This window comes from Tiliqua scincoides, chromosome 13, assembly GCF_035046505.1.
Source record: "Tiliqua scincoides isolate rTilSci1 chromosome 13, rTilSci1.hap2, whole genome shotgun sequence".
NCBI classification, from domain to species: domain Eukaryota; kingdom Metazoa; phylum Chordata; class Lepidosauria; order Squamata; family Scincidae; genus Tiliqua; species Tiliqua scincoides.
Window position 1 is genome coordinate 4,947,368 of NC_089833.1, and position 71,886 is coordinate 5,019,253.

Sequence of the window (71,886 nt, forward strand, 5' to 3'; positions counted from 1 at the left end):
TGAGCTCACAGAACCTGTGGGTTCAAGGCGTTGGTTCAAGCTTCACCACAGTTTTTGCCATGGCTGGAATCTTGGCATTTCCCAGCTCCTTTTTCTTCCTTTTCTGCTTCCCCAGTTCACCTCTCCTCTCCTTGCCTTGCTACCACCACAGTGGTGGCATCACCCTGTGGCATTAGGCTAGCTAAGCCACTCACATTGAGGTGTTTATCAGTGTCAGGACCATGGCATCCTGGACCACTGTATCCTGGTCAAATGCATCCCAGTATTGGACATTTGAACCCCTTTTTTTGCATCCTGGACATCTGTGTCCCAGTATAGGTATATTTATATTAGATGTACTTTGTAATTGTAAAAGGCAAAGGTGGGGTTGGGGTTAGTTCTGGGATAAGAGGCTTAGGAAGTATATAGGTGGTTTTTGTTGCCCGGTTATAGCTTGTTTGTTGCCGGTTGTAGTAGAATTTAAAACAAAACAAACAAAAACAGATGCAAATGTCCAGGGACACCGATGATTGAGACACATTTGACCAGGACACGACCAGGACACATTTGACCAGTGACCAAAATCATTACTGGGCTGGGGCACCTCCCTTATGAGGAAAGGCTACAGTGTTTGGGGGCTCTTCAGTCTAGAAAAGAGGCACCTGAGGGGGGACATGATTCAAACTTTCAAAATTATTTAGGGGGTGGATAGAAGGATGTTCTTTACCCTCTCACACAACACCAGAACCAGGGGACATCCACTAAAATTGAGTGTCCAGAGAGTTAGAACAGACAAAAGACATAAGAAGAGCCCAGTCAGATCAGGCCAAAGGCCCATCTAGTCCAGCTTCCTGTGTCTCACAGTGTCCCACCAAATGCCTTCAGGAGCACTCAGGACAACAAGAGACCTGCATTCTGGTGCCCTCCCTTGCATCTGGCGTTCTGAGGTAGCCCACTTCTAAAATCAGGAGGTTGTACATTACACATCATGGCTTGTAACCCGTGATGGGCTTTTCCTCCAGAAATTTGTCCCATCCTCTAGGCCAGATGCCATCACCACTTCCTGTGGCAAGGAGCCCCACAAACTATACACTGAGTAAAGAAATATTTTCTTTTGTTTAAAAAAAAAAAAGTATTTCTTTACCCAGCATTTGTGGAACTTTCCACAGGATTTGGTGATGGCATCTGGTCTAGATGCCTTTAAAAGGGGATTGGACAGATTTCTGGAGGAAAACTCCATCGCATCATGCCATGATGGGTATGTACAGCATCCTAATTTTAGACTTAGGCTTCCCCAGAATGCCAGGTGCAAGGGAGGGCACCAGGATGAGGTCTCTTGTTATCAGGTGTGCTCCCTGGGGCATTTGGTGGGCTGCTGTGAGATACAGGAAGCTGGACTAGATGGGCCTATGGCCTGATCCAGTGGGGCTGTTCTTATGTTCTTAACTACAATTCCCAGGAAGCCTTGCAGGTCTCTAGTTATCTGGTGTGCTCCCTGGGCATTTGGTGGGCCGCTGTGAGATACAGGAAGCTGGACTAGATGGGCCTATGGCCTGATCCAGTGGGGCTGTTCTTATGTTCTTAACTACAATTCCCAGGAGGCCTTGCAGGTCTCTTGTTATCTGGTGTGCTCCCTGGGGCATTTGCTGGGCCGCTGTGAGATACAGGAAGCTGGACTAGATGGGCCTGTGGCCTGATCCAGTGGGGCTGTTAGGATGCAGGTCTTTTGTGGTGTTGTGTGCTCCCTGAGGCATCTGGGGGGCCAAAGTGAGATGCAGAAAGCTGGACTTTGGCCTGATCCAGTGGGGCTCTTCTTAAGTATGTTCTTAATGGTCCATGACACACAATAGACTAGTCTTGGCTATCATCAGAACAGCACAAGACACCTCAATGCATTGGAATAAAAATTGCATCCTTTCTTAGAATGCCTTGCGGGACTAATATGAGGGGTGCCATTAAAGGAAGCGGGCTGCCAAGGGGTGCGCAAGTGTTGGGAGCCACTGATCTCGATGATCTGGGCTGTGATCACTTTTTGTTAGAGGATGTATTTTTTTTAGTTTGTTTGTTTCCATTGAGAGGAAGCATTGCATTTTGATCTGATTTCCCCTGGGTGAGAAACAAAAATTGCTTCTGAAGTCTTCAATGTAATAATGTTTCAGCCGCTGTCATAAGTGAATCCCTGGGCATTTTGTAGACGTGGTGTTTATATTGCTTCTCCAGACAAAGCACTAAACGGTGAATAAAGGTACCATAAGACCTCCTTGGCATTTTGTTTCCGTGATTGGTGAGCTCCAGGCGTGCGGTGTAGCCTTTGGCTGCCGTACATCACCCGGCTAAAATAAATGCAACAAATAACTGGGCATTGGAAAAAGACGGGGGTTGGAGGCGATGCAAGAAACCCAATTAGGGAACTCAACGTTAGAGCTCAGAGTTGCCAATTTTTAACAACCATTAAGGTCAATTACCTCCTTGACTGGAGATCTAGGAACGGATGTGTCACCTTCCATTCTATTATGTTACCAAGCACCCATTAAGGCTGTCCCATCTTCTGACCGGTCCTCGTCAACCACTGGCCTCGAGAATCCGTCATGTGTCAACAAGTGTTTATCGCAAAGTATGTTTCGGCTTTTGCAATGACATTATAATTTCCTAAGGACTGGTTTCCTTGAATCCATCAGCTTCAATAAGAGCTCAAGTGAGTTACAGGGTCTTGACATCTCATTCATTGGAGCCATTTCCTGATCGCTTGTGCTTAATGACCACAAGCCGGGAGAGGGGGGGAGAAGCTGATTTGTTACCGTCTGAAGGGCAGGAAATATGATGATTTGTGATTAGGACCTGAAGGAGCGAGTGAGTTGGCTCATTAATAAGGTCTAAAAGAATCAGGGCCAACCTGAGTGTCAGGCGGGGTGAGGCAGGCTCTCTTAGGGCTAATCCTATCCAATTGGCCGGTACTGCTGTGCCAATGGGCTTTGCCCTGCTTCATGTGGTGGGAAAGCAGTCACAGAGGCCTCCTCAAGATAGGGGAACATTTGTTCCCTTACTTCGGGGCTGTATTGAGGTTGCACCACTGCTGGAAAGTTGGATAGGATTGGGCCCTCAGCTGGCAGATGTTGAAGTAGTAGTAGTTTGTCAACTATTAATCTATTATATTTCCTACCAGCATAGGAGTGCCATTTGGATGTGCTGCCTCTGGCACCAAAGTGTCTTGGGACATCTGTAAAATGCAAATATTCTGCCTATTAGGACTGAAGTTCAAACCAGATCCCGCCCTTAGCTAGAGGATCATTTGGAGGAACTGCCTTCCAGGTAATCTGGGGGATGCTTCCTTACTCATGTCCTTCACATCCCTTATAAGAAGCACCATTCCTGTGAATGCCCATAAGAACATAAGAAGAGCCCTGCTGGATCAGGCCCAAAGCCCATCTAGTCCAGCTTCCTGTATCTTCACAGTAGCACACAATACAACAAGAGACCTGTATCCTAGTGCTATTCCCTTGCATCTAGCATTCTGAAGTAGCCCACTTCTAAAATCAGGAGGTTGCACATGGTTGCATCATGGCTTGGAACCCATGATGGACTTTTCCTCCAGAAATTTGTCCAATCCCCTTTTAAAGGCATCTAGGCCAGATGCCATCACCACATCCTGTTGCAAGGAGTTCCACAGACTAACTACACGTTGAGTAAAGAAATATTTTCTTTTGTCTGTCCTGACTCTCCCATCACTCAGATGTCCCCAGGTTCTGGTGTTGTGTGAGAGGGAAAAGAGTATGTCCTGGAATATGGCAGCCTGGACAACAAGCCTGGCAGTCAAATGCATCCCAGTACTGGACATTTGTGTCCATTCTTTTTGCATCCTATTTGTGAACCAATATATGTATGTTTACATTGGATATACTTAAATTTTTGAAATGTAAAGGTAGGGTTAGGGCTGCGTTTCTTTTGGCCCCAAACTTGCGCTGGATACAGTGCAGGCACACCAACCTGCCTGTTTCCAGTACGTTAGGATTGGGCTGCCCAGTTATCCATGCATCCATGCACCCATCCACCCACTCACCGACCCACCCACAGAGAAAGAGAGTCCCTAATCTATGCATGTTTGATCGCTCAGCCAGCAAATCTCTTTTGTCATAATTCAGAACCTCTCCACACTACCCCTTAAAGTCAGCCATGGAGGGGTGTGTGTTTGTGTGTGTAACGGTCACAGAGAAGTGGACACATGACACTAAAAACTGTAAAACTTTGTTTAGTAGGGGGCCTGATGGAGGAGGCCCCCGTGTGGTGCGGGGCCTCCTCCATCAGGCCCCCCCAGTAGACCAGGAGGAATACACGGTCAGCCGCTGTGACGTGTTTGCGCAACATTTTGCAGATAAAATCGATCGTATTCGTCACAACTTGGATGCCACATTGACAGTGTCTGACGATGTCCCCTTGGCAACTGCTTGTCCTGTGTTGTGGGATTCTTTTCAGCTTGTACAGCCTGAGGATGTGGACAGACTCCTTTGGAGTGTGAGGCCATCTGCCTGCCTGCTCGACCCTTGCCCAGCTTGGTTGATAAGAGCTGCCCGGGGTGGGCTGGCTGAGTGGACAGGGAGGGTGGTCAACTCTTCCTTGATGGAGGGGACGTTACCACTCGCTTTGAAACGGGCGGTGGTTCGCCCCCTCCTGAAGAAGCCCTCCCTGGATTCCACTGTGTTGGATAACTACCGGCCAGTCTCCAACATCCCGTTTCTGGGCAAGGTAATTGAGCGGGTGGTGGCATCCCAACTCCAGAGGGTCTTGGATGAAGCGGATTATCTGGATCCTTTTCAATCTGGCTTCAGGCCGGGCTTTGGGACGGAAACCGCCTTGGTCGCCTTGGTGGATGACCTACGCCGGGGACTGGACAGGGGGAGTGCGTCCCTGTTGGTCCTGCTGGACCTCTCAGCGGCTTTCGATACCATCGACCATGGTATCCTTCTGGGCCGATTGGCCGAGTTGGGAGCTGGAGGCACTGTTTTGCGGTGGTTCCGCTCCTACTTGGAGGGTCGGTCCCAGATGGTGGTGCTGGGGGATGCCTGTTCGACACCCTGGCCCTTGAGATGCGGGGTGCCACAGGGCTCAATTCTGTCCCCCATGCTATTTAACATCTACATGAAACCGCTGGGAGAGGTCATCCGGGGGTTTGGAGTGGGGTGCCATCAATATGCTGATGACACCCAGCTCTATCTCTCCTTTCCTCCAGACTCCAGGGTGGTGGTTGAGGACCTGGAGCGCTGTCTGGAGGCAGTGAGGATCTGGATGGGGGCTAACAAGCTGAAATTAAATCCGGATAAGACAGAGGCTCTCCTGGTTAGGAAATCCTCGATGCAGGTGCTGGACTATCGGCTTGCCCTGAATGGGGTTGCACTCCCTCTGAAGGAGCAGGTCCGCAGCTTGGGGGTCCACCTGGACTCGCAGCTGCTCCTGGATTCCCAGGTGGCGGCTGTGGCTAGGGGGGCCTTCGCTCAGCTTTGGCTGGTGCGCCAGCTGCGGCCGTACTTGGATCGTGCAGACCTGGCCACGGTGATCCATGCCTCGGTGACATCCAGATTAGATTACTGTAACGCACTCTATGTGGGGCTGCCCTTGAAGACGGTTCGGAAACTGCAACTAGTGCAGAATGCGGCGGCCCGTGTGGTTACTGGAGGTAGGCGGTTCGACCCTGTCAGTCCGCTTCTCCAGCGGCTGCACTGGTTGCACATTCGTTTCCGGGCCCAATTCAAGATGCTGGTATTGACCTTTAAAGCCCTATACTGCTCTGGACCAGGGTATCTTAGAGATCGCCTGCTCCCGTACAATCCGGCCTCGCCCTCTCAGGTCATCAGAGAAGGCCTTTTTACAAGTGCCGCCGCCTAGGGAGGTACGTGGGGCGGCTGCAAGAAACAGGGCCTTCTCAGTAGTGGCACCAACGCTATGGAACTCCCTTCCCCTTGACTTAAGAATGGCTCCCTCTCTTGAGACCTTTCGGCAAGGCCTGAAGACCCTTCTGTTTAAACAGGCCTTCTGAGTTCTGGGCCTTTTAACATTTTTTAACATCTTTTAATTTTTTTTTTTACAGGCCTGATTCTTTTATGACTTGCTGCTGCTCTATGCTCTTTTTACCTATTTTTACTCTGACTGCTGTTTTTAGTATGTGTTAATATGTTTTTATTTGTTTTTAAATTGTTTTTAATATGTTGTAAGCCGCCTTGAGTCCCTTCGGGGAGAAAGGCGGGATAGAAATAAAGTTATTATTATTATTATTATTATTATTATTATTATTATTATTATTAGTAGTAGTAGTAGTAGTAGTAGTAGTAGTAGTAGTAGTACAGATGTAGGAAAAGCCAGGCATATTGGTGGTGTTTTTTATTTCACAGAAGAAAGGGGGGGTTACCAATTATAAAGCCCCTGTTATGTCAGCAGGGTATGATAACTCCAACACTCATTTGTCTGTAGTATTTCTTTTTTTCTGGGGGGAGGGGGATAATAAAATAAACCACAACCCCTAGACGATTTGAAGGTAAACAGTCGATAGCAGGATGCCTGCTAGACTCTCCAATGAGTATATGTCAGGTTTCCAGTTACTACTAGGTTACACCTTGAGATCTGCCAGAAGGTATTTACTTTAATAAAATGCTCAGTGAGTCCCGTCCCCCCCCTTTTGGGTGGTGTTCTTATTTTGTTTGCTTTTGTTTTCCCCAAGCTGGGTGACATTTAAACAAATTGAGAGGTGATGCTTAGAAATCCCGTTGGGCTATCCATTTGAGTGAAGCTTCGAAGAATGACTCCTGACAGAAGCCGTCCCATCTTCTCCCCCTCCACTTCTCATATCCTCACAAGGACGCAGAACAGACTTTTACGAGGAAATTTCCGTGCTCCCAGCATGAGAGCAAGACCATTTCCTGATATGAATTAAGAGAAGAAAATGTAGCGAAGTGGTTCCTGTCTGGTCGCAGGAGACAGATTCCTCCTTTTTACAACAACAACAACAGTATTTATATACCGCTTTTCAACTAAAAGTTCACAAAGCGGTTTACAGAGAAAATCAAATATCTAATGGCTCCCTGTCCCAAAAAGGCTCACAATCTAAAAAGCTGCAAATGAATACCAGCAGACAGCCACTAGAACAGACAGTGCTGGGGTGAGGTGGGTAAGTTTTACAGCTCCCATTTATGGGCTTGACAGTAATCATCAGGCTGGGGTGATGGTGGGAGTTACCGCAGGGTAAGGCCCATCTTGGTCAAAGCTCCAGAGGGCTCCAATTCAAGCAAGTTGCTTTCTGGCACACATACAGTACAGGTGTGTGCCACTTAATGACGGGGATACGTTCTCCTATCCCCGTTGTTATTCAGTTAGGTCATTAAGTGAACACTCTATTGCCTCTGTTGTGAAAGCAGTCACTCCCTGCCATGCACTAGCTGGCTGCACAAGGGTAATGGAGATAGATGGCCTCTTCTTTGCATTAAGAGCCTCTCTGTTGTGTAAACATACAGTCTGCTGCAGGCTATGGGAGACACGCCTGCCTCATTAAGAGCATCATTATTGTGCTTTGACCACTATCATATATGCGGTATGTCATTAAGCGAACGGTTGTTAAGTGGTGCCTGCCTATATTGTTCCATGCTCCCCATGATCCAGAGCAGTGAGAAGTTCTAGAAGTTCTCTCTCTCTGTCTCTCTGATGTTTTTCTACTTCCAAATACACTGTTACCCTGCACAGGCCCAATCTTGTCTGAAGCTAAGCAGCGTCAGGCCTGGTTAGTACTTGGATGGGAGACTGCCTGGGAATACCAGGTGCTGTAGGCTTATACCATAGTCTTTTGAGACTGAAAGTTGCCAACCAAATACAGTGGACCCTTCTTATCCAGAGGCTTAGTATCTGCAAATTTCAATATCCATGGATGCCAAGCTCAGAGGCAGGGTGGTCCTGAATATCAGCTGCTGGGGAAAGCAACAGCCAAAGAAAGCTGCAGCTCCTTGCTTGTTGGCTTTCCATTATCATATGTAGGAAACAGAATGCAAGACCCTTTTGAATGGATTCTGCATGTACACTTCAAAGATAACAAGACTCTTCCAGTGTCTGGAGCCATTGTGCCTTTTCTCCTACTTGTGGTCTTCCCAGAGTTGGACACTGGGAAACAGGATACTGGACTTGATGGGCCTTTGGCCTGATCTTTTTGAGATCTCCCAGGTTTTGACAGGTCTCCCGTAACTTCTCATGAGTGTTCTGTCCTCCTAGGCCAGGGGTGTCAAACACAAGGCCCGGGGGCCGGATGTGGCCTGCAGAAGCTTTTTATCTGGCCCTCAGGCTCTCAGCTGCTGAAAGGGTGGCCCGCATGATAATTGGGCTCTCCCATATCTTGAAATATGATCAAGATTTGTGTATTTTCTCCTCTGTCATTTGCAGTTAATGAGTTCCTACACAAGAACAAAGTGCTTATTTCTGGTTTTGACCTGTTTAATGACATCACTTCCTGCCAAATGACATAATCACTTCCAACCCTCAGCAGGCATCATGAATGATATTCGCCCGCTGCATGAAATGAGTTTGACACCACTGTCCTGGGTGAACTAGGTACCTCAGGTGGAAGGTTTGGGAGCCATTCAAAGGCAATGAATTGTCACTTATTTGATTTTTTTTTCCTATTTTTTTTATTGCTCTCAGATGGGGGCACCAGTTAGATCTTTTGTCTCAGATGCCAAAATGTTTGGGGCTGGCCCTGGTGAAGAAGCATATACACACACACACAAAGTTTCGGGAAATATAAATAACAGGAAAACACAGGTAATGACAAGACAAAATGCTGATAATTAAATGATTTTAATAGTGTGTCAAGATGAGGGATAACAGTCTTGGGAAATGAGACCAGTAAATTATTACCTCTCAGGCTTCTTCAGCTTCTTGCCATTCAGGCGTGGAGAATGCAATAGACAAACTACCCGAGCCATATATTTAACTTTAACACAATGTTAATGCCACCAACCTGGGGTGAGGCTCATCAGAAGAATCACATCCGCTCCATTTCTCATATTCTTTGGGCTGGAATATGTTTAAAGGAGAGGATTTAGGTGACCCAAAGGAAAATGAAGAGCAGCTCCCAACTTGCAGGCTTTCTAACAGTATTCCAATCAGGCTGATAATGGGAAAAGTTTGAATCCACACCGAGAAAGTGACTGGTACCCTCTCTGGGTTTTAAATTAATCTATATTTCATCTGGAGCTCAGAAGTGTCGAGACCTGAAGGCAGGCAGGTATGATGGAGGTGGGCAGACCAAAGACTTCATGGAGACAGGCTAGATTTTCAACCTTTTTTCATCTCACAGCACATAGAATCATAGAGTTGGAAGAGGCCTAATAGGTAATCTAGTCCAACCTGCTGCCTTAGACAAGGCGCTAAGATTGTCAAAGCACACCATGCTGTTGGTGGGGGGCTCACATCTCCAAAGGCCTTACTAATAAAGGACCGTCCCCAAATTCCCGCAACATACCTATGGACCATTTGTGGCACACCAATGTGCCACAGCATACTGACTGAACGTCATTGGACCTGAGGCAGAGAAATTGATTGGCTGAAAGTCAATAGTTTGGGGCTACCAGGTGGAAAATTGGGCAGCTTTCCCCAGCAACTGGTTGTCCAGAATGGAGGCCTGAGAAGCTGAGAAGTACTAATCTTTCTTTCTTTCTTTCTTTCTTTCTTTCTTTCTTTCTTTCTTTCTTTCTTTCTTTCTTTCTTTCTTTCTTTCTTTCTTTCTTTCTTTCTTGAGCTGAGTTCTTTTGCATTTTCAAAAGAGCAATTAGCAGCTATCTTGCAAACTGCAGGAGCTGAGCTCTTTGCAAGATAATTAGCCCTATCTGATTTTTGACAATAGCCTCAGGACCTAAGGCAATTAGTGTCCATCACCAGTGTTTTCATTGGCAGCTCTGCTCAGCACTACGTGACCCACCAGAAATCAGGTCCCAACCCAACCACAGTTTGGGAATTACTGCCCTACATTGAACAAAAACTGTATTATTTAAAAAAAAAATATTTGCACATATTTTTGACCCAACCAGCTGGTTGTGAAGTACTACGTGTATCATATTTCGTAAAATTCAACCCATTGGGGAGTGAGAGGAGTCCAAAATCATGCATTCCTATACCCCGGTGGGTTGAATTTTATGAAATATGGAAGAGTCTACGGATTTTATGCATTCTGTATGTTTGCAGCTGAATACATTTAAATGAGTACTTTGCAGCCAGCTGGTTGGGTCGAAAATATGTGCAAATATTTTTTTAAAAGTAACTGTTACCCTGCACATGCCCAATCTCGTCTGATCTTGGAAGCTAAGCAGGGTCAGGCCTGGTTAGTACTTGGATGGGAGACCGCCTGGGAATACCGGGTGCTGTAGGCTTATACCATAGTCTTTCGAGACTGAAGGTTGCCAACCATTTTTTTTAAAAGTACATTAAAATATACAGTTTTTGTTCAATGATAGAAAAAAATGGTGGCTCTTTAGTGGAAGAGTGGGAATGGAAATCAAAAGGAACTGTGCCAAGTTTAGATGGCACAGAAACAGAAAGATACGTCTGTCCCTATGTGTGTTTTTGCTAATTAACCAACATTTTGCGCATGGATATTATGCTCAGAGCTCTCATTTACCCTGAGCTCTGCCAATCCATGCTTGCCCTTCCTGTGAAAGGCAGCCAGATTTTAAGGGAGAGTTCTTTAAGCCCAATGGAGATTTCTTGAAGAATCACACTCCAATGAGGATTGATGTGTCTGTCAGTGGGGCTTGCTGTTGTAATCTGAAAGCTTGAGAGCCACAAAGGATTTTTCAGCCCCGTGCTCCCTGTTAAGTACAGCGGGAATGATCAGAGGAGCATTAAGCTATGATTTGGCTGGCTGGATTGCTGCTTATGTTGAAAATTCAATTTTAAATCAAAATGTCGAGTTGCCTTCGGCAATGGGGTGCTCTCCATTACCGTGTTCAATCACAGGCGGGTTAAAGCAGAATTTCAGCCTGGGAGCTTATGAAAATTCATAAATCCAGCCTCGAAACTTGGTGTGATCTTAACCCTTGCCTGTGTTGGCCATTGGAGTGGATCACTGTGATTTCTGCCTGGGAGGACAAAAGTCATGTGAAAGAGGGTCCTGAATAGAACAGGTTTCCAATCTGTAATTGCAGGTAGTGTTATCATTGATGCCATCCCCCTCCCCCTCCAAACATCATGAAACAAAGGCCCATCTCCAGGCCAATGACCACCTTTGCTTCAGCAAGGTGAAGCTTCTGCGTCATACCATGCCCTGGTGGTAGAGTCAGGATTTTAAAGAACATTTACCACTGCACAAGATGTGAAATTGCATTGGATCTGTTGAGGAAAGAAAATGCTCCCCCCCCCCCCCCCCGGTCCGTGTACAGGTAGACCGTCCGGGTTCTAGCTGGGTACCTGACTTGCATCTGGTGGGACAATGGTTCGTTTTGTTGTCATTGCACAAGGCACAGGGCTTGCAGAGCCCACAAGGCCTGTCCTCCAATGTGATGTGGCTTGCCAGGGATGGCAGCCACGCTGCAGGGCATTCTGTGGTGACCTCCAGCCCTGGCGATGGAGGCCAGCAGCCTGTCCTTTTTGTGCTCACCTCCACGTGAATTGCATGGCACTGTTTGGGTGGCCTTGTCATGGAGGCAACAGCATAGGTCTCAGATGCCAGGGGAAGTGGTCGGGAGATGGGGAGGAGTCCATGCAGGGCAACATAAGGCATCATAATGGGAGGAGAGGCAGGAGGCTATAGATAGTCAGCCTAGCCCAGCAGAGGGAGCAGGCCGAGATGAAGGAGGCACCCCATATAAACACCCAGGGCAGGCCGATGAGGAGGCTCAGTGGTGCTGAGGCAGCCTGACGGAGAGGAAGTTGGCCTGCCTGTGAGCCCAGGAGCTAAGGTCATGGAGGAGAATGGATGCTGAATCCCCTCTCCCTTTCCCTATCCAAGGCCTTATTTGTCCAGGGTTGACAGCGGAGACAGCCCGGGGACCTCATACCGGAGCTTCTCACCCCTAACTCATCCCCTTCCAATGTCCTCACAGTCCAGGGACCCCGTGGCAGCACATACCACCTCGTCATGCTGGACAAGACCCTTAAAAGGAAGACAGAAGATTGGGGTCGCAGGCTGCCTTGCATCGAACACTGAAGCTACCATTGGCCCGTCTTGCCTCAATATTTTGAACAGTGGCTGACAGCCACTGCTTCTTTCCCAGACTTGCCTGCCTGGGACAGATTTTGTTAGGGATGGTTGAAATGGCTTCCCTTGGAAGCAATTTGCCCTTCCCGTCAATGTTTCAGTGGAAATGAAAAGACGTTGAAGTGCTGGCTGCTGGTGTTGTGTCTGTCAGCCATGTGGGGCATGACATTTATTCATTGTATTTTCATCCCATCTTTCTTTCAAGGTGCTTATGGCAGTACACATTGTTGCCCCCCCCCCTTCATAATAACCCTGTGAAGTAGGCTAAGCTGGGAGAAAGCATTTGGTCCAAGATCATGGTTGAGGGGGAAATTGCATCTAAGAATATCAGCCCTGCTGGACCAGGTCAAAGGCCCATTTGGTCCAGCTTCCTAAGAACATAACAACAGCCCCACCGGATCAGGCCATAGGCCCATCTAGTCCAGCTTCCTGTATCTCACAGCGGCCCACCAAATGCCCAGGGAGCACACCAGATAGCAAAAGACCTGCAAGGCCTCCTGGGAATTGTAGTTAAGAACATAAGAACAGCCCCACTGGATCAGGCCACAGGCCCATCTAGTCCAGCTTCCTGTATCTCACAGCGGCCCACCAAATGCCCAGGGAGCACACCAGATAGCAAAAGACCTGCAAGGCCTCCTGGGAATTGTAGTTAAGAACATAAGAACAGCCCCACTGGATCAGGCCACAGGCCCATCTAGTCCAGCTTCCTGTATCTCACAGCGGCCCACCAAATGCCCAGGGAGCACACCAGATAGCAAAAGACCTGCAAGGCCTCCTGGGAATTGTAGTTAAGAACATAAGAACAGCCCCACTGGATCAGGCCACAGGCCCATCTAGTCCAGCTTCCTGTATCTCACAGCGGCCCACCAAATGCCCAGGGAGCACACCAGATAACAAGAGACCTGCAAGGCCTCCTGGGAATTGTAGTTAAGAACATAAGAACAGCCCCACTGGATCAGGCCACAGGCCCATCTAGTCCAGCTTCCTGTATCTCACAGCGGCCCACCAAATGCCCAGGGAGCACACCAGATAACAAGAGACCTGCAAGGCCTCCTGGGAATTGTAGTTAAGAACATAAGAACAGCCCCACTGGATCAGGCCACAGGCCCATCTAGTCCAGCTTCCTGTATCTCACAGCAGCCCACCAAATGCCCCAGGGAGCACACCAGATAACAAGAGACCTCATCTTGGTGCCCTCCCTTGCATCTGGCATTCCGACATAGCCCATTTCCTGTATTGTGCAGTGGCCCAGCAGATGCTTCAGGAATCTAGATTTCCCCAGTCCTACACCACTACACCACACTAACAGCCCAGTTCTAACCTGCACTGGAATGGGGAGGCTGGCCGGCCTGCCCATGTCCAGAGCAAGGGGATAATCCTGGATAATGCAGCAGCAGCCCCAATGGGGCTACTTGGATCTGTGCTGTCTAAATAGTTGGGGCAGATCGAAACAGCCCAAAGCTGCGCTGAGTTGTCTGGGACAGGGGTTAGGATCTGGCAAAAGTGCTGGATCCTGGCCCCAACTCCTGCTAAGCCTCGGTTCAGCCATAGCTGACTGTAAAATATCCAGTGCATTGGGGCACTGGTGATCTATGTTTTTGCTAAGCATTTCCAAGCCTGTAGGTCTATGGGATTAAGCCATGTTCCACAACTGTGAATATAAATTCTCCCCAAATTGAAAATTGCCATTGCACTCCTAACTGCCTAGAGGCAACACAGTTTGTCTGAAGTCATGAAGAGGTTAAAGCCTCTCAATTGACACAGAGCACCTCCTCTAGAGAATTTTTGGATGTCCAGTTTATATATTTATCGTGGTGCCAGGCTATTCTGCATGGCTTGCAGTTTATCCCACACAGCTGCCAGTTTAGCCAGCCCACATTGTCTTGGATTTCTGTGATCTGTGACAGAGCTTGTGGTTAATAGACTTCAGCATGGACACCCACACAAACTGTCATCCCTTGTCAGGGCTCACTCTCCAACTTTGCCAGCCGGTCCTGGAATGCTGGAGCTGCTTGGGTTCCCAAGTCATCATTGGCCCTGCTTATAAAACAAGGGACGACAAGGCATCTTTATTTCAATGTGACATGTTTGCATTAGATTTCTATTTCAGCAAAATCAGGGTGGTAGATGTGGTTCAAACCCCCCCCCCCCGCATTTTATCCTCACAATAACCCTCTGGGACGGATCAGGATGAGACAGTGGGGTGGATCTGGAGTCAACCAGTGAACTTTGTGACTGCAGAAATTTGAACCTGGTCAACCTGGTTCTGTATCAACACTCTAACCTAGGAAGTCAAGTAGGCAGTAGTTCTGTGGGCACTCAGGGGACTAGGGACCAATCCCATCCAGCTTTCCAGTGAGATTTTCCAGTGGGATTTCCCTGGGGCATTTGGTGGGCCACTGTGAGATACAGGAAGCTGGACCAGATGGGCCTTTGGCCTGATCCAGCGGGGCTGTTCTTATGTTCTTAACTACAATTCCCAGAATGCCTTGCAGGTCTTGTTATCTGGTGTGCTCCCTGGGGCATTTGGTGGGCCGCTGTGAGATACAGGAAGCTGGACTAGATGGGCCTATGGCCTGATCCAGCGGGGCTGTTCTTATGTTCTTAACTACAATTCCCAGAATGCCTTGCAGGTCTTGTTATCTGGTGTGCTCCCTGGGGCATTTGGTGGGCCGCTGTGAGATACAGGAAGCTGGACCAGATGGGCCTTTGTCCTGATCCAGCGGGGCTCTTCTTATATTCTTATGGGATTTGTGCTGCAACCTGCAGTAGGCAGGCAGTCATGGAGACTTCCTCAAAGAAAGGGGACATTTGTTCTCTCACCTGGGGGCTGCATGGCAACCCTGCAGTTGCCCCCCCCTGGAACTGCCCCCCTCCACCTTAGGCTGTATTGCTGTTGGAAATTTCAAAAAAAATCAGGCCCTATGATCTGTTGATCTGATGAGAGCATCTGGAAACAGACCCTTCCATGAAACCAACTTCAGTAAGACAAGCAGAGCAGAATCTGAAACACTCTCCCCGAGAAGGTGGAAAACAGTCTCTCCAGTGTACAAAGAGTACAACCCATATACAAAGGATTGTACAGCACCAGTTGTCATCTAGAAACAAATTACATGCTTCAACTACTTGCCTATCTTACCGCTCAATAATAACTAGGGCGGGCAAAGTCTATTAATTTTGAAACATCAAATCCGTTGCCTGTCTTTCTGCAGTCTTTGTTTACATCAGCACCAGAATCCATGGGCAACCCCCACATCCTGTGATGCTAAAGAAAAACCGCAAGGGACTGGCTGAGTCCATTTAGGGGTCTTCCTCCAATATATACTATTTCAGAACTAACCTGTAACTTGCTTTGTTTTTCCCTTTTGACTGTTCTAGAGTAGGACTTTGGACAGACAGACATTAAAGTAGGAGTAAAGTCAGCTAGTTGGTCACCATTCAGAGCGCGATGCCATAGTCTTTCGAGACTGAAGGTTGCCAACTGTTGGTAAAATATGGGCTGGTTGATACAATCAAATAGGGGCTGGTTGATACAATTAGGTGGGTTTGCAACAGGTTGGACAGCCATACACAAAGCGTCCCCCTGTTACGCCCCCTCCTCACTCCCACTCTGCCCTCCCACTGTCCTGTGGAGTGTCTACCTGCTCCAGGGGGTGCTCACCTCTGAGTGAGCACCTCAGTGGCTTTTTGAGAGATCGGTGCAGGCTTTTCTGCTGTGAGGATGGACCTCCACCCTGGCGCAATGGGCCTTATGGCATGTTTGCGACAGTGCGTAGGCTCATCCTATCAGCAGAGGACAGCGCAGGATTGGGCTGTCAGTTTTAGAGCTGGACTCAGATCTGAATGAAACCCCCTCTGCTCCTCTTTTAGATTTTCCAAGCCACCGATTGTTGGGGCTGCTACTTGCCCTATTCCCACCTGTCATCTTGCTTCCTCTGTGCCCAGTGTTGTCCAACTCAAAAGCTTGTTTGACCTTTTTTTGGGGGGAGAAGGGGGGTCCACTTTGATTCTAATACAAACCAAGCCCTGCTTTGGGGTGTGATGCAAGGTGAATGCCAACCCCCTCGAGATTGCATCCTGGGCATCGGTGACTTTCCCTGGATTGCTCTGTTCACCAAGCATGTGATGGTAGATGTTTTATTCCTGTTTATCCCATTTTTATTTTTTGTTTTGAGTTCCATTTTTCTGGTATCTGTCAAGAAGCAACAATACCTCGCTCCCTTAAAACAGGAAACTGATACTGCTGCCAAAGAAGTAAAAAAACAAATATCAAGGGAACCATAAGAAGAAAATAACCTAGTTTGTTTTGGAAATCGTTCAGTGACAAATCCTTTAATCATCTCTCCCCTCCCCCAAGAAAAGCCTCCCCCCCCAACAAAAAAAAAAACACCTTTAGTGAAGTGAAACCTTTGTACTCCTTCACTTGAATAGATTCTGAAGGAACAATGCATCACGAGGAAATATAAATTAAACAGTGGCTTTCTTTCTTGTTCTAATCTCAAGAAGAACCAGTGCACTCACCATCCCCCCACTCCCGAGTAAAGATGTTTGCGGCAACCAGCCGGGAATTTGGTGTGTGTGATTTATTATAATGTGCAATGCTGCTTTGGCTTTTTGTCCTCGGAGCAGGACACCAGATCGAGCTACTTTGCATACTAATAAAGATGGTTGCCTGTAATTATTCAGCAGTTACTGTATTATTCCCGGGAGATAAATCATTCCTAGTTTATTTACTCTTCTTTGTGTTCCATTATTTCGAGTCTTTTACTGCAACATGGCTGGGTTTCTTGTACCAGAACTGTAATCCAGTTGCTTTTAAAAAAATGCCTTCCTTTTAGCAAAGAACTAAAATGGGGGGGGGGGGCTGTTCTTATCTATATTACTACTCTTCTAAGGGGTGGGTGGAGCTTGGGCCCCATCCAACTTATCAAAGAGCTTTTCTACAAGGATCTAATTCAATGAGTAGAATATGATGAGCTAATAGGATGATGGGTCTATGGCTGGCCCGTATGGTTTGGCTCGGGGTGGAAGCCAATGTAAAATGCTGCTCCATTAAATATTCTTTAGGCGTGCAAAGATGTAAGCTGGGGTAGCATAGTGGTGGCGAGGCTGAGCTGCCAATCCATGCTTTCCTAGCTTAAATCTTGTGTCTGCCTTGAACTCACTAGCAGTTCAATCCTAAGAGTGGACACCGTGCTGCAAAGCATGGTCACAATGATTTGGTTGGCAACCTTCAGTCTCGAAAGACTATGGTATAAGCCTACAGCACCCGGTATTCCCAGGTGGTCTCCCATCCAAATACTAACCAGGCCTGACCCTGCTTAGCTTCCGAGATCAGACGAGATTGGGAGATAGTGTTCAGTATAGGGAGATGGTTGGCAACCTTCAGTCTCAAAAGACTATGGTATAAGCCTACAGCACCCGGTATTCCCAAGCGGTCTCCCATCCAAGTACTAACCAGGCCTGACCCTGCTTAGCTTCCAAGATCAGACAAGATCAGGAGATAGTGTTCAGTATAGGGAGATGGTTGGCAACCTTCAGTCTCAAAAGACTATGGTATAAGCCTACAGCACCCGGTATTCCCAAGCGGTCTCCCATCCAAATACTAACCAGGCCTGACCCTGCTTAGCTTCCAAGATCAGACAAGATCAGGAGATAGTGTTCAGTATAGGGAGATGGTTGGCAACCTTCAGTCTCAAAAGACTATGGTATAAGCCTACAGCACCCGGTATTCCCAAGCGGTCTCCCATCCAAATACTAACCAGGCCTGACCCTGCTTAGCTTCCAAGATCAGACAAGATCAGGAGATAGTGTTCAGTATAGGGAGATGGTTGGCAACCTTCAGTCTCAAAAGACTATGGTATAAGCCTACAGCACCCGGTATTCCCAAGCGGTCTCCCATCCAAGTACTAACCAGGCCTGACCCTGCTTAGCTTCCGAGATCAGACGAGATCAGGCACGTGCAGGATAACAGTTGGCTGATTTGCAGGTAGGGAATGCTGGTGGGAGGTCCTGCGCCATCCTGCAAGGGATGCAGGGGATGGACAGAGTGGATAGAGGCATGTTCTTTTCTCTCTCGCGCAACACCAGAACCAGGAGTCATCCACTCAAATTGAGAGTTAGAAGAGACAAAAGAAAATATTTCTTTACTCAGCATGTAATTAGTCTGTGGAACTCCTTGCCACAGGCTGTGGTGATGACGTCTGGCCTAGATGCCTTTAAAAGGGGATTGGATAAATTTCTGGAAGAAAAGTCGGTCACTGGTTACAAGCCGTGATGTGTATGTGCAACCTCCTGGTTCTAGAAATAGGCTCTGAATGCCAGGTGCAAGGGAGTGGCACCAGGAGGAAGGTGTCTTGTTGTCTTGTGTGCTCCTTGAGGCATCTGGTGGGCCTCTGTGAGATACATGAATATATTAGAGATGGAACTTATATGAATGGATGAAAGTCTTGCTCATGGCCTATAAAAGGCCTTGCACAAAGCAAGGCTGGCCTTTCCTTTGCCGCAGCTGCTGCATCGCAGATGTGAAACAGCAAGCAGTGGAGGGAGCCCTTGTCCCACAGCTCCTGCAAGAGGTCAAGCAGTTGGCTGTCGCTCTGAGAGCAGTTGTGTTGTGCCAGCATGGGCTCCAGCAAGTCTCCGGAGTGCCAGAGGCTCATTGGAGATTGGGGGCTCCCTGAGGGCCGGATTGGGAGTTCTCAAGGGCCGCAAGTGGCCCCAGGGCCGGGGTTTGGGCAACCCTTCTTTAGGTGAAGTCCTGTACCAATGTCGATTTGAAGACATGATGAAAGGTTGTTCCTCCCAGATGAGGCCGACTCTCCATAGAAATGAAGAAGACTTCTTGGCAGAAGACTTGGGGACAGCGATCCAAGGGAACAGATTGATTATTTTGCTGGCCACCTGCATAGAGTTCAGGAGCACAGTGCGAGCTTCACGCTGGTGAAGGAAGCTCCTCACATCTCTATTTGAAAATGATAGCAGTGCTGGAAAGGGCCCCTGTCCATTCAAGAACATTGATGCTCCGTCTAGGGCTAGGTGGACCAATGCTCTGACAAATCCCATATAAAACAGTTTTGTGTTAACGATTGAGTTGATTTTATTAACGTTGCCATTGCAGACCTGGGAAGGCAAGGTGGGTAAAAGGTGTGCTGGAGGCAGCAATATGTCTCCAGACCACCTTTCAACCCATCAAAGGATATTAATGAATCTCTCTCACAGCCCTCTCATTGCGCTTCCCTGTTGCCTGGGGCTACGTGGTCCCATGTCACCAGATCCTCTTATTTCCCCAATGTTCTCTTCCTGGCATGTACCAGATTACAGGGAATGATTAATGTATCATGAGAAGTGGGGGTAGGGAGGTTAAAATATAGTTTTGTGTGGAGTTTCTTCATTAAAGATGAATCTTCCAAGGGAATTTGCCTGCATCTCCATCTTCACTGGAATATTCTGGCAAGAAGGAACAGCTTTGAATAATTAAACCTTGTGTTGTTTTAATTCTCCCCGGAGTGTTCCTCCTATGTAACATCCAGCTGTAAATTCGGCACGGATTTAACGTTTTAGAAGAGGAGTGCCCAAACCCCGGCCCGGGGGCCACTTGCGGCCCTTGAGGCCTCTCAATGTGGCACTCAGGGAGCCCCCAGTCTTCAATGAGTCTATGGCCCTCCGGAGATTTGTTGAAGCCCGCACTGGCCCAACGCAACTTCTCTCAGTGTGAGGGCGACTGCTTGACCTCTCGTGTGAGCTGTGGGATGAGAGCCCTCTCCACTGCTTGCTCTTTCACATCTGTGATGCAGCAGTGGCAGCAAAGGAGAGGCCAGCCTTGCTTTGTGCAAGGCCTTTTATAGGCATTAAGCTATTGCAAGACCCTCATTCATTCATATAAGTTCATCTTTAATATATTCATTTATGTAAACTTATGCAAATTTATTCAAATTTTAAATGTAAATTAATTCTTTTTTTTTCTCCCCGGCCCCCGACACAGTGTCAGAGAGCTGATGTGGCCCTCCTGCCAAAATGTTTGGACACCCCTGTTTTAGAACATTGATGGCCGAATCGGTTATTTATAGTGTGTTGTGGTTTGCCCAAGTAACACAACTTTGCCTGGCAGTCCTCCTCTCCTTTCCCAAGAATACAGCTTTGAACCAGATGAAAAACACAGTCCTGTGACTCAGAAGTAAGTTCTATTGTATTCAGTGAGGCTTACTCCCAAGAAGCTTTGAATATGGTTGCTCAGCAGTTCAATCCTATCTCTGCCAGGGCTGCAGGGGAAGAGGATGAATGTCCCCTTCCCCTGTGTAAGGGTGCAGGGAGCCCATTGGATCTCCTCCATTCTGCGTTGGCTATTTTGCTGAACATGGAGCATAGGATCTGGTGGAGCAGAGTTCGACCAGTCCTACCCCACGCCTCCCCAGTTTCTCCCCCTGCTCCGCACTCTCCCCACCTTGGAACACCTCCCCCTCACTTGACTGGTCCCACTGCTTCCACCCCAGTTCCTACCATGCTCTGGGCAACGCCCATTCAGTGCTGTGCCAGTGGCATCTACTGCTCTTGGCGTTGCAGATGGGCCTTGGGCTGGAGCTCAGCAGTGGCGCTGAGATGTCTTAAGGTCAGACACTAAGGCTGCAATCATGTGCACGCTTACCTGTGGGTAAGCACCACCGAATGCAAAGGAGGTTACTTCTGAGTAGGCAGACCTGCATTGGCGTGCGCTCTCATAAGAACATAAGAACAGCCCCACTGGATCAGGCCATAGGCCCATCTAGTCCAGCTTCCTGTATCTCACAGCGGCCCACCAAATGCCCCAGGGAGCACACCAGATAACAAGAGACCTGCAAGGCCTCCTGGGAATTGTAGTTAAGAACGTAAGAACAGCCCCACTGGATCAGGCCATAGGCCCATCTAGTCCAGCTTCCTGTATCTCACAGCAGCCCCACCAAATGCCCCAGGGAGCACACCTGATAACAAGAGACCTGCATCCCGGTGCCCTCCCTTGCATCTGACATAGCCCATTTCTAAAATCAGGAGGTTGCACATACACATCATGGCTTGTAACCCATAATGGATTTTTCCTCCAGAAACCTGTCCAATCCCCTTTTAAAGGCGTCCAGGCCAGACGCCATCACCACATCCTGTGGCAAGCAGTTCCACAGACCAACCACAGGACTTAATTAGATAATTAAAACCCAGTTGTGATTGCGATTACAGATAATTACGTAAGGGATTGCGGCAGTGCAAAGGCCCGCAGTGCTGGTGGCAAGGCCTGTTCCGGCCTGCCGCCACCACTCATAGGCCTGCGCCCGCCAGAGCAGGTAGGCTGTGTGCTGGGCAGCAGGAGAGGTGTTACCAGGCAGGGAGGGTGTGTTTCAGGAAGGGGATGGGGGTGATGTCCGTGTCTACCGCTGTGTCCTATCCCTCCTCCAGGCCTGAAAGCCCAACACAAATGGTTGGCAACCTTCAGTCTCAAAAGACTATGGTATAAGCCTACAGCACCTGGTATTCCCAGGCGGTCTCCCATCCAAGTACTAACCAGGCCTGACCCTGCTTAGCTTCCGAGATCAGACGAGATCGGGCATGGAAAGTCTATGGTATAAGCCTATAGCACCCGGTATTCCCAGGCGGTCTCCCATCCAAGTACTAACCAGGCCTGACCCTGCTTAGCTTCCGAGATCAGACGAGATCGGGCATGGAAAGTCTATGGTATAAGCCTATAGCACCCGGTATTCCCAGGCGGTCTCCCATCCAAGTACTAACCAGGCCTGACCCTGCTTAGCTTCCGAGATCAGACGAGATCGGGCATGGAAAGTCTATGGTATAAGCCTACAGCACCCGGTATTCCCAGGCGGTCTCCCATCCAAGTACTAACCAGGCCTGACCCTGCTTAGCTTCCGAGATCAGACGAGATCGGGCATGGAAAGTCTATGGTATAAGCCTACAGCACCCTGTATTCCCAGGCGGTCTCCCATCCAAGTACTAACCAGGTCTGACCCTGCTTAGCTTCCAGGATCAGACGGGATAGGGCATGTGCAGGGTAACACAGGACAGCCCGGATTTGTGCCAATGATATCATTGGTGGAGATCCAAATAGCCCCATAGAGACTGCTGTGGTTTCCCTGGGGGAGGCAGGGGCATTCCTCAGCAAGGGGATTGCCCCTCACTGCTGCTGGAGGCAGGCCCAGCGAAAAGGGGGGCAGAGCTCCACAAGTGCAGGGGTCCGGTCCCCAGACCCTCCCTGCCTCGCTGGAGTTCGGTCATCTCCTTTGGAGCTCCTCCTCAGCTGTTTCAAAGTGAAGGGAAAACTCTTTCTACTCTTACAAGGCCGCTTACAATACCCACAACCACACAGATTTCAACTGACAGTGTGGAGGCTGAAAAGTTGGAATTGCACCAATTGGGCTTCTCCAATAGGGTTGCAAAGCCCAGACTATCCTCTGAGTGCTTGAAACGTGTATAGGACCACCTGGAAAACTTTTAGGGACTGGTGCAGGGATAAGGTTTTCTCTGCTACCTCCCCTGATGTGTTTGTTATCTTGGAGTTCCCCCAGGATGGCTTAGTCAAGGAGCTTAGAACTAGTTCGCTACATCGTCAAGTAGCGGCTCTCCAAGGCATCCAAGTGGCAGGGGGTGGGTCTATCTGCCTATCTTCAGACCCCCGCCCAAACATTTTCTCAGAGGGGTAGTGTTACTGAACATTCCTCCTGTTCATAGGCTTCCAAATTGGGATCTGAGCAGGGTCCTAACATCTTTAATGAGTCCTTCCTTCGAGCCTGTGGCCATAGTCCCATGGAGTCCTGACATATAAAACTGCCTTTCTAGTAGCTATAACATCGGAAAGAAGGGTATCTGAATGGGGGACCTTATCCATTCTGACTTATGTGTATTCCACACACCGTGGTGCTTAGGATTGACTCATTTTTCTTACCCACAGTTTTCAATTTTTCATTGACCGCAAGAACTAGTTTTACCAGCATTTTGTCCCAACTTGTATGTTTAGAAGGAAAAAGGCTTGGCACACACTACATGTCAGAAGAGCCCTAAGTTTCCATACAGAATGCACTTGTCCATTCAGGAAGACGGACGCTCTATCTGTAACTTACCATGGGCGAGAAGGTGCCCCATGTAACTCTAGCCAAGTGGCTTAGAGTTCGCATCCTGATTTCTTTAAGCACTACAAGGTAAATCTATGAACCTCGGCAGAGGCTTCCTTCAGGAAGAAAGTTCTCCAGAGGGTTCTGAAGGTGTGAGAGTGAGTGATCTAACTGCCCCCCCTAAGGGATACTGCTCTGGTAGATCCCATTGGTGAGGAAGAAGATTTCTGGGAAGGGCACAGGGCATAGGCATTTTCTAGGGCCCCCATGGAATGCCTGCCTGTCCTGATGTTGCACTGGATCCCACCACTACTACTGTGATAGTTCTGGTTCCTGAAAATCATAGCTTTCACATCTACAACAGAGTAAGTTTCTAGCCCTCATGATTACGAATCTATTCTTAAAAGAGGATTAGCAATACTTGGGGTGGGAGGAGGGAGTCTCAGAAGTCAGTTGCCAAATAAAAGCCCTACTAGTTTGTGGCCAGGCTTCAGTATCTTTCAGAAGCTCCTGGCCTCTTTCCCACAGGAATGCCTGCTCGGAGAAGAGGTTTGGACTACATGACCTCTAAGGTCCCTTCCAACTCAAACATCCCACGGTTCTGTGATTCCATGCCTAGCAAAACCAGGATAAATAATGTAAAGCAGAATGAAATATGCAAACTTCTCAATCTGCATAATTTATATAGGCTGGGAAATTGAGTTTTTCTTGGTGCAGAATTTGGATAGGCTGGGTGCAGAATTCCGAGTCTTTTGTGCACACCCGACTTTATTCGTAAGCTGTCAGTCATCAATCTCTAAATACCACTTTTCTTTTTATCCTGCCTATTCTATCCTATTTATCCTGCCATGTAAAACTGCTTGAGGAACATTCTCTTGAAACAGAGTACATCTTAATAATAAAATGACTGTCAATCACTATGTATGGGCTACATATTCTTGCAGGTCAACTATCATATATGGAAAATAGGCCATGTCTATGATTTTAATGGTATCCACCTTCCCCCTTCCCTTTCTGTGGAACCATTAAATTTTTATCAAGTATGAAAAACCACTGCATGTTAGCTATCAAACATTGTCCAGTATAACCATATCACATCAAATATTAAAATCAAATCTCAGTTCGTGTCAAATATTTGAGTATTCAAAGGTTACTTGGGAAATGATCAACATCAAATTTTGCCCAGGAAATTTTTTTTTTGGGGGGGGGGGGGGAGTTTCATCTCTACAGTCAAGGCACCTTGCAGATGAAAGACATCAAACATACTTTCATCAGGGACAGACTAAATTTTATGCTATGATGGAGAGAACATGGATATGCGCATTTTTCTAGTGTCCACAGTATGCCCTTCCAGCGAAATGAAAGGAGAGCCTCAGACATAAAGGAGCACCATATAAATTTGGAAATACACATAGAGCTCTATTGATCAAGAGGTCAGCTCCTAGCAGGAAGCTAACAAAGTCACGCACTTCGATCCAGTGGGGCCCGTACTGCATCCAACATGGGAATAGGTGCTGCTGAGGCTTCCTTGGGGTAAGGGGACATTCAACCCCTTACTCCGGGAGAAAACAGGAGTTTGCCTTACCTGGGTGAGTCTTGTTCCTGGTGGAGGCAGGGGGCATTCTTCACCAATGGGATTGTCCCTTGCTGCTGCTGGAGGCAAGGCCAACGAAAAGGCGGACAGAGCTCCACAAGCACAGGGATCCAGTCCCCAGACACTACTTGCCGAGCTGTGACAGGATTCTCATACACACTACTGTGACTGGTTGTAAACTTGCATCACAATTGTACTCTGTTTGGAAAACTGCTTTGCACATAAATAGGTTTAATACCCCAGAAAGAGAAGGGTTTAAACGAAGGAAATAGGTCATAGGAAACCCTAAATACTACCTTGCTTCTGTGTTTATGCAGTACAGGGAGTGAACCCCTGAAGTGTGGTGGGCAGAATGCCCCCTGACTCCACCAGGAACATATTTCATTCTGCTTTACATTATTTATCCTGGTTTTGCTAGGCATGGAATCACAGAACCGTGGGATTATTGAGTTGGAAGGGACCTTAGAGGTCATGTATTCCAACCCTCTTCTCCAAGCAGGCATTCCTGTGGGAAAGAGGCCAGGAGCTTCTGAAAGATACTGAAGCCTGGCCACAAACTAGTAGGGCTTTTATTTGGCAACTGACTTCTGAGACTCCCTCCTTCCACCCCAAGTATTGCTAATCCTCTTTCAAGAATAGATTCGTAATCATGAGGGCTAGAAACTTACTCTGTTGTAGATGTGAAAGCTATGATTTTCAGGAACCAGAGCTATCACAGTAGTAGTGGTGGGATCCAGTGCAACATCAGGACAGGCAGGCATTCCATGGGGGCCCTGGAAAATGCCTATGCCCTGTACCCTTCCCAGAAATCTTCCTCCCACATTAAAAAAAAACCAAAAACGGTATTGCTAAAGTCCAGAAAAGTACTTAAAATTCCTTAGTCTGGTTCTGAAATTCTAGTTTCAGTGCTGGTTATACATTGGAATTATGGGTGAATAATGAATATTTGTACATGACAGGGCACTGGTCCCCAAACCTTTTATCATCAGGACCCACTTTTCAAAATAACACTCTATCAGGATTCACCTAGCTTTATGAGCTTGAAAAAAATACTTTTTACTATGTAGGGCAGCTATTTTCAACCACTGTGCCATGGCACATTGATGTGTCACAAATGGTCCTCAGGTGTGCCATGGGAATTTGGGAGAGGGTCATTTATTAGTAGGGCCAATGGGGGATGTGAGCCCGCCCACCAGCAGTGCAGTGTACCTTGTCAATTGTCCAAAAACTGATGGTAGCCTGGACAATATTAGTGCTTCATCCATGAGATGAAAAATGAGGTAGGGAGTATTTGCTGAGCTCCTTCATTGAATCAGGAAAATTCTGGTGGTCTTGCTAGCCCTTTGTTAGGAGCTGAGGCACATTTGCCTGCTCATGAGTAAATACGCAGTTTCACAGCTCAGTTTCACTTTCCAAAGGGCTCAATACATTTTCCTTGTCAGCTTGTCAAAAAAATGGTGTTCTTTACATTTATGTTCAGTAAGGCTGTAATCCTATCTTACTCACCAGAAACAAACACCTCTAACTATCAACGTGTCTGTATCATGACCCGCCAACATCAGGTCGTGACCCACTGGTGGGTCCACAGTTTGGGAAACCCTGTGATAGGGTTGTACAGACATTTTCTCTACTCTTACAGAAACTCACTGGGCCTCCCTTGAAAATACTCAGTTGTTTCTCTCCTGGAGGAACCCTGAAGGACATTTCCAAGTCCATGTCTTCAGAATGCTGGTGCCAATCCAAGTCCAAGCCGGTGGGCACCTTTCATTACTTTGCATTTTACACCCCCTTCCATGCGCTGCTGAGTGTGTCCAGTCTTCTGTGGAGCAGCGAGGGCCTTGATCCACCACCATCTGGGTGTCAGCTGCTTTTTGCCTCTTTCCTTTCTCTGTGCTCGACCAGCAGATAACCACCCACCCGCCATAGAAGCAACGGCCGATCATACAGCTGCTCTCAGTAATGTAGCTCAAAATGCTACCTTAATTGCTTACATTACAGAACTGTCAGGTCTGGACCATTTGTACTCTCAAGGCAACTTCCCAATTAATCTTTTCCCTTTCTATTAGTGATTTTTGTTGTTGTGTAATTGTCACTGTTTAAGGAGGAAAAAAAGGGGAAGAATGTGGTGGGGGGAGCACTTGAATGATGATACTGGGGGCGAAAGGACTGCAGGTCTGGTGATGGAACCATTAGCTCTAACATGTTCTTTTTTGATTCCAGCATGTCAGGCAATCTGATCTTTCCCCCTCCTAAGAGTCCTTTTTAGGACTCTGTCAATTACATCTCCACATCAGGGATGGCGAGCTAACATATTGCACCTGGTATCGCTAACTACCATATCTTGTAATCAGAGATTCCCCCCTCCCCCCCCCCACAGGCACTGTGGGCAGAAGTAGTATTGCTGCCACTTTGCTGCGAAATGGAAAAGCATCATGCAGTCCTCTAAGACAGCGGTTCTCAAGCGTTTAGCACCTGGACCCACTTTTTAGAATGAGAATCTGTCAGGACCCACTGGAAGTCAGGACCCACTGGTCAGGTGGCCTGGACCCACTGGATGATGGGAAAATTTCCCATCATCCAGTGGGTCCAGGTCACCTGACCAGCAGGAAAATTTCTAACAATCCTAGGCTGCGATCCTACCCACACTTACCCAGGAGTATCATTGTTAAAAGCATATTCATAGTAGCCTGTTAAAATTACAGATCTGTAACATTTCCCCAAATGCAGTCACAAACCAGTCTAATATATTAAAAATAAAATAGAGAAATGAATGGGGAACCACCTGGAATTGGCTTGTGACCCACCTAGTGGGTCCCGACCCACAGTTTGAGAAACACTGCTCTGAGGAATTTTTGAGTGAAGCTGACAAGATCGTCAGGCATGGGTGGGCTGGAATTACACCCCAGTAGAGGGGGGGTGCTGCAGGAAGTAGAGCATGTGCTGCAATGCGCCATTTAAGTGGCCCCACCCACTCACTGTCGGAGCAGTTCAGGGCAGTGATGTCATCAGGCCTTTGTTGAACTGAATGGCATCTCCTGCCCATTTGCCTTTGCTGCCTGGAATGGACGGTGAGCGGAAGGGGCTGGTTACATGGTGCATTGCAGCTCTTACTGTGCCCTCTGGCTATGCTGCTGTTGCACCCAGACCCTCTGTGAGCGGATCTGAAGCCGCCTTCCTATTTCGGCATTTGAAAAACAGTCTCCCCTCTTTTCCTCACCCTCCAATCCTAATAGCAAACAGGGGTGGAACATATGTATGGGTGTGTCACCTGGGGCCCGGCTCAGTTGACCAGGGGTTCCCCGGACACAGGGGTCTCCTCGGGAGTCAAGGCCTACTTGGGAGTAAGCCCCAAGTGTCAGCAGGACTGGAGGCCCGTGCAGGACACCTACACAGAAGTAGGGACAGCTGGGAGCAGGAAGACATGTGGGCCGGAAGGGTGGGGTTAGGCAGACCTGAAGTAAGCCTCATAAGGGAGCTGGAGAGGAAGGAGAGAGGTCACTCCTCTCCAGAGGGAAGCTGCTGGGAGAAGGTGACCCAGGCCAAAAGGAAAGGAGAGAGGCCTCTGTAGGGAGGGGGCTGCAGTCAGCCCTAGAGAGAGGAGGCTGGGACAGAGACCTCCCTGACCCAGGGCCTGCCCAGACCCAGAGGGCATACCCTGGAGAGCCTTGGTGGTTGAGATGGGCACTTGATGCCAACTACAGCCCAGGAGAACCAACAGAGAAGGGAGCCAACACCCAGGGACCATGGGCCCTCCCAAGGCCAACCAGCCTGACCCCAGCCAGCTGGGGCAGGGTCTTCCAGAACACGGGCACAGGGCTGAGGGGCCCGGACTACAAGCTCCAAAGAACCCAAAGGACCGGGGCCTGAGCTGCTCCGACGGCGACGACACCAGTCAGCCTAGATGGAAGGGGGTCGTGAAGTAACGATCCCCCATGAATGTAAAGAGGTTGACCCAAATAAACCGTCTATGTAAATGCTTCCTGCTCGTTTGTTCACTGCCGACCACCACGCCTAGACCGGGTAAGCCCCTCGTGCTCGGAATCGACCCCAGGGCAGGGGCCTCCTCCGGCCATGGACATTACAGGGTGTCTGAGTGACATCTGAGCAACTTAACTGTAGCAATGTTTTGATGATATTGCACTCTCATGCGTAGCAGATCCTTTAGCAGATAGATGGGCTTGTGCACTGCTAGGGTTGTTGCTGTACTGGTGTACATGGAGATACAGCAGGGATGAATCCAAGGGGGGGCCATGGGCCCCCCAAAAACTGTTGTGCCAGAAGGAAAGGGCACCCACCCGATGGGGAGCAGCCCAAGTATGGTCAGGAGATCAGGTCTACCTGCCTGGAAGAGGCAACTCCAGAGGGCAGTCAGAATGGAAGCCCAGGTCTACATGGTAGAAAGATCTGGGCTCCAAGTCCAGGCAGGAACCCAGGTCTTCCGACTGGAAGAGGTGACTCCAGACGCAGGGTCAGAATGGGAACCCAGGTCTACTTGGCAGGTAGATTTGGGCTCCAAGTCCAGGCAGGAGCCCAGGTGTACCTGCCTGGTTGACCTGAACCCTGGAGAAGGCGGTGCTCATGCCCCTCCCCAAACACAAACATTGGATCCACCCCTGAGATACATTGGTGTGTCTTGAGGATAGGAATGGGTCTTTAAGCGCTTACATGATTAGGCTACCGCTCCCAAACTCCTCCCTGCTACCTAGAATTCAAAGAGTGCTCCTCGGGCCGGAATTCTTGCACTCCTCTGTCACTCTGTCACATTTCATCTGGCCCATTGCCAGTGCTTATGTGTCCATGCTAGGAAGTATGAGATTCAAGGGGTGGAAGGGACTGATTCCTCAAGGAGCTTGAGCATACGGCTCAGTAGGTGCTCGTTCTGAGGTTTCAAGGTCCAAGGTGCCCAGCTCTGGGGTCTCCTGGGCTAGGAAGACTAGGATCCAACCTGATGTTGAGGCCTGGGACTGGGTTCAGTGCTGGTCTTTCTGATCCCTGTTCCTCAGGGTCACACTCTAAGATGCTTTCCTGAGCAGAAGTCATGACAGCAGTTCTCTCTGAAGTAACTCATTCGTTGCACGATACTCAGTCATGGCGCCCTGGTCATTTTGCGCTAACATACGTTGTTATAGATGCATTGGATAAGGGGGAGGGGGAATATTCTGATAAAAATATCATCAGGAATAAATGGTACAGATTCCCCAGACACGGGCCACTTTCCAGCCTCAGAAGATCCCTGTCCAAGGGAAGCTAGCATGGTTGAGGGAGTTGCTACGCCAACTGTCTTGCTGATGTGCTAGTTTTCTACATGCATGGAAATGTTATTCAGATGAATGTATTTATTCGTGGATGTGAGGGCTATCTGTCTGTGGCCCAATCCTATTCAATTTTGCAGTGCCAGTGCAGCTGTGCCAATGGGGCATGCACTGTATCTTGTGGTGGGGCAACAGTCACAGAGGCCTCCTCAAGGTACTGGAACATTTGTTCCCTTACCTTGGGGCTGCATTGCAGCTACACCGGTGCCGGAAAATTGGATAGGATTGGGCCCTGCAGCATCTGTCACCCCATTGATCGCCAGGGTTGATTTGGCTGATCTGGTTGGCTAGGTGGGTGTCCCCTTCCTCCCTCACTGCTCCATGTGCATCCCTCCCAAAGCTCTGTGCTCAGTGGAAGAGGATGGCCATCCTAGATAGGAGTGTATTTAATCATGTGATGCACTACCACCTGAAATGATACAGACCCAGCAGTTCAGTACCATGAGATACATTTTTATGCAAAACTTGTGACAATATCACCCATCCTGTTCCTTAAATAGGGTGTGATGCTGTGCCTTGTTTTGTCTAATCAAGTTCCTACCCCCATGTTCCTACCTAAAGTCTACAAAGAGCAGACTTGAATGGACATGACTTTCAGTTTCCAAAACCTCAAGATGCTCTTGGCACCAGACTTCTTTTCTCCCACAATGCAGGTCTCTACGACTTCGCACTGATTAATCTTAGCCCTTGTTTGCAGCTTGCCATCCTCTTTTATGATGACCATAAACCTCCAAAGGTGTGCTCTTTTTTTTAAGCTCCCTGTAAACCAATGTTGCCTTATTTCAAAGTCTAATTCAATTACGAGCACAAGCAGAGCTTGTGGATGACTAAATTGCAAATTGTGGGTGTCCACCGGACAAGCAGATGCAAAGTGTTTGTTTGCCACTGTAATTCAGATTCCAACCACGCGGTATATTTCCCAGGACCGCTCAAGGATGTCGTTGCTTTAGCCTGAGGTGCAGTTCGGTGGGTAGTATTTATGGCACATCCAATATACAGAATATCTTCTTCAAGGAGACACCCACACATCACCTGAACTTTAGCACGCATTACATTGCCCTAATGGAAAACTGTTATAGTCCAATGATTTTTCTTCTTCCTTCCCCTTCAAACACTTCCCTGTTTCTGAACATGGCTTTTAAAAAAATGTGTTCATTTGTGTTTTATTGAAACATGAACCTTTTGGTTTATTTCTCACCAACATTGTGCCCTTTCAAATGAAACCTTATTTTCTTCTAGAAGAGATGGGATGGGAGGGGGGAACACAGGTTTTTTTCATTAAAGATGCAGCTCAACAAACCAGAAAACGATGAAGAAGAAGAAGAAGAAAAAACAGGTTTTTTTCCCCATTAAAGATACAACTCAACAAATCAGAAGATATTGATGATGATAAAAAGATTGCACCAAGGTACATTGTACAGTACAAGGTAACAACAATGATACACTGGAACACCTGTAAAAAATACAAGCTACCTGCTTCTTTTCTTCTAGAAGAGATGGAATGTATTAAATTAAATGTATCCATTAAAGATACAGCTCAACAAACCAGATGATGATAAAAAGGTTGCAACAATTGTACAATACAAGGTAACAACAATGATACACTGGATCACCTGTAAAAATACAAGCTGCTTGCTTTTTTTCTTCTAGAAGAGATGGGATGGTGGGAAAAAAAAGGTTTTTTTTTTCCATTAAAGAAACAGCTCAACAAACCAGATGATGATGATAAAAAGGTTGCAACAAGGTATATTGTTCAATACAAGGTAACAACACTGATACACTGGAATTCCTGTAAAAAATACAAGCTACCTGCTTGTTTTCTTCTAGAAGAGATGGACTGGTGAAAAAAAACAAGTTTTTTTTTTCCATTAAAGATACAGCTCAACAAACCTGATGATGATGATAAAAAGGTTGCAACAAGTTACATTGTACAATACAAGGTAACAATGATACACTGGAACATCTGCAAGAAATACAAGCTACCTGCAACCAGAAAGTGATGGGACCGCTCAATTGAAATGAAGATGTCAAAATACTATGGGATTTTGGACTACAGACAAACATCTATCGCACCATACACCAGATATAACTATAGTTGAGGATAAAGAAAAGCAAGTCAAAATAATTGATCTATCATTACCAGGTTGACAGTAAAGTAGAAGAAAAAGAACTGGAAAAGAATAAAATATGAAGATTTAGAAATAGAAATTGAAAGGTTGTGGCAGAAGAACAAAGTGATCCCAGTGGTGATTGACGCCCTCAGTGCTATCCCGTAGCATCTTGAAGAGCACCTGGACAGCATCAGGGCCACAGATATTGCTATCCACCAACTACAAAAAGCAGTTTTACTGGGAACAGCCTACATCTTGAAACAGTATTTATAACAGCAAAATAGGACAGAAAGCAGGCATCCCACCTCCTTGGGAAGGTCTCGATGTCTGGATAAAACAAACCAGCCAATAACACCTACCCGACTTTGCAAAAATATAATAATATCTCCCTACTTGGAGAATGCCTTAAATATGCTTTACAGTGTGATTATGACACCCAGCGCCGGCACTGTAGCTCAGTGCCATCGCTATGGCTCTTTAGGATTAGGCCCTAAAGCTGGAGGAGGCAAGGATCCCATCACAACTAGGAGCCTGTCTTGTCCATAGTGGAGGTAGGGGTTTGTTCCGGGAGGCCCAGCCTGGCAGGGACTTATCCTGTCTCATAAGTACACACACAGTCCATTAGAATGTTTTACACAGCCGGTTTATGAAACCTGTAGATCCTTTCTCTAAGGTGCTGGTGTTGCTGTTGAGGACCCGCTCGGGCTGGGTGGGGTGCTGGGGAAGCCCTTGGCTTGGCCTGGGAAGCCTGGGTGCCCCTGGGTAGCCCCCTGGGTAGGTGTTGGGGCTCTGGGCAATGGGCTTCTGTCCTGCCCCAGGCAGATGGGAGTGAGTGCCCCCATGGATCAGGGCTGGGCTCCCCCAATTTTGAGGGCTGGATTTCCATCTTTGGGGCTGGGGTATTCCTAGCCCCTTTTAGGCAAGGGACAGGCCAGGGTAAGGCAAGAGGAGGTTTTCCCAGCCATCTCGAAGCAACTGCTCTCCTTGGCAACCAGGCTCCTTTTGAGCTCACCCGCTGGCCTGAGTGGCCCCACTCCTTCTGGTTGGCTGACTGGCCTGAGATAGTGTGAGATCTCAGGCCGACCTGAGGCGGCTGCCACAGCCTGCAGCTCCACAGATGGGCTGGCCGGGCAGCTGCTCCCCCAGTGTGCTGCAACAGCCCACACCACCAAGGCCGTTAGGTGCTCAGATCTTTTGCCTGGGTCGCCGCTTATTCACCCCAAGCTCTGCGCCAAGGGAGGTCCATCAGTGCCAGGCCAGTGCACCTCCACTGCAGACCAGTGGCGAGCTCTTGGCAGCAGGCCCAAACTTGGCAGCCAATGGGTGTAACCTGGTGACAGGGTGGGCCATCGATTGACAGAGCCATTGACAATTTCATCCACCATCAGTCTGCTTGATTTCTTTTTTCTTCCCTTTAAGGAAGTGGTCATCACCACCTCTTGTACAGTACAGTTCAGAGAATAAGTTATGGTCTGTGTGAAGGACTTCCTTTTGTCCATTCAGTGGTATTCAAAGAGCCATCTAAAATATTAAGTCCAAGATAGTAAAACTTTTCTCATAATGATGAAAAACCCATTGGCTTGTCTCCACTTACTGTAGGGAGACGGTCACCTTCGAAAGAAGAATAAAAAGTGGCAAAACTTTTTTTTCTTTTAAACACATAAAATGTCACCTGCAAGTCCAACAACTTGATATGTGTCACTGAAAGCAAGTGCCACTTTCAGCCCTGGAAAAACCAAAGAGGTCACAAGAAATTGATCAGAAGAGCTCAAAATACAGAGATAAGTAGGCCTGGTTCTGTGCTTGCAGAAAGAATGATTGGGCTGTGCTCATTCAATGCACATTGCCACATCTCAAAAGGAGCATGGTGGAACACAAAAAGGTGTGCAGAAAGGGATGAGCAAAATGATTACTGGACTGGGGCACCTCCCTTATGAGGAAAGGCTGCAGCATTTGGGGATCTTCAGTCTAGAAAAAAGGTGCGGGGGGCGGTATGATTGAGACATACAAAATGATGCAGGGGATGGATAGAGTAGAGAGAGGGATGTTCTTTTCCCTCTCATACAACACCAGAACCAGGGCACATCCACTAACACTGAGTGTCAGGAGAGTTAGGACAAAAAACGGAAAATATTTCTTGATCCAGCATGTAATCAGTCTGTGGAACTCCTTGCCACAGGATGTGGTGATGGTGTCTGGCTTAGATGCCTTTAAAAGGGGATTGGACAGGTTTCTAGAAGAAAAGTCCATCACAGATTACAAGTCATGATGGGTATATGCAACCTCCTGGTGGGCTACCTCAGAATGCTGGGTGCAAGGGATTGGCAACAGGTCTCTTTCTTGTGTACTCCCTGAGACATCTGGTGGTGAGGATCGGGCCCAGGAGTGGAGCGGTTGTGGCAGCAGACTCTACTGCCATATCCTATGCTCCCTTCTGACCTGAGCAGCCCGACATAGGCCTCCTTGGGTCTGTGCCCCTCAAAAGTGGCACACAAAAGTGGCACACGCTTATGCAAGGGAGGGCACCAGGATGCAAGTCTCTTGTTGGCTGGTGTGCTCCCTGGGGCATTTGATGGGCCGCTGTGAGATACAGGAAGCTGGACTAGATGGGCCTGTGGCCTGATCCAGTGGGGCTGTTCTTATGTTCTTATGACCCATTGGCATCATGGAAGCATCACTCAGGGCAAGGGAGCAAACACTCCCTTACCCCAAGGAGACTCCTGGTGCTGTTCCAGTGCCTGTAAGATGCAGCAGTCACCATTTTGGTGCTGCTGTACCCCTGGGTGCTAGCAAGGATAGGGTTGAGACAAGGAAGTTCTCAGTGTAGATCTGGTTGGGGGTCTTTCATTTTGTCACCAGATTCTAGAGAGGGATAAAAGGGACCAAATTCAGTAGCCTCCTTCTTGATGAATCTTTCTAAATATGGGAATCCTCCGATGTACAGATGGCCTACTTTCTTCCCCCTCCCAGGTTAAAAGCATCAGATAGTTTCTGACGTCTTCTCTAGAGAACTTTAACATTCCCTTTATCTTTGTTGTTGTTTGTCTCTTATATAATTGCTCCAGATAATATTGCAAAGTCGTATAAAATTAAAATCAAGTTTGAAATAGGGTTTGTTAATTACAGCGTTTAACTGTTGTGGTTTTTGTTTCCTAGGAGATTAATGAGGTGAAATATTGTAACATAATTAGACTACAGTATATCTAATCTCTTACATACCCTTGTGGTTTACTGTTATTCAAGTATCACTTGAAGGTTAATTTCACTTAGCTGGTATATATTTGACTTTGGCACCACACTTTATATTGAAATATGTTTATAATTATATTTGAAAGTCATTAGGCAATCGCCTTGCCAAAATTGTCATCACCCGCTTTACCAGTGGAGGTAAGGATGCTATAAATTGTGCAATCTACACACACACACACACACACACACACACATAGCCATAAACCTCCCAGAGACCATATGCCATCGGTTGGATTGCAGTGGGATTCACACATGATTGAGACATACAAAATCATGCAGGGGATGGACAGAGTGCATGGAGAGACACTCTTTTCCCTCTCACGTAACACTAGAACCAGGGGACATCCACAAAAGTTGAGTGTTGGGAGAGTTAGGACAGACAGAAGAAAATATTTCTTTACCCAATGTATAATTAGTTTGTGGAACTCCTTGCCACAGGATGTAGTGATGGCATCTTGCCTGGATGGCTTTAAGAGGGGATTGGACAAATTTCTGGAGGAATTGTTCATTACGGGTTACAAGTCATGGTAGGTGTGTGCAAGCTCTTGGTTTTAGAGGCAGTCTGCCTCTGATTGCCAGGTGCAGGGGAGGGCACCAGGACGCATGTTGTGTCTGTTGTCTTGCATGCTCCCTGGGGCATTTGGTGGGCCACTGTGAGATACAGGAAGCTGGACTAAATGGGCTCTTGGCCTGATCCAGTGGGGCTCTTCTTATGTTCTTATGAATACTTCCTGAATGAGATTCTGCCTTGCTTGTTTCGATTGTACGTCATGATATATGGCAATTATTCAAGGAAGCCTCTGTGGCCAGCCTGAGAATCCCATTAGAAGTCTGCAAAGGATATAATTTTTATGTGTTAAATTACAAATCCAATAATTCCCTCCCAGCCACCCTCCAAATGTTTGAAACAGCAGCATTTTTTTTTATTTTGTCAAATGGCAAGTTAATGAATTCCTCATTTCACAGTCGGAGGCAAAGACCTGGAGCTATTAAGAGTCAGAGAGAGCTGGCAGTTTTTTGTGGGAGATTTTCCAGGGGCCCTTAATATCTTTGCCCATTTACTGTAGCGGTATCCAGCATTAGGGCGAAGAGCCAAGATAAGATGGTTCATTCATCACGGTCTAACTTCCTTCCCACCGCATAAAGCAACCAATCAACCGATGTCGTCGTAGTTTTAATCTCGAGAATGTAGCATCTGCTTCCCCCACACCAAATCGGCCCGCCTCCATCTGAAATTCATGCTTGATGCTTTCATGCTGACTTCAGCAAGACACGCTGTGGAAGGGATCCCTCCTATGTGAAACAGGGCCGTGAAATGGCGTTCACAGACCTAGTGTATTATGTTAATCCCACAATGGTTCACGGGGAATTTGGTTCACCAGGAATAAATCATATTGGGAACAGGCGAACATGCGCCCCGAGTCATGCTCCTATTCTTATTGAAATGCTTTTGGCTCAAAATGGAGCAGCCTTGCTTGAGTTACTCCAGTAGCACATCTTGGCTGTTACTGACCATGCAGGTGGTTGCAATGGTCTAGTCCAGGGGTGCTCACACTTTTTTTTGGCTCGAGAGCTACTTTGAAACCCAGCAAGGCCCGGAGATCTACCAGAGTTTTTTTTACAATGTTCGCGCCATCATAACACATAACATTTATGTGTACAATGTATGTTGGTGTACCTTGAGCCCCACTGAGTATAACAGGACTTACTCCTGAGTAGACATGCCTAGGATTAGGCTGTGAGGCTGCAATCCTAGCCACACTTACCTGGGAATAAGCCCCATTGAGTACAATGGGCCTTTCTCCCGGCGTTTCCTCCCAGAGGCACCTGAAGGGGGGGTCAGCACTCCGCGATCTACTCATTTTGCCTTGCGATCTACCGGTAGATCGCGATCTACCTATTGAGCACCCCTGGTCTAGTCAGTGCAACAATTTTCAACCAGTAAGCTGTGGTGTGTTGATGTGTCGCGAACTGTCCATGGGTGTGCCATAGGAGTTTGAAACACAGCAGTTGAAAATGGCTGAAAATCTCTTCTGGGCTCTGTGACTCTGTTTCTAGGGCATCTGCTTGCTGGTGGAGGGACAGTCTATTTTTACAGACCATTGCCCGAGAAACAGAGCCGCAGAACCCAGAAGAATCTCCCAGAAGTGACATCACAAGAGGCACATAAAGACCATACAGTGTGCCATGAGATGAACAACATTGAACATCGCTTATCTAGCAATGAGGGTTTGCAAAGCTGCTGAGTGGGCTCCGACTCATGGCATGCTCAGGTGTGAGGAGGGCATGCAGGGATGCAAAGAAAGGGAGGTTGAAGGATGGGCAAATGGGCTGGTTACCACCCAAGGTGCTAACATTGGCCCAGAGATTCTCGGGTGGCTTGATGAGAGGGAGGTGTGTGACACTGCACCAGTGGCTCACATCTCTGACAAGCGTGTGCATTGCATGTGCATCCATGGTGATGGATCAATCAGTGATCCTTTGTGTGAACAGTAGGATGTTACCAGCATGCCCCTCTCTTTCCTCTCCAAAAAGGTGGAGGGTTGTAAAGCTGCTGTCACTGGGTGGCTGAGCGGTTAATAGAGACATGAAATGTACATGAATGTTCCAGTTGCACAGGGAACCAATCTGTGAGAATATTTATGCTCCAGGGTCTGCGGGGGGTGGGGGACGATGACCCACAGATAGTTTGGCTGGGATTAGAGCAGAAATGGAACGGGGTTTGGATTTTTGAACCTTTTTGCATCCTCTGTTTTTGCTGCTCTTTTCAACAAGTGTTTGGAGGAGTAGAAAAGGGGAAGGGAGGAAGGTGACAGACTGCACCCCTATTGCCAGGGTATTTATGGGGAGGATTATAGTTCAGTATACCCCTGGGGGCTGGGGATAAGAATAGGCCCTCAGTTTGGCTGTACTTGTCGTAAGAGGCGACTAAACAGCCACCGGGTAGATGGGACTCCTCAGCCTGGGAAGGCAGCTCATCTGAGAGAAGGAAAACTCTGATCCCAAACCTCCACTGCCTTGTGGCTACATCCAGTTATGGAAGAGGCTTCAGGAGTCAACCTCCAGGCAAAATCCAGAGCCGGAGTCCCTGAGGCAGTTCGTGGCTGAACACAGTCACGTTCTGGCAACTCCTGCGACGCCGCTGGAACCATCTGTATTGGCCTCTGCCTTTCCATTGGACCATTTCAGCGATGTGGAGAGGGGGGATTTGCTGCATGGGTAACAGTCTATCCTCCATACCTACTTTACCCAGGCTTCGCGCACTGGAGAGGACACTCTGTTCCAGAACCAGCATTCAGAGCGTGACACCATAGTCTTCCGAGACTGAAGGATGCCAACAACATAGTTCAGTGTTAAGGTATATGAGTTGTATGTGTGCATATCCTAATCTGATCTATCCTTGAGCGTACACAAGATCTCGTGCCTTTAAGGTCTGAGCAAGGCCAGCCAGCGAGGGTCATTTTCCTGCCCTGCCAGCTTGAGTCACCGAGATCCCAGCTGTAGTTTGTGTCTTCCCCACCAAAGTGGATGGATTGGACCTGGGTAGGGAAAATCGAGGCCTGGCACATGGAACAGAACCGCTGTGCAGTTGTTAAGGCTAATTTCACTTGGCCGGCGTGCGCTTGACTTTGGCAGGGCAACCTCCATCGGGATATGTTTTTAATTATATTTAAAAGTCATTAAGCAAGAACTCTGCCAAAGCGATTGTGCAGCTCCGCTGCAGGGCTCCTTTAACCCTTCCCAAAAAACAAAGCAGCGCATGGAATGAACTGCGTGTGGCTTTCAAGGACCCTCAGGCACTGTAGCGTAGTTGAGCCGGGGCTGGGTGATGGCAGAGATAGCACCCCTTGCATCATCACATCACCCTTGCGCCGTCACTTCCTTTCCTCATGCACGCCTGGCCCTGGAAACGGCTCCATTTGGAACTGTACAGGATCAAGAGTGGGCAGCCCAGGTAAGGGCTCAGCGTAGATGGCAGAAAGCCTCCACTTTGCTACAGGAGGAGCAATGTACACCCCCAGCACCGGCTTATCTACACCCCTGCTCAGAGGTGCAGAAGATGTCAACGGTCAGGGTTGTGTCAGCAATTTCACTCGTCTTCTATCACATTGCTTTTTTTGCTGCTGTTCTTTCACAGTCCCTTAGATGCTTAGCCCAAGAGATGACCACTACATTTGCCTTGAAATGTAACTTTAAGAGATAGCGGCCTTAGCAAAAGCAAGGCTCCCGGTAGGAAGATTCTGGGATGGAGGGGGCGAGAGCAAGGGCATACTTTGAAACGAATAGGAATTGAGTTCCAAGACAGCTGTGGGAGATCCAAGCAGCCAGATGCAGGCTTGGAGACAAGACAGAGGCACAAGTTTGAGATGCAGCAGTCCATGCAAGACACTCCTACTTAGCAGGTTTATTTAGGTAGGCAATGTCCTTATCCAAGAACTGTGTTGGCAACCTTAAGTCTCGAAAGACTCTGGTATCACGCTCTGAAAGTTGGTTCTGGAACAGCGTCTAGTGTGGCTGAAAAGGCCAATTTGGGAGTGACAATCCCTTCCACACCGGGAGCAAGTGCAGTCTGTCCCTGGTCTGTCTCCCTGGCTATGGGCCTTCCTTCTTTGCCTCTTAGCCTTAGACTGTTGGCCAAGTGTCTCTTCAAACTGGGAAAGGCCATGCTGCACAGCCTGCCTCCAAGTGGGCCGCTCAGAGGCCAGGGTTTTCCACCTGTTGAGGTCCACTCCTAAGGCCTTCGGATCCCTTTTGCAGATGTCCTTGTATCGCAGCTGTGGTCTATCTGTAGAGCACTTTCCTTGCACGAGTTCTCCATAGAGGAGATCCTTTGGGATCCAGCCATCATCCATTCTCACGACATGACCGAGCCAACGCAGGCGTCTCTGTTTCAGCAGTGCATACATGCTAGGGATTCCAGCTCATTCCAGGACTGTGTTGTTTGGAACTTTGTCCTGCCAGGTGATGCCGAGAATGCGTCGGAGGCAGCGCATGTGGAAAGTGTTCGGTTTCCTCTCCTGTTGTGAGCGAAGAGTCCATGACTCGCTGCAGTACAGAAGTGTACTCAGGACGCAAGCTCTGTAGACCAAATCAAGAACAAAGTTTCACAAATCATTAAGGCAGCGATTCCCAACTGATGTCGCGTGGCACATTGGTGTGAAAGGTCCACAGGTGCGCCATGGGAGTTTGTAGCACAGCTGAAAAACTCTTCCGGGTTCTGCAGCTCAGGTTTTAGGGCAACCACCAGTAGTAATGAATTGTCTGCTTGTGGAGGAAGAGGGACTGGCCGTTTGTTAATACAGACAGTTGCCCTAAAACCAAAGCTGCAGAACCTGGATCAGTCTCTCTGATGCTGGAAGTGACTTCAACAGTGGTGGACCTCCCCAACCTTGAGCCCTGGGGCAAAGGTCCAAGATGGCGCCCCCATGGGATGCTGCCGTCCCCATATGCAAATCCGCTCCCCCCCCACTTACTTGGAGTGCATGGTAACTTGTGCGACTCCAGGATACGCCGAGAAGCCTCTGATGTTCCCCGAGGCTTTAAACTTTGCTTCCGGTAAATCAGAAGCACAGTCTCCAACCCCATTGGGAGCCTTGGAGAGGCTTTTGCCGAGTCCTGAAGCTCCGCGCCTGGAGCATTTGCCCCTTCGAGTCTATGGGAGGTCCGCCACTGGACTTCACAAGAGGTGAAGCCCATATAGAAAAGACCATAGAGGACAATATGTTGTGAGAAGTATATTGAAAATCACGGCCCTAGAGTTTTGTGTCCTGGTATAAGACACTTCCTTCCCTGAGCACCATACAAACTACCATTGGGTCCTGCAAAGGGCTTACTACTTCCCCCATAAAACTAAAGGCTTATTGAGTCCTTGATAGGCTGCATTTGACATGATGGGTCACAAGAGTGATGGCTGCAAACACACTGTAAGTGATGGCTGCCAACACACTGTCTATCTATCTTAAATGGCGGTTAGTATTAGACCAGGAGACAGGAGCAGTAGAGAGAGAGAGAGATCAGCCGCTGAAATGTCTAATCTTGGCCTGTTCCAGTTTTTCTGGTGTTTGTGTGTGGGCACATTTTAACACAGAATGTTGAGGCTCTGCTGGTGAGTAATATGCCTGCGTACATTTATTTTTGAAATCTATGAATACTTTTTGCTGACACTCTTAAAGTGTTGTACTGTTGTATTAAAAAGTAGCATTTGTATTGTATTGGCAACCTTCAGTCTCGAAAGACTATGGTATCGCGCTCTGAAAGGTGGTTCTGGCACAGCGTCTAGTGTGGCTGAAAAGGCCAATCCGGGAGTGACAATCCCTTCCACACCGGGAGCAAGTGCAGTCTGTCCCTGGTCTGTCTCCCTGGCTATGGGCCTTCCTTCTTTGCCTCTTAGCCTCAGACTGTTGGCAAAGTGTCTCTTCAAACTGGGAAAGGCCACGCTGCACAGCCTGCCTCCAAGTGGGCCGCTCAGAGGCCAGGGTTTCCCACTTGTTGAGGTCCATCCCTAAGGCCTTCAGATCCCTCTTGCAGATGTCCTTGTATCGCAGCTGTGGTCTACCTGTAGGGCGCTTTCCTTGCACGAGTTCTCCGTAGAGGAGATCCTTTGGGATCCGGCCATCATCCATTCTCACGACATGACCAAGCCAATGCAGGCGTCTCTGTTTCAGCAGTGAATACATGCTAGGGATTCCAGCACGTTCCAGGACTGTGTTGTTTGGAACTTTGTCCTGCCAGGTGATGCTGAGGATGCGTCGGAGGCAGCGCATGTGGAAAGCGCTCAATTTCCTCTCCTGTTGTGAGCGAAGAGTCCATGACTCGCTGCAGTACAGAAGTGTACTCAGGACGCAAGCTCTGTAGACCTGGATCTTGGTATGTTCCGTCAGCTTCTTGTTGGACCAGACTCTCTTTGTGAGTCTGGAAAACGTGGTAGCTGCTTTACCGATGCGCTTGTTTAGCTCGGTATTGAGAGAATGAGTGTCGGAGATCGTTGAGCCAAGGTACACAAAGTCATGGACAATCTCCAGTTCATTTGTTCATTATGCTCTAAAAAGTAGCATAATATCAGCAAAATAGCAAAGTAATTTTTTTAAAATGCGGAGTGTTTGTGTCATTCGGTGCAGGAGGCCAGTGTGTCACCCCTATGATGGACCTCCGCCCACGCAGTGATGGAGGACCTCCTCGCACCTCAGAAGGTGGCACGGACCCTAGCTGCCCAGAGCTGCACTGAGCTGCCCAGTAACAGGGATAGGATCTGGCATAAGTGCCAGATCCTGACCCCACACCCCACTTCCCTGCTGCCCGCCCACAGGCCCGCCTTCCACCCACCCTTCCTCACCCTCAAACACCCCCCTCCCACCCTCCTCATCCCCTGCCCCCCAGACCTCCATGCTGGCCAATCTCGGCTGGCATGGATTCATCATTTGCCCCTACCCACATTGGGCTTCTTCCTCTCATGGTGTTGCAAAAGTGCTTTATGGCACTTTTGTGACACCAGTGAGCCAGTGGGCGCTTTTGGGATTGCACCCTTAGTAACTCATTATCTGCAAAGGATAGAAGAGAAAAAGTGCAACTGTTGGTCATATTTTCAAGATATGGGAGATCCCAGTGATCACACTGGGAGAGCCCAATTATAATGGAACCAGATAAATTTATTTCAGGGGCACATTCGGCCTGTGGGCCTTGACGCCCTTGGGCTACAGCATCTCTTTCCCTTTGAATCTTGAGAGCCGTACCTAGAGGAGTGTTGGGGGCAGGCAGGCAGAAGTGGACACCTGTCCACCTGAGCAGTCAACTCACCCAGCCTCATGAACAACCCAGCCCCACCCCTCATGCTCTAGTTAATCTTCCGTCTTTGTCACATCCTTTCCAGATTTTAGGTTAGTGCTGGGTCTTGGGATCATTGATTGAGAGGAACATGGCATTAACTGCCATGTTAGTTCTTTCACTACACTCCCTCCCTGCTTGCTGAAGTATTAGCGATCCTGCCAAGGGTTTTCTGTCTCCTCTTCTGACAGATTTCTTGGTTGCAATTCATCTGGGCCTGAAGCTTTGTTGGCTTCTAATAGCTCTAATTGCCTAATTAAAGTATCAGCTGCGGTATTATGGAGTCTTTCAAAGACTGTGTTTTTCCCCCCTTTTAAAGGAAAGAAACATGTTTCAGTTTAGTGGGCTCTCTTGTTTGTGCTCCTTTCTGTGTAGTTGGTACAACCTATAGCTACTAAGACTTATTACACTTGAAAGCCTCAAGGAATATATGTGTGTATATTCTAGATGTGTGTGTCGATAGACAGACAGACAAACACTCACCTATAAGTCAACCCCACAGATAAGTTGAGGGCAGGTTTTGAGCCAACAATCATGAAATTTTCTATGACCCTCGGATAAGTCGGGGGTTAAAGTTAGGGGGGTGTCTAACTATAGTTTTGTCTGATTTTACCTAGAACTAGGGCAACTGAGGAGGTGCCTGCCTGAGCTGAGCAACAGCTCAGCTGAGAAAGAAACTGTTCAAACGCTCTGCCTCTGATTGACCCGGAGATAAGGCTAAGTGGTAATTGGAGCTTGATTACTTGGCAAAAATGTCACGTACTATACGTGAGTAGATAGATAGAGTGTGTGTGTGTGTGTGTGTGTGTGTAAAGAGTTCAGCTGAAAAGAGGTACCTGGTGCCTGGGTAGCATGATGTCCTACCCGTTGATGTGCCTGCTCCTTCTCTTCTACTCTCCAATGTTCTAGCTCAGCACTCTCCTCCACTCTGCATTTCTTCTTCCTCTCTGACCCCCCCTTTTCCAATCCAAGAACAGTGGAGGCAGGTAGACTGACAGAGATGGGCAGTGCCCCCCCACCACCAGTCTGCTGCCTGAGGCAGTCACTCCAGTTGGCCTCATGGATGGGCCGGCCCTGTTCCTGCCGTTTCTAGGTTTAGGGTATTCAGGAGCGCAAATGCCTGTCACCACCTTTGCTCCTCCTTTCAAACACCAGGTTTGAAAAGGGGGTGAAGCAAGCAAAAGAGGAAGCATGGAAAAGTGGTGGGCTTTGCCCGCATTCCTTCCTTCTCTTCTGCTCCATTCCCCTCTTTTTTTTTTCAAATCCCGTGAGCATGGGGAGAAGAGGAAGTTAATGGCAGCCGTGTCCTCCAGCAATCTGTAACCAGAGGCAATGGTCTTAGAACCCAGTCCTGAGCTGCCTGGTGTGCAGGGCTGCCACTGTGCCAAAAATGGCTGCCACGGCATCCTCACTGCGCCAGGTGTCTTGCCACAGCTCCTCCCCACTGGGCCTTGTGCCCGCTTAAGGCTGATTAGTTTCCCTTGTTAAACTCACAAGAGCAGCAAGCAAAAGTCAGAGTCAGGTCCCAGTCCAATAAATGCAGATTGCCAACTCACAGTCCAAAGTCAATATGCCGGGTCACAGTCACAGTCCAAGTCCAAAGGCCAGGTAAGCCAGGTCTCCTCTGGATCAGGTAGCGTCTCCCTCTGGGTGAGGGTAGCTCTGTCTCCTTCCAAAGCTGCCTTTTATCCTTAGATGTCTCATGATCCAAATGCAGCTCAGCTGTGAGCTACCTCATTAGCTCCAAATTAGGCTCAGGTGAGCCATCCCTTCAGTCCATGTCCATTCAAAGTCCCATCAAGGTCAAATGAAGCTCAGGTGTCCAACCAGGTCTCCATTGGCCTTGATTGATTGCAGCTGTGGAGACAGCCCTGCCCTTCCCAGAGCTGTCAACCAGCTGTCAAAACAGGGAATCGCTGTCAACACCACATCATCCACCTGATGATCTTCTGATCTTCCATTACACCAGGCAGCTGAAGGTGGCTCCTGGGGGGGGGAGGGAACATTCATCCCCTTCCCCCAGGTAAGGGAAGTAGCCCCACAGTGGGTCTACTTGATTCTGTGCTGGCTATTTAGCCGGCACGGAATCAACATAGCTTGTGTCACGCTGTGAGGCCTGACATGGGGCTCCGGATCTCATGGGGCAGATCTCAGCTGCACCAGTCCCACCCTCTCCCGCCATGCTCCCTCCACCACCACGTCCTCTCTCCCGCCCTCCCCCTGCCCCAGAGCACCTCCTCTCTGCCTCCCCCTGTGCCCCAACTTATCTCTCTGCTGCCAGGAGCTTTGTGCAAAGTGCCTAGCAGCAGATTGCCAGCCTCCAACCGGCACTGTCCCAGCATGGGCTCAGCTCTGGCGCTGGGCCAGTACGAACCCCCACAAACGTGCTTCATGGCCCGTCTGCAACAGTGCGCGCTGGTGGTGAGCTGGTGCACACTACATAGGGTTGGGCCCTATGCAGCAGCAATGCAGCCCCAAGATAAGGGAACAAACATTCCCTTACCTGGAGGAGGCCTTCATGATCGTACACCCACAACAGAATGCAGAGCGCACCCCTTGGTATAGCTGCACTGGTGCTAGAAAGTTGGGTAGGATTGGGCCCTGAGGCCGCCAACTCACCCAGCCTCGTGGACAAGCCAGCCCAATCTAGCGCCATCTGCTTAATGAAGAGGCTGGTCAGTGGGGCTATTTACAAAAATATTTCAGTGGGGCTATTTACAGAAAGTCAGAACACACGTTATTTACTGAATACAGTAAAATACTGGGGAGCTTTGCAAAATGCTCTGCATTCCACGTCCACCGCCTTCCCCGGGAGGCTCCCTTTTGGGCAAAATTTATAATCAGGCAGTTTCTAAAAGTGTACAATTCATCTGAGGACCGGCAGTTCCGCTCCGTCGGTTATCCATATATATAAGCAAGCAGTTTATGCTTAGGGGTTTAAAAAAAAAAAAGCATACTATTTTCTCAAGTTACTTTGCATTTAGTAAATTTGCTAAAATTTGCTTATCTGCAGTTTTGGGCAGAGACAGCTCCTTTGGAGCTGAGCCTTGCATAATTATTGGCGTGACTATCAATGAGATTTAACACACTGGAGTACCAAAGCACCTTTTGATATGCCAAGAGATCTAGTGGGGCTTGGATTGGAAAGCTGGTGGGGCAAGGCTAATTGTATCCTGTTAGCTGTTAGCAAATGCTAAAGGAGGGGTGGGTAGACTTTAGGCTCCTGGGAGCTACTTTCTTGGCCAGAACCTGGGCAAATGCCAGTGTAAAACAGTCATAAGAACACAGGAACATAAGAAGTGTCCCGCTGGATCAGGCCAAAGTCCAGCTTCTAGTCCAGCTTCCTGCATCTCACAGTGGCCCACCAAATGCCCCCCAGAAGACAACAAGAGACCTGCATCCTGGTGCCCTCCCTTGCATCTGGCATTCTGACGTTGCCTACTTCTAAAAACAGGAGGTTGCACGTACCCATTGTGGCTTGTAACCTGTGATGGACTTTTCTTCTAGAAATCTGTCTAGTCCCCTTTTAAAGGCATCTAGGCCAGATGTCATCACCACATCCTGTGGCAAGGAGTTCCACAGGTGAATTACACACTAGGTCAAGAAATATTTTCGTTTGTGTGTTCCAACTCTCCTGACACTCAATTTCAGTGGATGCCCCCTGTTCCTGGAGTTGTGGGGGAGGGAAAAGAATGTCCTTCTATTCACTCTCTCCATCCCCTGCATAATTTGTACGTCACAATCATGATCCCCCTCGTGCGCCATTTTTCTAGGCTGAAGAGCCCCAAATGCTTAGGGAGTCACTTAAGGAGGTGGAGCATAGATTTCAGGAACCGGGGATGACTGCAGGAACTCAGAATCTAAAATATATATATGTAAATAAATAATATGAATAAAACATAAGTAAAGAGGCCCTGGAAAAGGCTGCTTTGCTGGGGTGAATGAGGACAGTTGCTCTCCTCCTGTAAAATATAAGAGAACCATGACTTAAAAAGTGTCTCTTAGCCCAGGTAGCAATGAAATTAACCGCCCAACCCTAATGGTAGTCCTGCACTGTGATTGGGTGGGGCTGGTGCGACCTCCAGCTCAGGGATAGAGGCTGCTGGAGGTCTCCTTGGGGAAAGGGGACATTTGTCCCCTTCCTCTTGTTAAAGCCCCAGCAGCCTCTATGGGGCTACTCAGATCTGCACCAGTGATATTGCTGGCTTAAATTCAAGCTGCCCTCTGTTGGGCCTTCAGGCTAGCTGGAGGGATAGGATGCGACGGTTGAGCCACAGATGCCGTCCTTGCTCCTTCTCAGGCCCGAACTGCCCCCCTCCTTGTCCTCCCCCAGCCCCATTATACCTCCCACCCCGTTCTGCCCTCTCTTGCCCCCCCTCCACCCAATGGAGAGCCTGCCTGCTCCAGCTGGGTGCAAGCCTCTGAGTGGCGGTGGCAGGTTTGCCCAGGCCTCTTCCGCCTGCACCACTGGCTTCCATGCTGCCGCAGCGGGCCATAAGCACGCATTCCCATTCCCCCAGCATTGGATTGGGCCATAAGTTTTGTTTCGTCCACACCTGTTCTATTTTGTCAGGTCTAAATCCCATTCCACAATGTTCAACGGGACTTAGTGGCGTAGCTAGAGGGGGTGCGGTGCGCTAAGGTTGCACTAAGAGCGGCTCCTCCCCCTGGGCTTTCGGGGCAGTCAGAGCAAAACAGAAAAGACCCAGAGAAGAGGCGAACACCTCCATTTTGCCCCCACCACCCAGAATGGCTCCATAGGCGAGGGGGGGCACTTGCATGGTGCATTCAGGCACCTGCAAAACTTAGTGCTTTGCACCCCTGCTAGCTACACCACCGGTTCTGACGACTGTTTACCAGATTTCCTTCTGTCTCAGAGGCATACTTAGCAAGGAGCTCTTACCTGGACACTGGGTAAGGAAGAGAAAATGATCTCAATCAGCCCCTTTAGCTTTCTCAGGAAATACAGGCTGCCGCTCCAAATAAGGCATAATAGACCAGCAGATTTGTTCCTTCCTCCTCATATTTTAATGAATAAATTATCTTCCCGTTTGTTATTTATCTCCCTTAAAAATTTCTACCAAGTAATTCGGCTCATAATTATGCCAATTCATGGGTTTTTAGACGCGGGCCACCTGCTGCATCTAGGATAATACTGTTAATAATAATGGCACAATGCAAATTCCTACAGCAGGGAGAACAGGAGTCGCAGCTTATTCTATCTGGAAAGGGTTGCATTCCTAGCAAGAAAAGGTTCCTGGTACAACTAATGTGCCTTGCAGACTTCAGGGGAGCCATGAGTTGGTTTGGGGGGTTTTTAGTGACACAGAAATTCCAAAAAGTGATTGGTTGACATCATTTGGACGTACAGCACTTGGTTTACACCAAGGGTGCCCAAACCCTGGCCCAGAGGGGCCACTTGCGGCCCTCGGAGACTCCCAATCTGGCCTGCAGGAAGCTCCCAATCTTCAGTGAGTCTCTGGCCCTCTGAAGACTTGCTGGAGCCCATGCTGGCCCAATGCAACTACTCTCAGTGTGAGGGCGACTGCGGGACAAGGGCTCCCTCCACTGCTTGCTGTTTCACGTCTGTGATGCAGCAGCGGCAGCAAAGGAAAGGCCAGCCTTGCTTTGTGCAAGGCCTTTTATAGTCCTTGAGCTATTGCAAGACCTTCATTCATTTATATTAAGTGCCATCTCTAATATATTCATTTATGTAAATTAATGTAAATTATTCAAATTTGAAATGTAAATTAATTCTGTTTTCTCCCCAGCCCCCGACACAATGTCAGAGAGATGATGAGGTCCTCCTGCCAAAATGTTTGGACACCCCTGGTTTACAACATGAGGTCGAGTTACTCTGTTTGCCCCTCCTCCTACAGATATGGGCAGGGGTGTCCATTGCCTATTCCCACCCTGCACAAGGCATGGGACCAGGCATAAGATTGTAGGATCACCTGATTGGTTCATGAGCAAGCCAAAAGTGGGACCAGAGACATGCGGTTTGCGCATGGCCTCTGTCTCTTTGCATTCCGAGACTGGAGGAACTTGTGACAGCTCACCCACCATCCCATAATGAGAGTCTTGGATTAGCTATCGCTATTAGGGGCCAAGTAGGAATTTGTTTGAGTTACACTTGTTTAGCTGTTGGTGTGGAGTTTATACACATACCCTATGTACCACATAAGGTGTGTTGTTTAGCTAGGTTGGTCACAACAGGCAGGTACAGTGCAGGACACGGAGTAGGGATTTGGTGTCTCCCCCTAGGTAAGTAAGGGCGCAATCCTAACCCCTTATGTCAGTGCTTTCCAGCACTGGGTAACTTTAAAGTGCTTTCCAGCACTGACATAAGGACAATGCAGCTCTGAGATAAGGGAACAAACATTCCCTTACTTTGAGGAGGCCTCCATGAGTGCCCCCCCAACTGCAGGATGCAGCACATGTCCCATTGGCACTGCTATGCCAGTGCTGGAAAGCACTGACATAAGGGGTTAGGATTGCGCCCTAAGAGAGTCAGAGAGAGAAACTGGAACCGGAACCAGTCTCAAGAGGCTGTCTGGCTCGGGGGTGCAGGCTAGTGATCATTTGGGCTTGAACTGTGATTGTCTGAAAGACTGTCTGTGTTGCGGTAGGCAGAACAGTCTGGCTTCCTTGATCACCTTTCCAAGTGTTGACTTTGAAAAGTTGGGATCACAGAGAAGCTGGAGTCAGGGTTGGTATTGCCAAGGGGGTGGGGACAGGTTGCCACCTCCTCCAGAGGGTGCCCTAACTTAAAGGGGGAAGTTTGTCTAGCAGTTGGCAATCTATCCATTGTTACAGATAGATAACTACAATTTATTCCAAATCACATGTTCCCATCCCTTTGTGGACAAATCTGTCTCTCTTGTGGGAAGAAAGAAGTGGGTCTGTATTTTTTTTTTTTTTTAATGTTACCCATTAACTGGGTGGAGAATCTAAGAAGCTGCTTTTTATTGATTCAGACCATTGAGCTGGCTGCTTCAATGTTGTGGACACTGACCTTTCAGGGTTTCGGGCAGAATTTCTCTGCCCTGCCTTGGGGGTTTGTTCCTGGTATCAATGGTGTTGCTAGGGGGTGTGGGCCACACCGGGTGATGTGTACAGGGGTGTGACACCACTACTGGCCAAAACCTTTTTAAAATCTTGTTATTTTTGAATAATCCTGCCATGTTATATATCATTCGATGTGTAATTTCATATAGAATGCAGTGAAAAAAACAGGTTGAAATATCTCGTCTATCAAAAGTTATAGCCAAAAAAACAGAGGGATAGGGCAATGGTTGGCAATCTTTAGTCTCGAAAGGCTACGGTATAAGCCTACAGCACCTGGTATTCCCAGGCGGTCTCCCATCCAAGTACTAACCAGACCTGACCCTGCTTAGCTTCCGAGATCAGACAAGATCGGGAGATAGTGTTCAGTATAGGGAGATGGTTGGCAACCTTCAGTCTCGAAAGGCTACGGTATAAGCCTACAGCACCCGGTATTCCCAGGCGGTCTCCCATCCAAGTACTAACCAGGCCTGACCCTGCTTAGCTTCCGAGATCAGACAAGATTAGGCACGTGCAGGGCAATGGTGGATCCCCAAGCCCACTGCCCAGGGCATTGCCCCACCCACTGCATAGGAGGCAGTCCATCATACTGACCCCACTGCCTGGTATACCCCACTACTGAGTGATAGAGATTCATAATATTATGAGTGAATGCCTGTTAAAGGCAATGACTTTGTTCATGGCTCAGCCAACATTCTCTCATTTCCCGAGCTCCCCCTTTTGTTACTCCCCTCTTTTAACCTGAGGCTCTCCTGCTGCAGCAGGCTTCCGTCTTCCTTCAGCTCCAGATTCCTGGCATCGTTCCCATTTATCAACCCCCCCCCCTTTTTTTTTTCCTTGAAGACACTCCACCAGCAATAAACACCAAATACCACGTGTCACACAAATGCCTGTCTCTTAAATGAGACATTTTGCCTTGGCAGATGCACACCTGCTTTAAATTAGGTACCTGTCATCCTTCAGTTATCATCTCGCTCGGAGGATTTCTTGCTAACAGTTTTGTCAAGGCTTTTCTTTTCTCCTTCAGATGCAGACCCAGTCTTAGAAAGCATCTGTCAGGGGCGAGCGGAGAGGGGGTTTGAACCCCGAGCGGTCAGGTTTCAGGGCCCGGGGGAGCTGACTGTCGCTTTGATGGAGTCAAACGCCTGCTCCGTAAGCGGGAGGCAAGACTCAGAAGGTGCTTGAAGTAGGTAATGATGACCAAGGTGGGCAAGAGGTCAAGTTTCAAAGAGATCCAGAGGGATCCAGTCACTCCAGTGAGACAAATTACTCTGGCTGAAGATCAAATTCATTGTCTGAGTTTTTTTTATCAGGTTTGGTAGTACCAGGTTGGTCCTTGCTGTCAGCTGTCTGGGATCATGTCTGGGACCAGTTGATTGAGTGCTAAATGAGCTTGCACCACAGCTTGGATGGTGCCCTTGAACAATAGCCTACAATGCTTATGGCAGGATTGCACCTCTGGCGGTACAGGTGGTGTGCGATGAGGTCCAAGACTGGGAAGGCACAGTGTAGGGAGTTCCTAGGCGACATCATGCTGCAAGACATTCTGGGGGCTACCCAAAAGCCCCATCGCTGGGGCAGCTAAGCTGCCACTTCTGCAGCCCTAGCTTTTCTGGGAGACTTGGAGAGGTTAGAACTGGTGGCAGCTCAGCCTCCCCAGTGTTCGTGCAACCGCTCAAAGACTGAGTGGAGCATGTCTGCAATCACAGGGAGGATTGAGCTGACAGGACGGGGGCAGCCTCCCCTGACTGCATGCCCCTGGAGACCAGCAGCTATACACGCTCATTTGATACACAAGAAGCCAGAGTCCTGAGGTGTCTGAAATCAACATGGGCCAACAATGGTGTCACTAGCAGGGTGCGGGCCACACTGGGTGACATGCAGAGGGGCCAAAGTTTTTAAAATCTTGGTACTTTCAAATAATTCCATCACGTTTTTTTATCATTTGATACGTAATTTCATGCAGAATGCAGTGAAACAAGCCCAGTTGAAATATCTCTATTCTATCAAAAGTTATAGCTAAAAACCCAAGAGGGGGCAGGGCTTCACCACGCCCATCACCCGTGGCATTGCCCCACCCACTGCAAAGGAGGAGGTCTATCATGGGAGTGGCATGCTGGCCTCCCACACTGGGTGATACAAACCCTTGTGACGCCACTGTGGGCCAAACAATCCCATTTTATTCCCAGCCAGGTTGGCACCAAGTTGTGGGGGCCCTCGGGCATTTTGTATATGCACAGACGGGATCTCCCCATGGCTTTCTCCCTCGTCACTCCCCCATGCAACTTCCTGTTCTCCCTTCCATCCCTTCCGGGGTTATCGTTGCTGTCCACGGGGTCATCATTGTCACAGGTGGGAAGTCAGGGAGCTCTGCATGGCTTGCTGGCTTCCTGGCTTGCTCCAGGTGGGCAAGAGAGGAGGATGTGTCTGTACATCTCTAAGAACATAAGAACAGTCCCACTGGATCAGGCCATAGGCCCATCTAGTCCAGCTTCCTGGATCTCACAGCGGCCCACCAAATGCCCAGGGAGCACACCAGACAACAAGAAGACCTCATCCTGGTGCCCTCCCTTGCATCTGACATAGCCCATTTCTAAAATCAGGAGGTTGCACATACACATCATGGCTTGTAACCCGTAATGGATTTTTCCTCCAGAAACTTGTCCAATCCCCTTTTAAAGGCGTCCAGGCCAGATGCTGTCACCACATCCTGTGGCAAGGAGTTCCATAGACCGACCACACACTGAGTAAAGAAATATTTTCTCTTGTGTGTCCTAACTCTCCCAACACTCAATTTTAGTGGATGTCCCCTGGTTCTGGTGTTATGTGAGAGTGTAAAGAGCATCTCTCTATCCACTCTGTCCATCCCCTGCATAATTTTGTATGCCTCAATCATGTCCCCCCTCAGGTGTCTCTTTTCTAGGCTGAAGAGGCCCAAACGCCGTAGCCTTTCCTCGTAAGGAAGGTGCCCCAGCCCAGTAATCATCTTAGTCGCTCTCTTTTGCACCTTTTCCATTTCCACTATGTCTTTTTTGAGATGCGGCGACCAGAACTGGACACAATACTCCAGGTGTGGCCTTACCATAGATTTGTACAACGGCATTATAATACTAGCCGTTTTGTTCTCAATACCCTTCCTAATGATCCCAAGCATAGAATTGGCCTTCTTCACTGCTGCCGCACATTGGGTCGACACTTTCATCGACCTGTCCACCACCACCCCAAGATCTCTCTCCTGATCTGTCACAGACAGCTCAGAACTCATCAGCCTATATCTAGCGGGCAGACTCTCCCCCCTTGCCTCTGGCCAATCAGTTTGTTCCTCAAGAGCCTGGGTCCTAGGAGAGCCCGTTGACTAGAAGGGGGAAGGTCAGCGCAAGGCATGATCCTGCTCTCCTCTCCATGTGTTCAGCCACCCGGGATTTGTAGGGGAAAACAAGGCTAGATTCTTTGTTGGATATATTTAATACAATCCCTTAACGCTGTCCCTGGTTTTTACGTCCAATTTATTAATTGGCAAATCATGGCCCTTCGTTTGATGTCCTAGGCCGCGCTCGAGCTCTGTGCCCTGCGCCGTGACTGTAATTACTTAATGCCAAACACGCAGCTCCCCCCGACGGTTCCGTTAGTCCGCCGCACTGAACTTGTGTGCCAGAGGCTTTCAGAGTTGCAAGTTCTCTCATCTCTGGGGAGCGCCGTAATGAAGAGTGGGAAGGAAAAATGAATGACCCTCAGATTGAGAGGTCACCAGCTAGCTTCGCCCTCCTGCCAGAAGCTAAAATCAGCCCTCTGAACAAATCTGCTGCTGTGTGATCACCACTGGCTCCTTTAATTCATTTATTTGAATGGTGCATTTTTTAAAAGTTTAGGTACAAAGCAGATGGAAGGGACATGCATGGTAGGAGTCCTCAACTTTCAGATCCTAGATCAGATGCGTTTTCTCCTCTGTCTAAAGCACTGTGCTTATGGATTATTTTACTTTGAAGTTGTTTGATCCATCCAGGATTTTTTTTACCCCCAGGTGCCCTCAAAACAGGTTGCAGACATCCAGAAAAATAGAATAGACTTTCTTAAACTGTGGGTTGGGACCTGCTAGGTGGGTCGCAAGCCAATTTCAGGTGGGTCCCCACTCATTTCAATGTGTATTTTATTTGTAATCTATTAGACCCTGATATGTGACTGCATTTGGGGACATGTTACAGATCTGTGCTTTTAACAGGCTACTTTGTATAAATGGTTGGCAACCTTCAGTCTCGAAAGACTATGGCATAAGCCTACAGTGCCCGGTATTCCCAGGCGGTCTCCCATCCAAGTACTAACCAGGCCTGACCCTGCTTAGCTTCCAAGATCAGACGGGATTGGGCATGTGCAGGGTAACACTTTGTATATGTTTTTAACAATAATAGTCAATGGGGCTTATTCCTGGGTAAGTGTGGATAGGTTTGCAGCCTATGGGATGTTTGGAGCATTTTTTTTAATCAGATCAGCAGCTTCTTGGGAGAATTAGGAGGGTTCTTCTTTATTTTATATAGATTTTTAAACTTATAGATTTTTAAACTTAAACTTATATATAAAACTTTATTAAAATTAAGCTTTTAATTTATTTAAATTTTGTCATATGGCATGTTAAACTGTTCCTGCTCAATGATGTCATTTCTGACCCTGGCATCACTTCCAGGTTAATGGCATTACTTCTGGTGGGTCCTGACAGATTGTCATTCTAAAAAGTGGGTCCTGGCGCTAAAAGGTTTGAGATCCACTGAAATAGCAGCATCAACAATAAAAAATAACAAAATTTTAGATGATGATATAAGGTCGGTTCAAGCAATATGTAAAAACAAAACTCAGCTGAAACCAAGTGTAAGTACAGAAGTCAAGATGGGGGACATGGAGAACTGAAATGCTGGCCATAGGCTGGGTCGTGAAAAGTTGATGGGGGCAGAGGAGTTCCACAACCTTTTTGTTCCAATCTTTGCAAAACCTTTTGAGTTTGTGGTTGCCTTTTAGTGGTGGATGCCTGTAAAGATGTAACCCCTCGTGAGGATATCCACCCCTTGTTTAATGATGGCATTGATGGTTCATAAAGGCTTGCAATGCACACAAATGTTTGTCTGGGTTTCAGGTGTAACACTGGTCTGCTCATGCAACCCTTCTGCTTAATGGCAGGAATGCCACCTTGGAAGCCAACAGAAAGCCAGGATTCTGGGGGTGCAGAGGACAGACTAGTGCCCATGTGAAGGGGTGCAGGGGGTATATTGTATCCGGGTCCAGGGTCAAAAAGGGCTTCCAGAAGCCAGAGTCTGAAAATTTCCTGGGATCTTTCATTTTCTGATCTTACCAGACCCCATTGGGGGTGGTGGTGTTGGAGGGGGTACATGGTAATTGGGCCCAGAACCAGAAAGGGGCCCCCAGGAGCCAATGGAGGGGTGCCAGACATTTCCCAAGATGTCAGAAAATATTTGCATATATTGTGTTAAGATTTATTCATTTATTCATTTATTCATTTATTTATTCATTCATTCATACATACATACATACATACACACGTACAGGTATTTATATACCGCCTTTCTTGGTCGTCAGATTTCTCCTCAGACTTTAATCCAAGGCGGTTTACATAGGCAGGCTGTTCTAAATCCCCATAGGGATTTTTACAATTGAATAGTTCAATGTTCAATAGTTCATCGTCTGATCTCAGAAGCTAAGCAGGGTCAGGCCTGGTTAGTACTTGGATGGGAGACCACCTGGGAATACCGGGTGCTGTAGGCTTATACCAGAGTCTTTCCATGCCTGATCTCGTCTGATCTCAGAAGCTAAGCAGAGTCAGGCCTGGTTAGTACTTGGATGGGAGACCGCCTGGGAATACCGGGTGCTGTAGGCTTATACCATGATCTCGGAAGCTAAGCAGGGTCAGGCCTGGTTAGTACTTGGATGGGAGACCGCCTGGGAATACCGGGTGCTGTAGGCTTATACCAGAGTCTTTCCATGCCTGATCTCGTCTGATCTCAGAAGCTAAGCAGAGTCAGGCCTGGTTAGTATTTGGATGGGAGACCGCCTGGGAATACCAGGTCATGTAGGCTTATACCAGAGTCTTTCCATGCCTGATCTCGTCTGATCTCAGAAGCTAAGCAGGGTCAGGCCTGGTTAGTACTTGGATGGGAGACCGCCTGGGAATACCGGGTGCTGTAGGCATATACCATAGTCTTTCGAGACTGAAGGTTGCCAACCAACCAGCAACCAATAGTTCAATAGTTACAGTTCAATAGTTCAATAGTTAAGATGGCATTCACATTTTGTGTAAGCTTGCACAGTTTATATATTGCAACTGATCCAAAGAAGGGAAAGGCCCCAAAAGAAACTTTCTATCCCTGATGAAATTCTTCTCAGGCCCTGGAAGGACCTTTGAGAACTGGTGCCAATGCAACCACAATGCAGCCCCTGTGATTGTGTCTCCACCACATGATGCAGCACACACACCCTGTCAGCAGAGCTGCACTGGTGCTGGAAAGCTGGTCAGGATTGGGCTGCCCATCTCATAAACCGAGGAGGGTCCCAATGGAGCGTCATTTTTAAAAGTGGTTTCTGGTGCTACAAGGTTTGGGAACCACTGGCTTAGGAGAAGTGTCCCTCAGTGAGGGGATGCTGTATGTTCCTTGAAACTTCCTTTAAATCAGTGGTTCCCAAACCTTCTAGCACAGGGAACCGGTTTTTAAAATCACACTATCGGGACCCACATAGGTTTACCAGACTGTTAAAAAAAGGAGCTCTAGAAAGAAATAATATTTATTTATTTATTTGCAAGTAATTATAACCAGAAGAAAGAAGACACTAAAACATTTACCTCCCTGGATGTATGCATGCTTGAATACTGCAGGAGCTGAGCTATTGGCAAGGCAATTAGCAGCTACCTTGCAAACTGCAGGAGCTGAGCTCTTTGCAGAGCAGCTAGCAGCTGTCTGATTTTTGAATAGCCTCCGGGCATGAGGCAATTAGTTATCTGATCTTTCCACCACACTGTTTTTCATTGGAGGCTCTTCAGGACCCACCAGAAATCAAGTTGTGACGCATCAGTGGGTCCCGAGCCAGAGTCTGGGAACCACTGCTTTAAATGTGGCTTGTACCCATTGCATAAGAATGTACACACTTGCTCATTTCAACTTATGGATATTTAAAAATCACTTTGGGGGATTTAAAAGAGTTGGTCTAGGGACTGTATTCTGCCTAAAAGGAAGAATCTTCACTATCTCAGTTTTTTTTTTTTTCCAGCTTTCAATAATCATGATTGTCATATTGAGGTGTGAAACACGCATATCGGGTGCTACGAACAAGCATCCAAATATAGCAACAGGTTCCTGAACAGTTGCAGATTTCTGGGGGGGAAAAAAGGTGCCAGCATTGTACATTTTGTGCATTATGCTGTCATTTGTCTTATCTTCCCCCCCCCCCCCCCGAAGATCTACAACTGTTCAGAAACCTGTTGCTCTGTTTGGGACACTCAATCATAGCAACCGATATGCTATTTTCACTCCTGAATGTGACAATCAGGACTGCTGAAGGCCTGGATATGATGGAGAAATATTTGCAAGAGGCAAGGAGTGCCTTTTGTGCAACACCTGAATTGCCAGAAGGACAGAGGTTTCTTTCTAATCTGGAAGAATCGAGCTTCCCCCCTCACTGTGCTAAAACACAGCTTGATTCTTGGGTCAAATGGCCACAATTTTATTATCACAAAACTGTTGTTAACTATTGTTAACAACAACTATGGGAGCAATCCTAGCTTGCCCTTGAACCGGCGCAAGTCCCTTGGGCCGGCCCAGAAGGGTCGCAAGCGTGCCCACAAAGCATGTTTGCGCCTCCTCTAGAGTCGGCTGGGCCGGCGCAGGGACACGCACTGGCCGGCTGAGGCTGAAGCCAACCTCCACGCCAACTTAGGCAGGCTTGCGTCATCCGACTTCGGCAGACACAAGGGTGTGGGGTGGGGAGGAGGCGGGAAGGAGGCGTTCCGGGGCGGGGGGTGGCGGTCTGGGGGGCTGGCAGGGAATGGGAGGCGGGGCTGGGACCTGGCAGATATCCCGGATCCTAGCCCCTGTTCCTGAGCAGCGTGGAGTGGCTGCAAGCTGCTCCGCTCTCCTCTGACTTATGCCACCTTTGGAGGTGGCGCAAGTCTGAGGAGACCCATTGGGGCTGTGGTGGCTTACCCAGGAGTAAGGGGAAGAGTTTCCCCTTACCACTGGCTGAGCCACTTTGGGCCCCTATCTTGTGCTGGATATGGCGCAGGCCTCCTCGCAGGCCAGATAGGATTGCACTGCACATCAAACTACCACCCCCAGAAGTCTGGGCCTTAACAATCCAATCCAGAACTGGAAATTGGGTTAAATTCATTCCTGACTTCTACATGATCTCACTTCGGTCCCCGTTCTTCTTGGCAAACGCAACGTACGGACAAGACAATCCTGATAGGGCATCACCTTTCTCAATCTAAGCAAAAGTTGAAGGCCTTCCGACAATCTCATGCTATTCAGACTCTAGAGATCGGTTTGGTAGCCACCCCTTGACCCCAAGGGTGCCTTGGGTGCTTCTCAACAATGTTTCCCTCCATTCCCTATACTGCACTTCCCAGCTGTGATTCTTACCCAAACAGCTTCTTACCCAAACAGCATTAAGTAGGTCAAGACATTTTCTTACCAACAGGCAATCGGGAGCAGAAACATTCTACTTAATTCATACCACAAAGACCAAAGAACCCATACTGTTGGTCAAGGCACCTGGAAGAGCACTGTTGTTGGCAACCTTCAGTCTCGAAAGACTCTGGTATCGCGCTCTGGATGGTGGTTCTGGAACAGCGTCTAGTGTGGCTGAAAAGGCCAATTCGGGAGTGACAATCCCTTCCACACCGGGAGCAAGTGCAGTCTGTCCCTGGTCTGTCTCCCTGGCTGTGGGCCTTCCTTCTTTGCCTCAGACTGTTGGCCAAGTGTCTCTTCAAACTGGGAGAGGCCATGCTGCACAGCCTGCCTCCAAGCGGGCCGCTCAGAGGCCAGGGTTTCCCACCTGTTGAGGTCCACTCCTAAGGCCTTCAGATCCCTCTTGCAGATGTCCTTGTACGCAGCTGTGGTCTACCTGTAGGGCGCTTTCCTTGCACAAGTTCTCCATAGAGGAGATCCTTTGGGATCCGGCCATCATCCATTCTCGCGACATGACCGAGCCAACGCAGGCGTCTCTGTTTCAGCAGTGCATACATGCTAGGGATTCCAGCACGTTCCAGGACTGTGTTGTTTGGAACTTTGTCCTGCCAGGAGATGCCGAGAATGCGTCGGAGGCAGCGCATGTGGAAAGCGTTCAGTTGCATGAAACCAAAATGGTGCTTGGGTGGACTGACAGCCCCCCCGGGAACCCCTATGTTCTTTCCTCCCCAGATACCCCCACTCTATCCTTGTGTCTTCTTCTGAGATGGGGTGGGACAAATCCACCCCTCTCCCCCATTGTGCTTGGAACAAGGGGTACAGTATGGACATGTGTTTGGAATCTGTGCCAAAGCTCAATCTGATCTCAGATAGAACTCTTGGGTCTTTGTGGCTCCTTGCCTGGCTTTAATTATTTATTGTATTCATTTATTTATTTACTGTTTTTCTACCCTGCCTTTCTCCCCAAAGGGACCCCAGGCGGCTAGTTATCCATCACTGGTGAGATTGTGCTTTCAGCCTGTCGACCACTTTGATGGAGGCTAGAAATCTGAAAAAAATGGACTGCATGCTCAGTGGGCCAGTGCCCCACCAGATAATTTCCTCCAGCATTTGGTTCAATCCCGTGCAATGCAAGCCCAGGCAAGAGAGGCTCCCCTCTTCCCTCCCTCCATTCCATTCAGTCCTTCACATTTTCATCATCTCCTTTGGCCAGGATTAATAGCACCTTGCATGTTCTGGAACCAAGTAACTCGTGTCGAGCCATCAATCCCCGCACTATTCAATTTTTTTTGTTGGGGAATATTATTACATTGAAATGAGACTCTATCAGAGAAAATAAGAAATTGGATGGGCAGCAGAGCATAGCACATTTCCGAGTGCTCTGCATAAATGTTTTCCCAACCATAATAGCAGCTTCAGAACAGGAGGGAAGAGAAGAAGAAAGAAAGAAAAGGGGGGGGGGAGAGAACTAAACTGTCAAAATGCAATTTTTATTCATTCTCACTCATAACACTGCCTTTGTCCGAAGTTTCGCTCTGTATGCACACATAAATTCTTCCAAGACCAAGCACCAAACATGCCACGCCGGATCTGAAAGAGTTCAGAATTGGTTGGCTCGCAATGCAACCTTTTGCTGCTGGGGATGTTCATTTTTATTACAAGATGAGCATCTTACCCTGAAATGCTTGCTCTGTTTGCAGAGCAACAGGAGTCAACCTCAAGGCAAAATCTGGAGCCGGAGTCCCTGAGGCAGTTCATGGCTGAACACAGTCACGTTCTGGCAACTCCCGCGAACCAACCGCATTGGCTTCTGCCTTTCCATTGGACCATTTCAGCGACATGGAGAGGGGGGATTTGCTGCATGGGAAACAGTCTATCCTCCATATCTGCCTTACCCAGGGTTAGTGCACTGGAGAGGCCACTCTGTTCCAGAACCACCATTCAGAGCGCAATACCATAGTCTTCCGAGACTGAAGGATGCCAACAACAAGGACACAATTATTCAGGCTGCAAATACCCTGGTACCAGGACCGTGGCATACCTGCAAACCTGGCCACCTGGGATTCTGACCATGCAGTACCTTCCCATGATCAAACTGAAGGTCATCTGACAAACCGTTGGAGGCATGTTTCTTAGCATGAGTGCGGGGTATGCAATGCATGTTATAGGACAAACAGCTGAGTCTTGACAGTTTTCCTGGCCCGGAAAAGCATTCTGCTGTCATGATTTACTATGAGCCCTGTCGTCTTGTAGCAATCACTTGGACAAAAATGCTTGGACAAAAATATATACAGAGGCACTTTCACCGCTGCAGAAATTGTGCCTGTCCAGTCGCCTGTACAAATGAGGTCCTTTTGCATAAAGATTCATTTCCCCAAACAATTTTTCTGTTTGATCCTTGTGTGTTTGCAAACGTTTGAGGACACCGGCAAAGGATTGTGTTAGAACTCATCAGCCCCTGCTGTGTTGCCTGAGATATTCTCTCTCTCTCTCTCTCTCTCTCTCTCTCCCCATTTCCTCATTTTTTAAATTTTTTTTTTTTGCATAAACTGAGAAAAAGTCTATTAAAAGAATGCAATCTTGCTGTGGGTTTCTTCAGCCTGCTAGCCAAATTTAGAGTCTCTGTTTGGAAAGGAAAAAAAAAAAAAAGCGTGTGGGTAATATGAATATTATGGCTGGATTCAGCTAAGTGAACTTTTTATTGAATAAAATTGAATGGCCAGTGACATTCATTCCAGGCAATCAGGAATCAAGCTGAACCAAGCCATTGGCAGGTTCAATTATATATGGCAATATAGTTACTGGAGGAGGAAGCATATTCGAGACTTGGAATGATGCTTTTTGGGGTGGGGGCAGAGTACAAGCCAATGATGCTGAAGATGTATATACAATTGTCTGGTGGAACAGTGATGTTTGGGCGCAGAGTCATTTTGACGGAGGAAGGTTTTATAGATTGGTTAGGAGGCATAAGAATATAAGAAGAGCCCTGCTGGATCAGGCCCAGGGCCCATCTACTATAGCTTCCTGCATCTCACAGCAGCCCACCAAATGCCTCAGGGAGCACACAAGACAGCAAGAGAACTGCATCCTGGTGCCCTCCCCTACATCTGGTATTCTGACATAGCCCATGTCTAAAATCAGGAGGAGAACCACTCTCCCTTCTCCATCATCTGAAAGATCTCTCTAACCAGAGCTAAGGAATCGGTCATCTTCCTCCCTGGGACAGCACTAGTCTGGGTCCTCATAGTCAACTTAGGGGCTATTTTGGAAAGCCTGTCATTCAGAATCTTTGCTAAAATCCTATAGTCGATGTTTGTCAGAGTAATGGGCCTCCAGTTTTTAGACAGAATAGGGACCCCCTCTTTATAAATGAAGGTTAAGATTCCTCCATCAAAACTATCTCTAAAATTGTCCTCCTCCCGTAAGGCTCTATTAAAAGCCACGGCTAGGGGTTCGGCCTGTTCTTTCTGAAACATAAAAGGTGAAATTTAGTCCATCGGGACCTGGAGTGGCGCCGTCTCTTCTCTTTCTTATCACCTCCAGCACTTCATCTTCTGTTATGGGTTTAGTCATCTCCTCGGCTTCTTCCTTACTGGGTGAGTCATAGTTATCCCTAGGCATTTTCATCAAAAAGTCAGTCATGGTTTGCTCTTCTATCTTTTTCTCAGCATACATTTCCTGGTAGTAATTGTTCATGATGCTCAACATCTCATCGGTTGAGTATTTTATTTCCTCTCCTCCCGACTTTCAAAGCCCTTCAAAGTTCCTGATCGTCCTTCCCCCCCTTCATTTCTTCTCCCAGTCCTCCTGCTCCACAATTGGCCCCTTTGATCTGTATTTCTGCTTTTGTATTCTGGCCTCTCTCCTCCTCCGGTGATATTCTTGGATAATCTTCCCATCCCTCTCTAATTTCTTCTTATTCCATGCCAGTCCTTTGTTGATCCTCTGATGGGCCTTCAGAAAGCCAAAAAGGCCTCTATGGTACTGGGCCAGTTCTTTCCTATACACATGCAATGACATTACGATGCACTTCTGCTTAATTTCTCTCTTTAGCTCCTCCCACCATCTGATCGGGTCATTCTTTCTGACCTCAGTTAATTCTCTCCAAGTGATAATACACTTCTCTATTAATTCTTTATATTCCTGCTCACGCAGCATAAAGGGGTGCAGTCTCCACCTTGGTTTGCCACAAAGGGTCAGGCGATCACCGTACAACTCTATGGAAAGGTACCCGTGATCTGACCTAGGGGTCAGTCCTATCCTGCAAGATTGCACTGTCCAGTCCTTCTCCGCCCACACCCTGTCTATTCTGCTGGCCACCATCGGGTGATAGTAAGTAAAACATCTGCCTGCCATCTGTGGAAAATTTCTCATATAAACCTTCCTGCAACTTAAAGGAAAAAAATCTAACCTGTTATCAATTAAAAGCACTTTATCTTCTAAATCTAAATTAAGCAAAAAGGTGTTTAGGTTCCTCTCTTCCAGGGTCAGCGGACAATCTTTAACCAGGCGTCCCGTCGTCATATCTCTCAGATTACGCCTGTCTTCTATTCTCAACCTGTTATTGAAGTCTCCGGCGACTGTGAGGGACCTTCAAGAAGGTTGGGGGTCATGTGAGAGACTTCTGGGTTTGCACATCCTCCTTGCAGGTTTGGGGAGGTGAAACTGAGGATGACATTGTGAACAGGTCTTGCCTCCCCCCCCAAAAAAAAAATCTCAAAAAAAAAAGAGTCTGTATAAAATCGTGGATGGGAGCAGGACCATTCAGTTTTAAGACTGTTTGATGTTAAAAATGCCTGGAGAGTTTTCAGGTATTGTGTTATTGAAATATTTATCCTTCATCACTGGTGAGATTTGGAGAAGGAGGGAAAAAAAAATGCATGGTCTCCTTCTCACCAGCCATCTTCCTATTCTTCTCTGCTAATATTGCCTCTGTTAGGATCAGTCTAACCTCATGAGTCACCCCCCTGCATTATCTTTCAGAGCAAGCGAAGGAGATTAGGTGCGGGAAGAAAGCAAAGTGTTCAAATGAAAGAATTAAATGGGAGAAAAATGGAATCCAAATGAAAACGGCTCCTCTTTTGCCTCGGTGACTTCAAACATATTTCCCAAGGAATCACTGCCTCCCAAGCCTTGTATATATGAAATACAAATCACACCATCACCTCATCCTCCCATTTGCAAATGGTCTTTCTCAGCTGCTGCTGGAGAGAAGAAGATCAAAGACGCTCATATTAAAAAGCCCTGCTCCAGCCTGTTAGGATTAACTCTTTTAAAAATATATGTATATATATAATCACACAGTTTAAAAATTGGTCTTTTAGGAGTTGTCTAAATAGGAGATTCCTACATTGCTGCTTTGGCTGTGGTTGCCTAAATGGGTATATATAGATTAAGGGGGGACCCCCCCCCCCCAATTTCCTCCAATCAGCAGCTAAACAACTTGTGAAATGCTGAAGAAATCTGAGCCCTGTAGGGCATGGGATCAGGGCAGGCAGTAAGCATAGGAAGCAGCCTTTTATTGAGTCAGACCATTGGCCCATCTAGGGCAGTATTGTCTACTCCAGTGGTACTCAAACTTTTCCAGCCAGTGGCTCCCTTGACCCCATGGCTGTTGGCCATGACTCCCCATCATGTCCCTGAGGGCTGGAAGAGACATCATTAAACAGGAAGTGGCCAGAAATATTAACTATATTAAATATGATATTGTAATATTATATTTATTATAATATAATATTGAATATTATATATATATTAACTATATTAATATTAATTATATTAATCATATCATTAATTAAATGCAGATCTTAAAAATATATTATTAATACACAGCAATATACATGCTTTATAAACGATCAGCTGCTGATCACTGTTGGAGACAGGATGCTGGAGTAGGTAGATTTTATCTGGTCCAGGAGGAGTCATTTTTTTTAAACTTTGTAAGCATACCAATAGAATTGTTTTATCAAATGAACTTTGAGAACAACCAGTCTGACCAACGTTGCATACACACACCCCTGTGGACCCCAATCGAGCTAGTCATTTCTCCTTGGATAGGATTGAACCCTTTATTAATTTAATGAAATTAAATTTTTCCATCAGCTGGTGGGGAAAACAAAAATAGACCATGAAAATAGAGCTGATAAGGGTTTGGTTAGGAAGTTGATTTGTCTCCTATACTAGGAGATGCACAGCTCAAGCCTAGGCATGTCTACTCAGAAGTAAGTCCCATTAGAGTCAATGGGGCTTACTCCCAGGAACTTGTGAATAGGATTGGGCTGGCAATCACTTCATCAGTGGCTGATCAGTATTCCCTTCAAATAGCAAGATTCATCACTTTAAAAATACAGCCTTTCCTCTTCAGTCAAACAACAAGATGAATAAATCACTTTAAAATCAGTACCCTTTTTCTGCTCCTGGCCAAGTAAAGTGTGTGCTTCTCTCTCTCCACCCCCCTTTGCCAACTGCATGGAAACAACTTTAAGACCCCTGGTGACTGGTAAAATAGGAAGCGTTTTATTTGGGGAGGGGGAGGAAAGCGGGAAGGTTTGGAGATCGAAAGGGGGCAGTGGAAGAGGGAGGGGGTTGAAAAGAGAGATTTCACTTTGATGAGAAGCGATCCCAGGCTGGGAACTAGGAACCAACCAGACAAGGATCATCGAGGGTTAAGGACTGCAAGCGGAGCATGCTTGGTACTTGCCGGATGGGGGCTGGAGTGGAAGAGCTTTGGAAGCAACATGCATCGAACACAGAAGGCGGCAGCCTCGAGGGAGGGAGAAGAGGGTGGGGCGGCAGCAACCACTCTCACCGCTGAGCAACTCCCGTTTCTTCTGCTTTTAAAGAAAAGCGCAGAAGATGGGCTCCTATTCTACCCAGGGGTGTGACTGTATTGCTGCAAGAGGACATCCCGCGCCTCCCCTTTGAGTTCCTGGTGCCTCCCTAAGGAGCCGCGTCGCACAGTTTGAATAACACTGGTCTACTCTGACAAGCAGAGATGTAATAAGGGTGGAGCACCTGCCTCCGGTGCTATGCCAAGTGGGGCTCATGTCTGCCTTGTGCTGCTTACAGCTCTCCCAGAGAAGGGGCTTTGCACCCCCATTCCTTCTATTCAGTGGTGCCCCCTTCTAATGGAGCCCCTTCAAAGGGAAGGCTCCACAGGAGAAGGAACAGGACGCAAAGCCACCAGTGCCACCTCCTCTGGACAGTACCTGGAAATGATGTCACAATGTCACATGATGTCACTGCCCTGTGTGTCAGGACTTCTAGGTACACCTCTGGGCAAGAGCTCTCCAAGAAGGGGTCTTTCCCAGCTTGAAGATGCCAGGGACTGGAGCAGGGATCTTCTGCCTGCCAAGCATATGCTCTGGCATTTTGCTAGGACTCCATCATCAGTTTTGGCCTTGTCACTACTACCAGCTGGAAATCCAAAGTGATCATGGCAATGCCACGGTCAAAGTTGCTCTGGTGAGACTTGAACCCAGAGCTGGGGAAGAAGTTCTGTTGGGGGTGCTATAAGGTCTTCATTCATTCATTCATTCATGTTAGCTCTTTTGGAACTTAAGGTGGGTGGCTGAGTTAAGTTTGATTTGAGATGGGGTTGATTCAGTGCTGAAACGTTTTAGAAAAATTCAAAATGTGTTGTAATTCCAAGCAAGCAGAGGAGGGTTTGTTTTGGTGCATTAGGAGAACCGGTGACCTTTCTGAAGCTTTGGCTGGCTTTTTCAGTGGTTCTCAAACTTTTGAGCACCGGAACCCACTTTTTGGAATGGCAGTCGGGACCCTCCAGAAGTGATGTCATTAACCTGAAAATGATGTCATGGTTGGATGTTACATCATCAATTCAGGGCATAATCCTAACCAGGTCTATTCAGAAGTAAGTCCTATTTTGTTCAATGGGGCTTCCTCTCAGAAAAGAGTGGTTAGGATTGCAGCCTGAGGGCCCAATCCAATTTTCCAGTGCCAGTGCAGCCATGCCAATGGGGCATGCACTGTATCCTGTGGTGGGGAGGTAATCACAGAGGCCTCCTTAAGGTATGGGAACATTTGTTGCCTTACCTTGGGGCTGCATTGTGGCTGCTCTGGTGCCAGAAAACTGGATAGGATTGGGCCCTTAATCTTCAAACCTAAGCCATAATCAGCCAAAGGATGCATTCCACATCATGCTCATGCTATTATTTTGCGGAGCCTAGAATTCAAACATGCCTGATCTCGTCTGCTTAGAAGCTAAGCAGGGTCAGGCCTGGTTAGTACTTGGATGGGACACCGCCTGGGAATACCGGGTGCTGTAGGCTTATACCATGATCTCGGAAGCTAAGCAGGGTCAGGCCTGGTTAGTACTTGGATGGGAGACCGCATGGGAATACCGGGTGCTGTAGGCTTATACCATAATCTTTCGACTGAAGGTTGCCAACCAGCTTAGAAGTCAAAGCAGAAGGCAGACTTGATCCTTCTCCAAACACACAGTCCTCCCCCCTTTCCAGCATCACCTATTCAGGACAAAGCACTGTGCCTGTCTCCCCCGGGGAACCTACCCTACTCAGCAACTCTGTAGCCTGTATTTGCAACTCTATATTTTCAGTGGCGGCTGAGCTATCCTCCTGAAACTGGCTTGTGACACACCTAGTGGGTTCTGACCCACAGTTTGAGAAGCACTGGCCCACATCATTCTACTTTTATTAGTGTGCTATGGAAAGAGAACAATACGGTCTCTCTGTGAAACCAGAAGTCACTTGTTTTGAGCTGCTAGGCTCAGAGGACCCTTTGGAGTTGAGGGTAGCAGAGCTATGGGGTACAAAAGAACATAAGAACAGCCCCACTGGATCAGGCCATAGGCCCATCTAGAACAGCTTCCTGTATCTCACGGGGACCCACCAAATGCCCCAGGGAGCACACCAGATAACAAGAGACCTGCAAGGCCTCCTGGGAATTGTAGTTAAGAACATCAGAACAGCCCCACTGGATCAGGCCATAGGCCCATCTAGTCCAGTTTCCTGTATCTCACAGCGGCCCACCAAATGCCCCAGGGAGCACACCAGATAACAAGAGACCTCATTCTGGTGTCCTCCCTTGCATCTGGCATTCTGGACATGATCAGCGTATAACTTAATCTACAGATAACTGAATTTGCAGATATGGACTCTGCAAATATGGGGCTCCACTGTATATATATTTTGCCTCCATTGACATTCCTCAGAACCTCCAAATTTGCCTTCAAATATCGCAAGCACAGATATTGCCAGCATTCTCACGTTCCAGTATAGATTAATGAGAGTCCCCTGCTTGGATGTTTGTCTGCTGAGTCAAGATGAGAACAAATTTCCCCACAGTGAGTTTCCACATAGGTTCATTGGCATTCAAAGCCCATGTTCACTTCTCATGAATGCTCAACCTTTTTGTGGGTCACGCTTGAACCAGCCTGATAATTTGCAAAGCCTTGTGCCTTGGGAAGACATGGGCCTGAAAGCTGCACAAAAAGCTTAAGGCATTTCTGCCCAACGTTGCATATCTGCAACAGGGACCAAATGTGCACACCTGTGGGCCAGGCAAAAATGGGTTAACTCGATTTCAAGCTTTGGTTGGACACGGGGTAGCGAGTTATCCAGAGAAACAGGCAAGATCACCCAACCAGCTTCTGTTTACTGTCTGAGCAGAAAACAAAAGAAGTCTCCACAAGCAATACAAAGGAGGTGGAGGATTACCCCTTCCGTCCAGTTGCAAATAATCTTCTTAGTTGAACTACACCACTGTTTTCTTTTGTAGCTCTTGATAGCTCTATGTCAGCTTCCTGCTTATGGGGGATTTAAAGATCATCTCCAGAGGCCAGTTGCATAGAAATCATGTCTTTTCTTTCCCATTATCCTAACATAAGCCTTTGTCTTGGGGAAATCATCACAAACTGGACCTTTCAGTAGGTGGGGGGAATGGCCCCAGAAGGGGAGGCTGAACTGGACCTTTGGATCTCATGGAAATAATACCCACTGTTTTGTTGGAGTTGGAGAAGTTAAGGCAGCAATTCTCAGGTCACTTAATCTGGTGTAATCCCTTTTGTAACTTGCTGGGAAACCTGGAAACCTTAAAGACTGGACCATCAGAGTTTAAAAACAAACCAAAAACTGAGATCTGTGTAGCCAAGGGTTGGTTTGTTTAATTCAAGTCAATAACACAATCCTCCAGAGCAGTGGTTCTCAAAGTTTTTACCACCAGGACCCACTTTTTAGAATGACTACATGTCGGGACCCACCAGAAGTGATTAACCTGGAAGTGATGTCAGGGCCGGAAGTGACATCATCAAGCAGGAAAATTTTTAAGTAATTAAAAGTTTACCAAAAGTAAGTTTAAAAATTTCCTCGGCCAGCCCTACCTTGAATGTCTAGCGACTGACCTGATTTTCAGCATTTCATGATGAAAAGATTCTACGGTCCACAGTGCATAGATTTTTGCCTTTGAGCCCCCAAAGGCAGTGTGGGGGGGAAGGAGCATATTTCATGCTCCGTATGCAGCAGTCCAATCAAACACACTGAGGGAAGGATAAGCAGAATACAGCTTTTTATTGCTGGTAGCAAAGAAGGCACGCGGAGAAAGTACTCAGAACATGTGCAGAGGGTAGGCTGGACTCAGCCGACTTTTATACCCATTTCAAACAATAGGCATGGCAAGCAAAGCAAAGGAACAAGGGGGTCCTGTAACTTTCCATTCTCTCTGCCCAGTCCCCCTCCCTCTCTGGCCTTCCCTCCACACTTTGCCACAGTGAGCTTGCGCTGCATTTGCTAGATAACGGGGTTTTACGCGGACCTGCTCCATCTGGTCTCCAATGACTAGGTTACTAGGGAGCCAGGCATGGGTGGCTCACAGCTCCTTGCTAATAAGCATTTTATGACGGAGTCCGTGAGCAGATGTTAAGATGGGGTTACTTTAGCTATAGATTAATGAGGACACTTTAACCCAGGCATCAGGATGGTTGTGAACATCCCACAGGCTAGAAACAGCTCATAGGTAACTGATTGGCTCACAGGTAACCATTGGAAATCAAACAGAAAAGCAGGTCATTTTTGATCCATCAAATTTTAAAATAACCATATGTCTTCACAGTGGGCTTGCTGGATTGGTTTGTCCGTGCACAGGATGCCAAGGCAAAAGATTCTACGGTCATGACTGGGACCCTGTAGACTTGGTTGCAGGTGTAATTGGAACCGTATAATTGTCATCAAGCACCCCCCCTTTTGCCCTTCCAATGGCTTCCACAGTCTTACTGCCTGCAATTGATGCACAAAATAAGAGGAGCCATGGGGGAGGGGGAGGAGATCACAAGAGAAAGGAGAGAAAAATTGGCTGACCTTTTCATTGCCTTCACAAGTTTTGTGGAAGCAGTCTTGAATTTCGCTCCCCCAGTGCTTCCTAGGAGTGATTCTTGTGACAGCAAATCATTGTTCACAGGGCCATTTTGGAGGCTAGTCCAGTGGTACTCAACACTTTTCATGCCATGATCCCAATCAATCATCAATCAATCAATCAATCAATCAATCAATCAATCAATCAATCAGAAAGAAAGAAAGAAAGAAAGAAAGAAAGAAAGAAAGAAAGAAAGAAAGAAAGAAAGAACAACAACAACAGGTATTTATATACCATACCACCTTTCTTGGTCTTTATTCAAGACTTTATTCAAGGCGGTTCACATAGGCAGGCTTTATTAAATCCCTTATTAAACAGGGATTTTTACAATTTCAAAGAAGGTTCTTTCTTTCAAGAACGACTACATTCAAGGTGTTTCATTCCGATCTGGCTTCACATTCTGGCCTCCATCCTCCCACGCTCAGAGCAGATGGAATAACTTGGCTCAGCTTGTCAGCTGCTTCAAGGTCGCACAGTGCCGGTGGCCTCGAACTGGTGACCTTGTGGATGTTATCTTCAGGCAAATGGAGGCTCTGCCCTCTAGACCAGACCTCCTGCCCTTTCTTAACTTAATCTGTAGAGTAAGTAAGTAAGTAAGTAAGTAAGTAAGTAAGTGAAAGAAAGAAAGAAAGAAAGAAAGAAAGAAAGAAAGAAAGAAAGAAAGAAAGAAACTGGGGGCCCAGTGTCAATCCCAGTTGCCTCCCAGGACCCCATCTACCCACTCCCCCTGGCCCAGAAATGCCCTCCCAGTAGGGTTCACTGTAACCAAATATTCTTATTAGAGAGAACAGAAAAAGTGACCAACGAAGCCTGGCACTAGTGAAAGCTATTTTAGCACAGTTTTGAAGATCCTGAGCAGGACTGGGACCCAATCTCCTGGTACCTGGAGGGTTGCACCAGATGCCTCTCCTTTTACCTGGTAGAGTTCTAGTTCACTTTTTATATTCCTATAAGTTGCCACAACCCCACAACTGAAGCTTTGTGACCCTGTTGAGGTCACGACCCCAAGGTTGAAGAACATGGAGCAAGATGATGACCATGGGGAGGACTGCCATGATATGGGCTTAGCTCTGCATCCATTATGTGAAATGCCTAAAGACAGTTCCATGTGGCTGAACACTGCACATGCCAAGATCCAGATCTCAAGCACAGAGTCTATGTTCCCACCATCCCATTCACGCCTTCTCGGGGGGAGGGAGGTCAGATGCAGGCCAATAGGTGTATATGGACACAGTGGCGTCACTAGGGTTCGCGTCACCTGGTGCGGGATGCCAGCGCGTTACCCCCATGCAGTGGGCGGGGCAACACCCAAGATGGTGGGCGTGGTGATGTACCATCACTCCGCCCCCACAGGTTTTTGGGCTGTACCTTTTGATAGAACA

General features: G+C 47.8%; 6 pseudogenes; 1 reads left to right on the forward strand and 5 right to left on the reverse strand.

Moving 5' to 3' along the window:
* The first annotated feature begins 10,253 nt into the window (after positions 1–10,253).
* On the forward strand, positions 10,254–10,373 carry LOC136633826 (5S ribosomal RNA; annotated as a pseudogene).
* Positions 10,374–18,064: 7,691 nt separating this feature from the next.
* Positions 18,065–18,178, reverse strand: LOC136633742 (5S ribosomal RNA; annotated as a pseudogene).
* A 3,498-nt stretch (positions 18,179–21,676) lies between these two features.
* LOC136634024 (5S ribosomal RNA) lies at positions 21,677–21,791 on the reverse strand (annotated as a pseudogene).
* A 221-nt stretch (positions 21,792–22,012) lies between these two features.
* Positions 22,013–22,127, reverse strand: LOC136634114 (5S ribosomal RNA; annotated as a pseudogene).
* Positions 22,128–50,699: 28,572 nt separating this feature from the next.
* On the reverse strand, positions 50,700–50,822 carry LOC136634138 (5S ribosomal RNA; annotated as a pseudogene).
* A 3,884-nt stretch (positions 50,823–54,706) lies between these two features.
* Positions 54,707–54,824, reverse strand: LOC136633849 (5S ribosomal RNA; annotated as a pseudogene).
* Between the last annotated feature and the right edge of the window lie 17,062 nt (positions 54,825–71,886).